Consider the following 72,089-nt stretch of genomic DNA (forward strand, 5'->3'; position numbering starts at 1 on the left):
CATGACTGAGAGACTGATCAGGAACATGATTAGAAATTAGGCCTATCTGGTAAAAATGACTCCCTTTTTTGCAGAAAAATAATTACTGTAGTGAGTTTTTGTTATGCAAATATAAAGCACAAAGTTCACGCAGTTTTACTGAGGATGAAAAGTCACCAGCATTCAAATGAAGGGTTTTAATTTGTTATGTAAATCTAGGGTTTTTGTTTGTTTTGTTTTGTTTTGTTTTAGCAGAATTCTTTCTTTCCCGGTTATATTGACTCTTGAAAGCATTTCTTTTGTTAAACAACAAAAATGTTGTGGAATAAATTTTAAAGATCTTATTGGTTCATCACTTCATGAATCTGGCAGTATCCTATCTAGCAGATAGAAAGGAGTTCCAATTAGTTGTACAATTCAAAGCGGGGATGGTTATAGACCAACATGAGCTGGAACAAGAAAGTTACACTAGGCAAAAGCAGATTGGTTATTGCAAGGCTACTTCCTTACACAGAGAAAAGAGAAGCCTTGCTTGGAGCCAGGTCAGGTATCTTGTGCTGAGAAGAACACTGATTAGTTGATGTAAACCTTTTTTTTCTGGGAGAGCCCAGCCTAGAAACCTAGCTGAAAGTCCTGATTTCCTGACATGGAAGCAAGCTTCAACGAAGGCCCAATCTGGTTAGTTTAACACTTTCCTAAATCTGATTCAGACTGCCTAGCATGTGTACATTATTGCGTGTTCTTAAGGGGTTATGTGTGTTGTGTTATGAACACCTAGATGCAGAGGTGGAGCTTGTCTGTAGGGACCACGGAAGAAACCTGCTAGCTGATTTCTTTATCTCACACTGCAGAAGAAGGGTCATATGGAAAAGGCAACTGCCCATCTAAGCAAAGGTTAAAGGCATATTGAGAAGCCGGCTAGAGCACAGACTCCATCTAGAGTCACATTGCCTTGTTTGAATCCCAGTTTCAATTCTTACCAAATGTGTGACTTCAGTCAAAAAATTAACCTCTCTGTGCCTCAGTTTCCTTTTTCATTAACTAGAGATAATAAAAGTACATAAAAGTCATTAACTTGTTATAAGAATTAAATTAGTTAATATTTATAAAATGCTTAAAACAGCCAGAACATTGTAAGTACCTTATAAGTGTTAAATAAAATTTTTCATATGAGAAATTTTTTATTTGGAAAATTAACAATGAAATAATCAGTTAGAGAGTCCACATTCCACAGAAGGCTAGAGCTGTTTTGTTATGTAAATGTGTACCAGAAGGTGACCTGTTTGATTTATTGGTAAGAGGAAAATATCAGTTCAGTTCAGTCGCTCAGTCGTGTCCGACTCTGCGACTCCATAAATCACAGCATGCCAGGCCTCCCTGTCCATCACCAACTCCCAGAGTTCACTCAAACTCACCTCCATCGAGTCGGTGATGCCATCCAGCCATCTCATTCTCAGTCGTCCCCTTCTCCTCCCACCCCCAATCCTTCCCAGCATCAGAGTCTTTTCCAGTGAGTCAACTCGTCGCATGAGGTGGCCAAAGTATTAGCAAATGATAAAAATAACAAACAAGCAACTTATTGGATAATGGGCTTTTCACGATGTCATTTAATTAATACATTCATTCATTCATTAAAAAAATTTTTATTAAGAATCAGCTATGTGTGGCTCAGCTGGTAAAGAATCTGCCCGCAATGCAGGAGACCTGGGTTCGATCCCTGGGTTGGGAAGATCCCCTGGAGAAGGGAAAGGCTACCCACTCCAGTATTCTGGCCTGGAGAATTCCATGGACTATATAGTTCGTGGGGTCGCAAAAAGTCAGACATGACTGAGTGACTTTCACCATGCGCCAAGCATAGTGAAAGGCACTAGATGTACTACATTTGTCTAGGATGGGTGTGAAGCCTGCCCTGTGGGCTCCAAGAGGAGACGTGAACAATGAGATGGTGCCCAGGAGCCAGGACAGGTAAGGACAGAGCTCTAGCAAGGCTAGGACCTGGGAGCAGGACACACGAGTTTTTATTAATAACAACTGAAAGGCAATTTGGGTGGTTGGATAGTGGAGGCAAGAAGATGACCAGCAGTGGATGATTCTCTGGGCATGTTTCACTTGATGTCTCTAAGGCACTAATCTATTGAATCTTGACATTGACTCCCCTTGATTTTCATGTTGCTTCTACCCCCTTGATTTTCTCCCTTCTTATACTGGATTGAATAGTGTCCCCCTTCACCACTGCAAATTAATATTTACCTAGAATGCAAAAGTAGGAAGTCAAGAAACACCTGGAGTAACAGGAAAATTTGGCCTTGGAGTACAAAATGAAGCAGGGCAAAGGCTAAAAGAGTTCTGCCAAGAGAACGCACTGGTCATAGCGAACACAAGAGAAAACTCTACACATGACATGGACATCACCAGATGGTCAACACCGAAATCAGATTGATTATATTCTTTGCAGCCAAAGATGGAGAAGCTCTATACAGTTAGCAAAAACAAGACCAGGAGCTGACTGTGGCTCGGATCATGAACTCCTTTTTGCCAAATTCAGACTTAAATTGAAGAAAGTAGGGAAAACCACTAGACCATTCAGGTATGACCTAAATCAATTCCCTTATGACTATACAGTGGAAGTGAGAAATAGATTTAAGGGACTAGATCTGATAGACAGAGTGCCTGATGAACTATGGACAGAGGTTCGTGACATTGTACAGGAGACAGGGACCAAGACCATCCCCAAGAAAAAGAAATGCAAAAAAAGTGAAATGGCTGTCTGAGGAGGCCTTACAAATATCTGTGAAAAGAAGTGAAATGAAAAGCAAAGGAGAAAAGGAAAGATATACCCATTTGAATGCAGAGTTCCAAAGAATAGCAAGGAGAGATAAGAAAGCCTTCTTCAGTGATCAATGCAAAGAAATAGAGGAAAACAATAGAATGGGAAAGACTAGAGATCGTCTCAAGAAAATTAGAGATACCAAGGGAACATTTCATGCAAAGATGGGCTCAATAAAGGACGGAAATGGGAGGGACCTAACAGAAGAAGAAGATATTAAGAAGGGTTGGCAAGAATACACAGAAAAACTATACAAAAAAGATCTTCATGACCCAGATAATCACGATGGTGTGATCACTGACCTAGAGCCAGACATCTTGGAATGTGAAGTCAAGTGGGCCTTAGGAAGCATCACTACTAACAAAGCTAGTGGAGGTGATGGAATTCCAGTTGAGCTATTTCAAATCCTGAAAAATGATGCTGTGAAAGTGTTGCACTCAATATGCCAGCAAATTTGGAAAACTCAGCAGTGGCCATAGGACTGGAAAAGGTCAGTCTTCATTCCAATCCCAAAGAAAGGCAATGCCAAAGAATGTTCAAACTACCGCACAGTTGCACTCATCTCACACGCTAGTAAAGTCATGCTTAAAATTCTCCAAGCCAGGCTTCAGCAATAAGTGAACCATGAACTTCCAGATGTTCAAGCTGGTTTTAGAAAAGGCAGAGGCACCAGAGATCAAATTGCCAACATCCGCTGGATCATCTAAAAAGCAAGAGAGTTCCAGAAAAACATCTATTTCTGCTTCATTGACTATAACAAAGTCTTTGACTGTGTGGATCACAATGAACTGTGGAAAATTCTGAAAGAGATGGGAATACCAGACCACCTGACCTGCCTCTTGAGAAACCTGTATGCAGGTCAGGAAGCAACAGTTAGAACTGGTCATGGAACAACAGATTGGTTCCAAATAGGAAAAAGAGTATGTCAAGGCTGTATATTGTCACCCTGCTTATTTAACTCATATGCAGCATACATCATGAGAAACGCTGGCCTGGGTGAAGCACAAGCTGGAATCAAGATCGCCAGGAGAAATACCAATAACTTCAGATATGCAGATGACACCACCCTTATGGCAGAAAGTGAGAACTAAGGAACCTCTTAATGAAAGTGAAAGAGGAGAGTGAAAAATTTGGCTTAAAGCTCAGCATTCAGAAAACTAAGATCATGGCATCTGGTCCCATCACTTCATGGCAGATAGATGAGGAAACAGTGGCAGACTTTATTTTTGGGGGCTCCAAAATCACTGCAGATGCTGATTGCAGCCAGGAAATTAAAAGACGCGTACTCCTTGGAAGGAAAGTTATGACCAACCTTGATAGTATATTAAAAAGCAGAGACATTACTTTGCCAACCAAGGTCCGTCTAGTCAAGGCTATGGTTTTTCCAGTGGTCATGTATGGATGTGAGAGTGGGACTGTGAAGAAAGCTGAGTGCCAAGAATTGATGCTTTTGAACTGTGGTGCTGGAGAAGACTCTTGAGAGTCCCTTGGACTGCAAGGAAATCCAACCAGTCCATTCTAAAGGAGATGAATCCTGGGTGTTCATTGGAAGGACTGATGCTAAAGCTGAAACTCCAATACTTTGGCCACCTCACGTGACGAGTTGACTCACTGGAAAAGACTCTGATGCTAGGAGGGATTGGGGGAGGGAGGAGAGGGGACGACAGAGAATGAGATGGCTGGATGGCATCAATGACTCGATGGACATGAGTTTGAGTGAACTCCGGGAATTGGTGATGGACAGGGAGGCCTGGCATGCTGTGATTCGTGGGGTCGCAAAGAGTCTGACATGACTGAGCGACTGAACTGAACTGATACAAATTTAAAAGGAGGTTTCTCTTAAAATACTGTGTTGCCATAATGACACCTGGTTTCACCTAAAGTTAACTATTCGCAAACCTTGAGTTAACCAATGCATTTTTCTTATGGTAATGTTTGTCTCAAGCTATGTTAATGTACTATGCATTTACCCCAGACTCTGTCTTCAAGTTGGCTCAGAACCTACTTGACAAACCAGTATGCTATACTCAGATATTGTTCCCTAGAGATGGGAATCCCAGACCACCTGACCTGCCTCTTGAGAAACCTGTATGCAGGTCAGGAAGCAACAGTTAGAACTGGACATGGAACAACAGACTGGTTCCAAATAGGAAAAGGTGTACGTCAAGGTTGTATATTGTCACCTTGCTTATTTAACTTATATGCAGAGTACATCATGAGGAAAGCTGGGCTGGAAGAAGCACAAGCTGGAATCAAGATTGCTGGGAGAAATATCAATAACCTCAGATATGCAGATGACACCACCCTTATGGCAGAAAGTGAAGAGGAACTCAAAAGCCTCTTGATGAAAGTGAAAGAGGAGAGTGAAAAGGTTGGCTTGAAGCTCCACATTCAGAAAACAAAGATCATGGCATCTGGTCCCATCACTTTATGGGAAATAGATGGAGAAACAGTGGAAACAGTGTCAGACTTTATTTTTGGGGGCTCCAAAGTCACTGCAGATGCTGATTGCAGCCATGAAATTAAAAGACGCTTGCTCCTTGGAAGGAAAGTTGTGACCAACCTTGATAGTATATTAAAAAGCAGAGACATGACTTTGCCAACCAAGGTCCGTCTAGTCAAGGCAATGGTTTTTCCCGTGGTCATGTATGGATGTGAGAGTTGGACTGTGAAGAAAGCTGATCGCCGAAGAATTGATGCTTTTGAACTGTGGTGTTGGAGAAGACTCTTGAGAGTCCCTTATACTGCAAGGAGATCCAACCAGTCCATTCTAAAGGAGATCAATCCTGGATGTTCATTGGAGGGACTGATGCTAAAGCTGAAACTGCAATACTTTGGCCACCTCATGCGACGAGTTGACTCACTGGAAAAGACTCTGATGCTGGGAAAGGTTGGGGGCGGGAGGAGAAGGGGACGACGGAGAATGAGATGGCTGGATGGCATCACCGACTCTGTGGACATGAATTTGAGTGTACTCCGGGAGTTGGTGATGGACAGGGAGGCCTGGCGTGCTGTAGTTCATGGGGTCGCGGAGAGTCGGACACGACTGAGCGACTGAACTGAACTGAATCTATGTAAACAAAACTATTTGTATGGTAATCCACCCTTCTACAAGATTCAAGTCATTCGTTTTGTGGCCCGGGATGAATTGTCTGGCGCCAAGATTATCCCAAAATACATCTTACGGATGAGAGGCCTGGTGCCATTCTGAGTTTTAAGACATTCCTTTCTTTCATTAACAGACTGCTAGTGACTATATAACATCCAGCTGAAAGTTAGCAGGGGGTACACTTTCTGCCCACTTCTGATGCCTATGTCAGAAGCTTTCTCTATCTCCTTTATACTTTAATAAAACTTTATTACACAAAAGCTCTGAGCGATCAAGCCTTGTCTCTAGCCCTGGATTGAATTCTTCTCCTCCAGAGGCCAAGAATCCCGGTGTTTTTTTGTTCAGCAACAACCTTTCACTATGGTGCCTGGCCAGGAAGAGCAGTTTCAGTCAGTGTGCTTCCCTGAACAATTCCACTAGTCATCAAGTACATGTACACTGAACTTTTACAAAAAATCATTTTCAAGGGTAATGGGGAATAACATTTGCATATGATTTTTTTTAATATATCATGAATAGATGATATCTTTTAATCTCATACTCCTAATTTGTCCCACTCTCTGTTCCTCTCCCTTTTGATAACCACAAATTTGCTTTCCATATATTAACGTTGTAAATCAACTAAACTTCCATTAAAAAATATATGACTAGATAGACATACAGACCAATGGAACAGGCTAAACATCTCAAAATAAACCCAAGTATATATGGAAATTTAGTAAATGATTAAGAGAGTCACTAGGGAAAATATTAACATTAACCTTAACAAAAATGGTGTAGGGACAACTGAACTACCATTTCGAAAATGATAAAACTAGATATCTATCTTATACCATGAAAGTGTGAAAGTGTTAGCTGCTCAGTTCAGTTCAGTTGCTCAGTCGTGTCCGACTCTTTGTGACCCTATGACCTGCAGCACACCAAGCTTCCCTGTCCATCACCAACTCCCAGAGCTTACTCAAACTCATGTCCATTGAGTCGGTGATACCAGCCAACCATCTCATCCTGTGTTGTCCCCTTCTCCTCCCGCCTTCAATCTTTCCCAGCATCAGGGTTTTTTTCACATCAGGTGGCCCAAGTATTAGAACTTCAGCTTCAATATCAGTCCTTCCAATGAATATTCAGGACTGATTTCCTTTAGGATGGACTGGTTGGATCTCCTTGCAGTCCAAGGGACTCTCAAGAATCTTCTCCAACACCACAGTTCAAAAGCATCAGTTCTTTGGCACTCAGCTTTCTCTATAGTCCAACTCTCACATCCATTCATGACTTCTGGAAAAACCATAGCTTTGACTACATGGTCCTTTGTTGGCAAAGTAATGTCTCTGTTTTTTTAATATGCTTTCTAGGTTGGTCATAACTTTCCTTCCAAGGAGTACGTGTCTTTTAATTTCAAGGCTGCAGTCACCATGACAACTTGATAGCTAATCTTGGACAAATTCCTTAACCTCTTTGTGCCTCAGTTTTTTCCAGTATAAAAACTGGGTCTAATGAGAGTAACTGCTCTGGGGAAAGGTTAGCTGATTTAGTACAGTTAAAGCATTTGGAATGATGACTGGCATACTACTATCATCAACAGCATTATTATTTTACAATATGAAATTCAGTATAATGCATTAAAGAAATTTTGCGATGTCCCTCTGCCAAATCAAACAGTAGCAAGACGTGCATTGAAATGTAAATTTCTCTTTCACATCTGAGCCTGATCAACCAGTTTTCCTCCCCAGGTACAATTGTTACCAGCTGTGGCATTTATGAATTCACTACCTTTTAGTCCCCAATCCCCTCTTCATTTCTCTGCTTGTGATAATGAAACATCTTCCCCTTGCCAGTTGACACAGTGTTAAACTTTGCCAGTAGAGGACGCTGAGAGACTCTGGAGGACAAATAGGCTTCTTTTCCTGGCTCTCGTGGGCTCTCTGGTCTTGCTCCTATGGTGCTGGGTTGGTCCCAACAACGGATCTCATCCAGCAAGTTCCATAGGTACCCCAGCCAACTTCCTTTGGGCCAGCTCAGAGACACTTCTGTAAAACAGCCTCCTGGCAGCTTTCCGGTGAGTCCAGTCGTGGCTTTCCCATCAAGTTCCACAGCTCTTTCCACAAGGCAGTTTCTCATTGAATTTCATCAGCTCTCCCACCCCACCCCCTGGCAAATGATTTCTTTCCCGCCAGCCTCAGCCTCCAGGTTTCCTAGTTGAGGAAGTTTGTCAGCTGTGAACCAGTTCAAGCAATCCAGCAAAATACTGCACCATCAGTGGGGCTGCCCCTTATTCAAGGAGGTCTGTGTCCAGTGTTGAAGAATTCACTCTTCCAAGTTCATCCTTTTCTTGGGTACCCTTTCTCAGCCCTGGTGTGTGTTAGTGGCATAGTCATGTCTTATACTCTTTGTGACCCTATGGACTGTAGCCTGCCAGGCTCCTCTGTCCATGAAATCCTCCAGGTAAGAATACTGGAGTGGGTAGCCATTTCCTTCTCCAGGGGTTCAAACCTGGGTCTCCTGCATTGCAGCCAGATTCTTTTCCATCTGAGCCACATTTTCAAAATTAAAGAACAGTTGATTTACAATGTTATATTAGTTACAGGTATACAACACAGCAACTCCATGTTTTTATGGATTATATTCCATTTAAAGTTATTATGGGGACTTCCCTGGTGGTCCAGTGGTTAAGACTTCATGCTTCCAATGCAGGGGGCACAGGTTCAATCCCTGGTCAGGGAAATAAGATCCCACAGGCCACATGGCATGGCCCCCCAAAAAAGTTTTTAAAAGTTATTTTAAAATAATGGTTATATTCCCTGTGCTATTCATTAATCCTTGTATCTTATTTATTTTATTCATAATAGTTTGCACTTCTTAATCACTTCTGTCTATCTTGCCCCTCTCCAACTTGTAATCACTAGTTTGTTCTCTATACCCATGGGTCTGTTTATTACTTGTTATATCCATTTGTTTCTTTTATTTTTTTAGATTTCACATGTAAATGAAATATAAAATATTTGTTTTTTTCTGACTTACTTAACTATGTATAATAACCTCCAGAACCATCCATATTGTTGCAAAGATAAAAATTTCATTCTTTTTTATGACTGCATAATATTTCATTAATATTTCATATATATATATATCACATCTTGTCTCTTCATCTGCTGATGGACACTTAGGCTGCTTACATAGTCTGACAATTGCATATAATGTTGCTATGAACATTGGGGTACATACATTTTTTCAAATTAGTGTTTTCATTTTCTTTGGATGTCTACCAAGGAATGGAATTGTTGAATCAAATGGTAAATCAGGTTTTAATTCTTTTAGGAACTTCTATACCGTTTCATGGTGGCTACCCCAATCTACATTCCCACCAACAGTGAACTAGGGTTCCCTTTTCTCCACATCCTCATCAACATTTGTTACCTGTGATCTTTGTGACAATAGCCATTACAACAGAGATGATATCTGATTGTAGATCTGATTTGCATTTCTCTGATGATTAGTGATGTTGAACATTTTTTCATGTGCCTGCTGGCCATCAGTATGTCTTCTTTATCGCTTTTTATATAGTTCAACCTCATATATATGAGGTTGTCACAGCAAGTATACTGGAGTGGTTTGCCATTCCCTCCAGTGGATCCCATTTTGTCAGAATTCTCTGCTATGACCCGTCTGTCTTGGGTGGCCGTCCATGTCATGGCTCATAGCTTCATTGAGTTATACAAGCCCCTTCACCCCAACAAGGCAGTGATCCTTGAAGGGAACTAAATATTAAAACAAAACAAAACAAAACTAAAATCATGGCATCTGGCCCCATTATTACATGGCAAATAGAAGGGGAAATGTGGAAGTAGTGACAGATTTCCTCTTCTTGGGCTCCAAAATCACTGCAAACAGTGACTGCAGCCATGAAATCAGAAGATTGCTTCTTGGCCAGAAGCGATCACAAACCTAGACAGTATGCTAAAAAACAGAGACATTACTCTGCTGACAGAAGTCTGTATGGTCAAAGCTATGGTCTTCCCAGTGGTCACATATGGTTGTGAGAGCTGAACTATAAAAGAAGGCAAAATGCCAAAGATTTGATGCCTTTGCACTGTGGTGCTGGAGAAGACTCCTGAAAGTCCCTTGTTGGACACCTAGGAGATCAAACCAGTCAATCTTAAGGGAGATCAACCCTGAATATTCACTAGAAGGACTGATGCTGAAGCTGAAGCACCAGTATTTTGGTCATCTGATGTGAACAGACAATTCACTGGAAAAGCCCCTGATGCCGGGAAAGATTGAGGGCATAAGGAGAAGAGAGTGTCAGAGGGTAAGATGGTTGGATGGCATCAGCAATGCAATGAACGTGAACTTGGACAAGCTCTGGGAGATGCTGGATGCCATCCAACTATCTAGTTCTCTGTCGTCCCCTTCTCCTGCCTTCAGTCTTTCCCAGCATCAGTGTCTTTTCCAATGGGTCAGTTCTTCACGTCAGGTATTTTACATATTAACCCCTTATCAGACATATCATTTGCAAATATCTCCTCCAATTCAGTAGGTTGTCTATTTTGTTGGTAGTTTCCTTCACTCTTGAGAAAGCTTTTAAATTTAATTAAGTCCCATTTGCTTTTCTTTGCTGTTGTTTCCCTTGCCTGAGGTGACAGATCAAAAAACAAACAAGCAAACAAAACGTTGCTGCCGTGGTCCTAGCAAGCGAAGCCAGCACACCAGGTAGTTTTCCATCCGCTGCCTCCAGGCTATGAGCAAACTTTTCAAGAGTGGAGTCTTGGTTTCTTACAGCCCTAAGGTAAACTCCACAGCTAAGTCTTCTCAGTGTTGGAAGCCCTAGAGTTTTCTTCAGACTTCTCTTCCATTTAGTCAGTTATTCATCATTTTCCACATTAAAGCTTCACTACTCAGAAACTATTATGTCATCTCTCTCTCCTGAATGGTTCCTGACAGATAAAACAGCTCCTTGTTGTGGTCTTCCAGAGATATCCTACACCTATATAGTATATGCAGATAGACAGGCATCTAGATAGAGAGATATATCATACCTTTTTGTTATATAAATAGTAATGTGACATACTGTGTTTTTCTAACTCAGACGTCATTGCATATCAGCACATACAGATTTATGTCACTTTAACAGTTGTATAGTATTCCATTATTACATAGACTGCCATTATATGGCATGAATTATGCCATAATTTACTTAACCAGTTTCCTACTGGTAGGAAGTGAGATCATTTCCAGTCCTTTCTCTTTACAAATAGAATTCTTACTTGATTGGTCCATATGCCCATGTGCAAGCATACCTTACCTGAAAAATCACTCCTTGGAAAAGATTCTGCCTTCTTAAATTCTCTCCAAACTATCTCCATGCCCACTTCTGTCACTGTATTATAGGCATTTTTCTTTTAAAAATTAATATTTAGTGGTTTTTATTAATTAGAACTAATAAAGCATTTTGATACATTTTAACTGCTTAAAGAACATGAAATCAGTGAAAAATATATTCCAAGGAAAAGTATCATCAGATGCTTTGAGACAGGCATGGGCATGCGTATTTATACACACAGAACTTTCTCTGTGTGTCCCCAGAACACAAACTTCTCAAGAATCCATTACATGCTTTTAAAAGTTAGTAACACTCTCCTCAGACTTGTGCCAAACTGGCCACTAAAGTAATAACATAAGAATGGATGAAATTATTTTAATACATTCTGAAATACTCCTCAGTGTAACTCAGTCCAGCATTTCATTCTTGCAGCAGTTAACTGTCTATATCAGGTACTGCTTCTTTTACTAGTATTTATGTTTTCTTGACCATTGAAATATATCTTGCTTTTCTTTCCTTTATTCTCTATCCAGTCATTCCTCAAGTCTTATTACTCTTTTTCTCTTTTTTTTTAAAAGTATGTTGAGATATGATTTCTGTATAATGAAGCTCACACTTTATAGGTACACAGCTTTGATAAATGTATACAACTGTGTAATCTCTACCACAATGAAAATGCTATATAAAGTATTTCTATCACCCAGGAAGTTCTATGTGCCTTTTTATAATCAACTCCTCCCTCCACACCAGCCCCGTTAAAACAAGATCTTATTTCTATGCCAATAGCTTTGTGTTTTTCAGGATGTCCTATCAATGGAATCATCCAGCATGTAGTCTGGCTTCTTCCATCTAACATAATGCTTTTAAGAGTCATCCAAGTGGCTGTAGTATCAGTAGTTTGCTCCATCTTTATTGTATAGTATTCACTCATGAATGTAAAATTTATTTATTATCTGTTCACCAGTTGATGCTTCTAGGTTTTAGTGGTTATGAAAAAAGCTGCTCTAAGCATTCCTAAACATATTTTCACGTTGCTTTAGTAAATATCTCAAAATGAGATTGTTGTGGTTATATGGTATGTGTACATTTAATTTTATAAGACACTGCCAAACTGTTTTCCAAAGTGGTTGTACCATTTTGCATTCCCATCAGCAACAAATGAGAATTTCTGCTGCTCTGCATCCTCACCAGCATTTGGCCTTATTTCTGATGAAATTGCTGCAGTAGTTTCTGGAATGATCTCTTGGTTCCATGCCTTCCAAACTCTGATCTATCCTTCAAGTTGAAACCAGAACCAGTCTCTAAAATGTCCTCCACTCTTTGGTGACTTTGACTTTCTCAGGATAAGTCAAAGTCAGACTGACAACTTTCTCAGGCTCTCCAGACTGACATACAGCTCAGACTTTTCTAGCTCTGAGTTCCTTCTCACCAACTCCCTCCACCAACAACATCCATTGTGTCCTACCTGGGCAGCTGGGCACACCCAAGCTCTCCTGACTCCAAGTTACAGCGTGGACCATGCTCTGTCCCAATTCAGTGCTTCTGTGCACCTGAAGGCAATTGTTTGGGCAGAGCATTTATTCTCTACTTTGTATTCCCAAGGTGAAAGTATCCTTTGAATTTTGGGTAGTGTTGGTATTTACTCAACTGTCTACCAGGGAACTATTTTTTTTCAACTATTTTTCATGAAAACTTTCACAAATTCAGAAGGGTTAAAAATTAGTACAATGAACATCCAAATTCAGTTCAACAATTGTCATTTTATTACATTTGCTTCATTTGTCTGTCTGCATTGCATCCATTCTTCTTCTCCCCCTTCTTCTTCTGCAAAGCCATTTCAGATTTCAGATTTTTGCTAAACCACTTGCTAAATATGTTTCAGACGTATCTGTCTCCTAAAAATTAGAACAACCTACTTTATAACTATACCACCACTATCTCTCAAGAAAGCTTAAAACCGCTTCTAATATTGTCTAACATTATTGATATTTTCCCAAATGTCCCCAAAACGTATTTCATCACATTTGTTTTCCAAACCAAGATCTCATCAAGCTTTATACATAGCATTTATCCACCAGTGAACATTTATCTTGGACTGGGTATCAGTTTGCCCTGCTACCTGCTTCTATTAAGCTAGATGACTCAGTTCTGTACCTGCCCTTCCAAGGAATCTCCTATGAACTCCCAGATCCATTCAGGCAGGTTCCTGTGAATTTCTATACTTTCCAGAAGCTTATGATTAAATCTATTGGAGAGCCAAGATTTTGTATTACAAAGGTTTTGTCAAACTTTTCTATTTCTTCTACCAGACTCTGGACAGAGCATCTTGAGGGCAAGGACTAGTGTTCTTTGCCTTGGTAGTCTCCTAGCTGTGTAGCAGTTTCTCAATACCTATTCAGAGAATAAATGAGGGCCTGGGACTTCCCTGGCAGTCCAGTGGTTAAGACTTCACCTTCCAAAACAGAGGATGGGGGTTTGATCCTTGATTGGGGAGCTAAGATCCCACATGCCTCACGGCCAAAAAATCAAAACATAAAACAGAAGCAACAAATTTTAACAAACTCAATACAGACTTTTAAAATGGTCCACTTAAAAAATGGTCTTTAAAAAAGACTTTTTAAAATCTTAAAAAAAAAAAAAAGAATAAATGACAGAATATGGTTTCTTTTCACCGTGAAGAGCTGGGATAAATAAATGGACTCAGGGCTGGAAGCCAGGGAGAAGAGGGTAAAGGGAGGTACAACAAGGTTCTGAGAGGTCATTCCAAATACAGAATATTGCTTGGGGAGCTGTGGATAAAAATTTCATTAATACATGCCTTCCTGTCTCTCAGGAGGCAACAGGCTAGATATTAATCATTAGTTGGTAATAAATCTAGAATAGACATATAGCAGCCTGTAGACATTTTGGGCCAGATAATTCTAGAGAAAGAATTATAAACACCAAAATCAAGGGACTGCATCCCAGTGGCCCATTTCTGTTTACACAGCTATTCAACTGCTGCTTTCCTGCTGTGCTTTTAAGGAAATATCCATTCCCAGTGGGTCCCATACTGGACTGGGACCAGAACTTTGTGCCCACGGTGAGTGAGGGAAATCCCAACGCATCTACTCTGAACTCCCAGAATGAACTTTCTTTCTGAATATTAGCCTTTTCTGCAGTTCAGCTTTTATCTTGGTGGCAGATTTTTCTCTTTGATAAACTTCTTTCAGATACTTCCTTCTTCTCCACTTTCCACCACCTGTGGGATTAATTCCAGGATCATATATCAATTCTGATTCCAGAGTGACTCAGAGACTGCACACCAAGATTATTTTAGGTGGAGTGTTTCCTCCTGAGTCATCCCATCCCTTCAGAGCAGACATCCTGCGGATTTCCTCAGCTCCGCTGTTGAGAACAGGAAGCCAAAGCCAAAAGCAGCCAGTAAGCACAGCAAACCAGTGTCGCTTCCTGGTTCCTGGAGGACCAGCAAGAAAATCCTGATTTAGGAAGAATTCCTTGGCAAGAAAATTGGGATTTTGCTGGAGACACATGGCTTTAGGAAGGTTTCTTAAAAATAAGTCCAGACATTTTTTTAAGGAGACAGGTTAAGAATGAACTCTCTTAGGAATGAAATTAAATAACTTTTTAAATTGTCCAGGGAGACTTCAGTAGATGCTCTCGTTAATGAGATAACCAAAGACAAGGAGCTTCCTCATCTTCCCTTTTCACAATTTTATCAAGTTTTTCATACCCTCTTCATTCAGTTCTGGCACCCTTACTAAACAGTCTTCCAAATGGTTATGGATCCTACTGCTGCTGCTGCTGCTAAGTCACTTCAGTCGTGTCCGACTCTGTGTGACCCCATAGACGGCAGCCCGCCAGGCTCCCCCGTCCCTGCGATTCTCCAGGCAAGAACACTGGAGTGGGTTGCCACTTCCTTCTCCATATGGATCCTACACCCCCGCCCCCCCCCCCAAAAAATATCTATAGCTGTCTGTGACATGGAAGAAATCTTTGGGGGCTTAACTAAGACTGGGAAATAGTAACCTGGCACATTGCTTTTACCTGACTTGATGTCCACAGCAGACATCAGCAATCTATCTAGCCAAACTATCTGGCCTGTATGTTTCTCCCACTGAAACCAACGTGTCTTCAAAATAGCAATGTAGGCAGCCATTATCGAGGAATCCAAATATCCAAACTGGAAACCTATTTGTAGGACTTCCCTGGTGGTTAAGAATCTGCCTGCCATGCAGGGGTCATGGATTCGATCCCTGGTCTGGGAAGATTCCACATGCTGCGGGGCAACTAAGCCCTTGCTCCACAACTAAACATATCACATGCCTAGAGCCTGGGCTCTGCAACAAGAAAAGCGACTGCAATGAGAAGCTGGCACACCACAACTGGAGAAAGGCTGCACACAGCAACAAAGAGCCAGTGCAGCCAAAACTAAATAAATAAACTTAAATAAAGTCATTTTTTAAAAAAGAAGAAAATAATTTGCAGCGAAAAAGAGGGAGTTTAATATATAGATGTATATCAGGTCAGGGTGAACATGGTGGGAGAGTCCAAAGATTATGTCTTAAGTCTTGGGCTTAACTTCTAGTTCCTGGGAAAAGTTTTAAAAATTTTTCTTAGAGCCATTGTTTTACACGCAAAATGGAGTTAAGGCCTTCACCTTAGTATAGTTGTGAGAATTCATTTTGTGATTGTTTTTAATGTATGTGAAAGCCTTTAGCACAGTGCCAAGAACAAAGATACTCAATGGATGTCAATTCATTGATTGGGAGCTCACCTCCTGACACTAAAAATTCCTGGAAGCCACAACACTGATACAAGGTAGGAACTGCGCAAGGATTCCACTCTCCATAAATTTTATCAAAAGGTCTTCTTAGTCACTCCTCTCCAGTGAAAAATGTTGGCAATAAGAACTTTTATGAAGTCTCAACTAAACCCTCTTCAGTTCAGTTCAGTTCAATCGTTCAGTCGTGTCCGACTCTTTGCGACCCCATGAATCACAGCACGCCAGGCCTCCCTGTCCATCACCAACTCCCGGAGTTCACTCAAACTCATGTCCATCAAGTTGGTGATGCCATCCAGCCATCTCATTCTCTGTTGTCCCGGTCTCCTCCCACCCCCAATCCCTCCCAGCATCAGAGTCTTTTCCAATGAGTCAACTCGTCGCATGAGGTGGCCGAAGTATTGGAGTTTTAGCTTTAGCATCAGTCCTTCCAATGAACACCCAGGACTGATCTCCTTTAGAATGGACTGGTTGGATCTCCTTGCAGTCCAAGGGACTCTCAAGAGTCTTCTCCAGCACCACAGTTCAAAAGCATCAATTCTTCGGTGATCAGCTTTCGTCACAGTCCAACTCTCACATCCATACATGACCACTGGAAAAACCATAGCCTTGACTAGACGGACCTTTGTTGCCTTGCAAATAAATCAGGTAAAACACCATTCTTTCTAGGTTTCTTGGTAACCAGTTTCCCTCTTTAGAGATTATCCTGTTCTCCCCTTCATGTTCACCTTATTTCAGTGCCTGTTAGAATCTCAAGACAGAAGTCTCGGGATGAGAAAAACTAAAAGCCAAATCAAGCATTTTCAATTTTTTTTAAACATTTTTGCTTAAAAGTTGATGGGAGGGAGACGGTTGACTATTGGCTGGAGAGACTGTAAATTTCAATGCTAGATGATCCTGCAGTCTTCTGCCCCACCTCAGTTCACTTCCCATCAAAGTTACTTTCTTTTGTTCCTTGAAGATTTTAGTACCTGGCTCACAGTCATTCTCTCCCAGACTGCCATTGCCATAATTGCTGACTTTAATATTCACTTCAAGGCATTGGTGCAATATCCAACCATCTCCGCTGCTTTCTTCCAATTCTCTTGCTTTGGGTAAAGTAGCCACCCTACTTCAGCTACTCACTCCCATGGTTACACCTTGTATTAGTCTGCTAGAGATGCCATGACAAAATATCACAGAATAGGTGGCTTAAATAACAGAAGTGCATTTTCTCACAGTAATGGAGACTAGAAGTCCAAGATCAAGATGTGGGCAGGCTTGGTTTCTCCTGAGACCTCTCTCCTTGGCTTGCAGATGACTGTTCTCTTGTTGAGTCCTCCTATGGTCTTTTCTCTGCGCACAGGCACTTCTGGTATTTCTCTGTGTGTTCAAATTTCTTCTTACAAGGACATTAGTCAGATTGGATTAAGGTCCACGCTACCAGCCTCGTTCTAACTAATGCCTTCTCTCCAAATATAGTCACGTTCTAAGGTTATGGGGCACCAACATATGAATTTCAAGGAAACACAGTTCAACCCAAAATACACCTCTAGACTTTGTCTTCACCAATTACTGTAACATCTTTTTTTTTTAAAGCTTTTCTTTTTTTTATGGTAAAAGTCACATAATATAAAACATGCTCTTTTAACCATGTCCAACCAGTCCATTCTAAAGGAGATCAATCCTGGGTGTTCATTGGAGGGACTGATGCTAAAGCTGAAACTGCAATACTTTGGCCACCTCATGCAACAAGTTGACTCACTGGAAAAGACTCTGATGCTGGGAAAGGTTGGGGACGGGAGGAGAAGGGGACGATAGAATGAGATGGCTGGATGGCATCACCGACTCTGTGGACATGAGTTTGAGTGAACTCCGGGAGTTGGTGATGGACAGGGAGGCCTGGCGTGCTGTGATTCATGGGGTCGCGGAGAGTCGGACACGACTGAGCGACTGAACTGAACTGAACTATATAATTCGGTAGTAATAAATACATTCTTCTTGCTGAATACTGAAACATTTTAATTTCAAATTCCAGCATCTCTTCATCTCAGTCACTACCTTCTGTCTTTTCAGCTCTTTATCTCTTTGCTACCCCAAACCAATAATTCTTCAACTCCACTAGGACACACAAATCCAGCCCTCTTTTTTTAAACTGTCGCTCAGATTCTTTCACGTCATCACTTCCCTCCTTCCTTGGATTAGATTCCACAGTTGATCACTATAATCACTCTCATATATTTTGTTGATTCCTTTCCCCCATTTCTCTCTCTATGATGTTTGCCTGGCAAAGTCTAAATCCTGGCTGATTCCAGCTTTCTTACTACTCTCTGCCCATGCCTTTGCAGTCGCACTGCCCTGGGAAAAGCACTTGACCATGCTTCTAGTCTCACTATAAACTCTTGACCTTAAGTGGGCTGTCAGTGCCTGCTGGCATCTACCACCTCTCTCTAGACTTTTCACTATCTTGCTTTGCTAGGCAACAGTTTCATACCTTCTTCTCTCTCTAAAAACCTGTAAGACCCTCTCCCCATCTTTATTCTCAGCCAATAAACCTGCTTCCAGTTTCACTGAAAAAAGAGGAGCCCTCAGAAGTTCCCACACTTCCAATCCCATCTGCTTCATCTTACTTCTGTTACTAAGAATGAACTACCTGGGCTGCTAGCTTCGGCCAGTTCCTGCATTTGTGCATACACTCCTGCTGCTTCCCATTGACTCAAGAACACTGCTCCAGGGACTTCCCTGGTGGTCCAGTGATGACGAATCTGTCTTGCAGTGCAGGGGACACAGTTCAATCCCTAGTGAGGGAACTAAGATCCTCCATGCCGTGGGACAGCTGAGCCCATGCACCCCAACTACTGAGTCCAGTCGCCACATCTGGAGAGTCTATGCACCTCAGCGAAAGATCTCGCATGAGGCAACGAAGAGCCTGTCTCCCATGACTAAGACCTGATGCAGCCAAATAAATAAATTAAAAAAAATAAACACCACTCTATCAATTCTCCCATTTTTCTCTTGCACTCCCCTCCCCTCTACCACTCCCAAGAAAAAATTCCTATCAGTATACAAATGTGCTATATTTTTTCCCTTTAAACTTTTTCCCTTGAATCCCACTTTTCCTCTAGCTAAACTCTCCAAAAAGTGTTATCTCTTCTCTCTGTTTCCAATTTCTCCTTTCTTATTCCCTCATGAACCCATTCCATTTGGATTCAATGTCTGTCCTCCCACTAAAGTTCCTCTTATCAAGCTCATTGATGACCTCCATATTGCTAAACACAAAATCCATTTCTCAGTCCTCCCACACTACTTGCTCTATATAGGCAGTCTTAACTCTAATTGACTACTTCTTTCTCAACTTAGGAATTCAACTTCCAGGATAAGTTCCTGGTTCTTCTAACTCACTGGCTACTTCTCAGTCTCCTTTGCTGACTCCCCCTTCACATCCCCAAACTCAATTCTCTGGACTCCCCAGGACCTAGTCCTTGAACCTCTTTTCTAATCTACATTCACCCCCAGAGTTCTGTGCCTTTAGATACTATTCATACACTGACAACTCTCATACTCCACCCCAGACCTATTCCTTGAACTTCATGTTTGTGTATCCAATAGCCTAATTGGCATCTCCACTTGGATTCTAAGAAGTGTCTCAAAACTTGAGAAGTCTGAAGCTAACCATCTTCTCTTCCCCTCTCAAACCTGCTCAACCTGCTGTTTTGCTCATTTCAGTAAATGACAGCTTCATTCTTCCTGTTTCTCTGGCCCCAAACCACATAGTCATCTTTGACTCCTCTCTTTCTCTTCCAGCCAGTGTGTCACCAAATATTGTTGGGTCTATCTTCAAAATATAGACAGAGCCCAGCCTTTTATCACCATCTCTGCTACTACTATCATTGTTTGAACCACTGTCATTGGTGGGAACACTGGATTGGTGAAATGGCTTCAGAATTCATCTCTTTCTTTCACCCACACCCCTTATAAACTAATCACAACGCAACAGCTAGAGTGAGCTTTTTAACATGTCAAGTCATTTTTCTATTCAAAACTAATCTCAGAGACCTGGTTAGAGGGTCAGAAATTTCAACCCAACCCTGCAACCTCTGGGAAGGGAGAAGGGGCTGGAGACTGACATATCAACTAACTGCCAATGATTTAATAATGTCTATAGAATAAACACTATTAATGTTGAAAACTGACAGAGGAGCCTGGTGGGTTACAATCCATAGGGTTGCAAAAAGTTGGACACAACTGAAGCGACTTAGCTTGGATGCAATTTTGATATTGGGGGCTTCCCTGGTGGCTCAGTGGTAAAGAATCTGCCTGCCAAGCAGGAGACTTGAGTTCCATCCCTGGCTTGGGAGGATCCCCTGAAGAAGGAAATGGAAACCCACTCCAGTATTCTCGCCTCGGAAATCCCATGGACAGAGGCGCCTGGTCGGCTATAGTTCATGGGGTCGTAAAAGAATCAGACATGACTTAGGGAAACAACAACAATATTATAGGTTAAGACAACTAGTTTCTGGGTTTGTTTTGTTTGAATCCAAATGTAGCTCCACATAGCTCAACTTTTTTTAAAAAGTATAAGTACAGTACAATTTAAAATATTTATATAAAATAAGTTTTTTTTCTCTTGAATTAAAAACAAATATGTTATAGAGTACTAATACTTTCCAAAAGATAATACATTAAACATAAATACTTCTGGGATAAGGTTTTATGATACAAAACTCTTTGGGTATCAAGAGAAATAAACAGATTTTACTTCTGATTTCTGTACCATTTTTCCCGTTGTGTTCCTATAACTCCTGTTTTTATTATTAACGATAACTTCCATTTATTGTTTGCTGCTTCTCTATCATCTGACACTGTTTTGCACACACAATCTTGTTTAACCCACACATTTATCTTTGTGGGGAATGTACCATTTTTTAATTCCCATCTCACAGGTTAGGAAGTTGAGACTTAAGAAAGTTGTCAAGCAGTGTTCTGAGGTTACCAGTAGAAACAGTGGCAATGAGGTCAGGCAACCTTTGAGTTCTTTTGTTTCGTTTTGTTTGGCTGCACCATGCAGCTTGTGAAATCTTAGTTCCTCAACCAGGGATTGAACCCAAGACTTTGGCAGAGTCCTAACAATTGGACCACTGGGGAATTCCCAAACCTTGAATTCTTTAAACCACTGTCTACATTATATTTAACATATTAGAGCCAAGGTTCCTTCCCATAACTTTCTCCTTATCTTTTTTTTTTTTTTGAGTCATATGTCTTTTTCCCTTTTTGAAATTTGATTTTTTTGCTCTTTCTTTTTTTTTTTCTTGTATTTCTATGCCACCTTTATAGTTCTGGTTTCTCATTTCTTAATTAGTAAATTCAGCATGCAGGTTCTATCCCAGGCTAATTTATACACTTCTGGAAGAAACGGCCTCTTAAATCCACAGAGTGTTGAGGTGGGGAGCCCCCAACCACGTCAGATTCATTTCACATATGATAATATACATGTTTCAATCCATTCTCCCAAATTATCCCACCCTCGCTCTCTCCCACAGAGTCCAAAAGACTGCTCCACACATCCAAATCTCTGCTGTTGTCTCGTATACAGGATTATCGTTATCCTCTTGCTATATTCCATTTATATGTGTTAATATACATATTGGTGTTTTTGTATTGGTGTTTTTGTTTCTGGCTTACTTCGCTTTGTATAATAGGCTCCAGTTTCATCCACCTCATTAGAAAGAATTCAAATGTATTCTTTTTAATCGCTGAGTAGTACTCCATTGTGTAAATGTACCACAGCTTTCTTATCCATTCGTCTGCGGATGGACATCTAGGTTGCTTCCATGTCCTGGCTATTATAAACAGTGCTGCGATGAACATTGGGGTACATGTGTCTCTTTCAATTCTGGTTTCCTCGGTGTGTATGCCCAGGAGTGGGGTTGCTGGGTCGTATGGCAGTTCTATTTCCAGTTTTTTAAGGAATCTCCACACTGTTCTCCATAGTGGCTGTACTAGTTTGCATTCCCACCAACAGTGTAAGAGGGTTCCCTTTCTCCTTATCTCATCAGAATTAGAGGAGTCTGTGGCTCTTTAAATTTAGGGCAATAATTTGGAAGGGAGCATTCCTCAATTCACTTCAGACTTATTACTCATAAAATGATAAATCACCCAACTTTTTTTAACCTCCTTTTCCTGGATAGTAAGAGATATGAATTTATTCCTGTTATTATTTCTCAGAGAAGTATTATATCTCAGAGATAAAGATGTGAACTCTTAAGAGGAAAGCTGTTCCAGTTTTCTACCAATAAACTCATCAACTGTGATAACTTGGTTTTTCAACGACAAATTTGCCCCTTTCTTTGTCCTTTTTGTGTCCCCTGTAGTTTAAATAGTACTTGGTGAATAGTGAGCATAGAGAAACAAAAAGAATACTGAATAAAAGACAGATACATAGAGTCAGAATATTTGAGCAAATTGCACATCCCATGCCAGTATAAGATCCCTTGGTCGTTTCCTCATTAAGCCCTGTCCCTTGCTTGGTATAAAACTTGCCAGACTTAATTCCAACCCCCATCCCAACTTCCTTCTGCAAACACGCTCAGGGTTCCGTCTTGAGTGCTCTAACTCAGAGGAAAATGACTTATTTTAAAAAGCGGTAAAAGCACCGCATTCCTTTGGCACAGGATGAAGACCAGCTCAGCTCTTCAGCCAGTTGATCTTTGTCTATTGTTCTCCAAACAGTAAACCACTATTTCCACATCGACAAGATCCTGGGCTGCATTTCTGTCCGAGTCCTGGCTCCTCATGAATATGAACTGAAGGACTCTGACCCAGAAAGTGGTAGGTAACCTCGAGGAAAAAAAAAAAAAGACAGGTAGGGGGGAAAACAAAAAGCAGGCTTGATGTAATTCTACACTCTTGAAATCTCCTGCAGGTTCTGAGCAGGGTAAAATGGGGTCTCGGAAATGTGGAAGCTGCCTGAGTAGTTTGCTGATTCCTCTTGCACTTTGGAGTATAATTGTGAACATATTATTGTATTTCCCCAATGGGCAAGCTTCCTATGCATCCAGCAATAAACTCACCAACTACGTCTGGTATTTTGAAGGAATCTGTTTCTCAGGTATCATGGTAAGTGTAACTTTGGAGAACTTGGGATTGCCGAAGGGGAGTTTTTACTAAGAATTAACTTGTTCCTAGTGAAAATGATGAATCATGGAAAAATCATTCTACAAGTTCTGGGTTTGGGATTTGGAAGATGGATGGGGATAAAAAGTCAGGAAGTCTGTGAGGACTTGGAGGGTAGCTTTGTTTTCAATAAACTGCTTATTTATATAGCTTCAACAATGCAGGAAGTTAATCCTATTAAAAGTTGATGGGACGTAGAAATATTATGTCCTCGTGAAAGTTGTATGTGAACTTTTGCTATTTAATCTCCAGTAGCATTCCCGTTTTCCAGAATGGATTTTCTATTTACACTCATGATTTCTCTAGCTTGAAGGGGTATTTAGACAGTAGAAAAGGCATAAACTTGAAGATTCAGAAAAACTTGAGTTCCAGTCTAAGCTCTGTTATTTGTGTCATGAGACTTTAAAGCAAGCTACTCAGTGTCTTTGGGCCTCTGTGTCCTCATTTGAAGAATGTGAATGATGACATTTACTTTTCAGGGAAATTGTGGGGATTAAATAAAATCTCATGTATGAAGTGCCCAGGATAGAGACTGACATGTTGTAGGTAGCCAGTGACTATTGTGATCAGTAATACTGACTGAAGGATGGGCCATACCATCGTTAAATTGTCTGACATCATACCCCTAATGATAGTGGTGTTTTTGAAAACTAAATCAAGGTATCTACACTAAGAATCCATAAATGAACGTTTTCCTGATGACTTTGTGCTGTTTAAAAACAAACTGATAATAAGTCATGTTGGCAATTCAGAGGAAAAGACATTTGTCCTGGTCATATCATTTCTAAAAACTCCCATTGTGTGCCGTAACTTTCCCAAACTAATAATAACAGAAAAGAAAATGCATTGTAGTCTATCTCTGCACCTTTGTGGGTGTTTAGTTCCCACTTTCACATTAAATTAATAAACTTTGAATTATTAACATCCAGTGCTACTGCAGGTGCTGTATGCTAGGTATATAATCTATGTTGATGGTGATACTATAAATAAATGTAAGCCTTTGGGAGAAATTTTTCATATGATGTATTAAGACCTGTGAAAATGCTTATGTGTATTGACTCGGTGATCCTAAATCTGAGAATTCATTCTGAGGAAATCATTCAAAATAAGGAAAGAAATGTATACACAGATGTTTGTGGCAGCACTATTTGCATGTGTGTGCTCAGTCACCTCAATTGAGTCTGACTCTTCGCGACCCCATGGATTGTAGCCCATCAGCATTGTTTATAATAGCATAAAGCTAGGAGCATCATAGTATAGACATGGCCAAATAAATTATGGTCTATTAGCTTCATAACTGATGAAAGTTATAATTATGAACATGTAACAACACGGACAAGTGCATATTATTTTGTGTTAAGGAAAACAGATATAATGAAATCGTGAATACCTTATGGTTGCAGCTATGTAAAATATACACATGTGGGAGTAAATAGTTAAAACATGAGAAAGTAGTGGAATTTTTGGTAATTTTCCTCCATTATTCTTGAGCCCTCTGTACTGCAGTTATGCTTTACAACAGAAAGAGAAAGCAGTTTCTATTTCAACACAGAACATGCCTGTGTTTCTCCTTTGACACAGGACTCTAGGGTTTAGGTTTAATTATTTCTAACAGTATTGTAATGAAGCTGATTTTGGCACCTAGTTTACTGTGTCTTATCTTGCCATTCTTTCTCTTAATATATAATTGTAATAAACAGGAGATTTGCAAGGCATTATTAGAGTTAAACCAGAATCTCTTTGAAACTGTGATAACTAACGGTGTTGAAAGGAGGGGAATGTAGGACTAACTTTTGCTTATAAACCATGTACAGTTTAAAACTGTGAAGAGAACCTGTTCTCTATTTTTCACTGTTTAGGACTTCTTGAAAAATACTCTTTCAAGAGCAAATCCTTTAATTAAATGCATAGGTAAATAAATGATGGGCTGAAGGAATTTGGAAACTGGGAATGCTCACTCCAAGCAGTAAAATAACAATGGGTTAACTCCACTGCAAAACTCAGTACTGAACAGTAGGAGAAAAGGATAGGTGGAGAATTTGCCAGAAACAATTCACAACTCATACTTGGCCAAACCAACAACTGTAATATAAAGAAATCCAGGTTCTTTCCAGAACTTAAATCTTTTGCCTAAGATATCAAGAGAGGGAAGTAGTAGAATACACTGAATTCTCCCAGTTTGTTGATACAGGCAAAACACGTTGGAAAATTTGAAGCTGAGATGATCTGAATATACTTTCCTTTGGATTAAGAGATTTAGTTTCAGATTAATCATACCTTTCACCTGCCTTCTCAGAGGGCAGAAAGTGGAAAGAGGATGGAAAATGCCCAGGTCTAGAGGATGGTTTTCCTTTGTCTACAACTGAGTCACTAAGAAGTGTAGGTTTGCTACAGAGAATGGTAATCTCATGCCCATACTATTTATTCCTAATCATTATTTCTTTACATTTTTGTTTATTTATTTTTAAAATTTTAGTTATTTTTTACTGTGTTGGGTCTTCATTGCTATGTGCATGCTTTCTCTACTTGTGGCAAGTGGGGGATACTCTCTTGTTGCAGTGCATAGGCTTCTCAGAGTAATGGCTTCTCACATTGAGACCCATGGCCTTAGTTGTCCTGGGCGATGTGGAATCTTCCTAAAGCCAGGATAAAACCTGTGTTCCCTGCATTGGCAGACAGATTCCCAACCATTAAACTAAGAGGGCAGGCCAATCATCAGCATTTCATAGTTGATAACCATGATAATAATAGCTAATATTTATCAGTCACTTGTTATAAATCAAGCACTCTATTCAAAATTTTACATGCAATACCTTATAACAACCTAAAGAGGTGAGTTCTCAGCACCATTTTATAGGAAAGGACTCTCAAGTTTACACAGCTATTAAGTGGAAGACCTGGGATTTGAACCCAGATCTACCAGATCCTAGAGTCTATGCTCTGAAACACCGAGTTCTGGTTATGACCGTGAATGGTAACTAGTACTCCATTTCTTATATTTTTTGTCTTCCTTACAATAGATGCTTGTAGTAGCAGCAGTTCTTCTTGTATTGGAGAATGACAACAACTATAAATGTTGCCAGAGTGAAAACTGCAGCAAAAAATACATGGTAAGAACAAATAGTATTTTGAGGATGGTTGAATGGGCTCTGGTTTTCTTTCCTCTCACTCAGAAATGAAAATATTGACACTATTGTACCCTTTCCATGATGCTTTCATTTCAAAGACTAGAGTTTACTTTCACAAAAATTATCTTCCACTTTGTATACAGTTTTCCTCCACTTTTGTTCTGCTTATATTCTTCTAGAAATTCAACATTTAAAGATACATGAAATTAAAATATAATACTACCTCTTCCTAACTGGGTTTCTGAGTCTATTTTTTCCCTTATCAAGTTTACAGAGGTTAATTTACAAACATTCAAGTGAAATGAAGTCGCTCAGTTGTGTCCGACTCTTGGCGACCCCATGGACTGTAGCCTACTATGCTCCTCCGTCCCTGGGATTTTCCAGGCAAGAGTACTGGAGTGGGTTGCCATTGCCTTCTCCGAGGATCTTCCTGACCCAGGGATCGAACCCAGGTCTCCCGCACTGTAGGCAGATGCTTTACCATCTGAGCCACCAGGGAAGTCCGACAAACAGTAAATGGCTTCAATTAAAAGTGCAAAATTCCAGGAGTTTTGACAGTGAACTCCACTGATGAAACTACAATCATAGTCAAGAGATGGAACATTTCCATCATCCCCAAAAGATTAATCTTTGATCTTTTTATCATTATAGATTAGTTTGTATTCTATATAAATGGAATCACAGAGTATTCATCTTCTGTGTCTGGTTCCTTCCAAGCAGTGTGAGATTTATCCCTGTATATATTATGTGCATTTTTAAATTGGAACTTTAAAAATAATTAAAATAGAATCAAGAGAGAATAATACAACGACATTTTCTAAGCTTATGCTCAACAAGTAGGTGCTGGGCTCCTGTATTTCCATCATTATCCAACTTCCCCTCCTCATGATCATTATCACTTATTCATATTTGCATAACACTTCACAATTCGTTCACATTTACTCAGTGAATTATATTATTGCTATTCCTGTTTTATAGATGAGTCACTTGTGACTCAAAGGGAATATGATTCATTAACTAGGAGGAGCTTTACCAGAGGTCTTGAAGGCATTCTTTGCACCAGTGGTTCTACACAATGGCTGTCCACTGCAATGATCTGGGAGCTTGGTGTTAGAATCCCACCCCCAGAGACCCTGATTTAGTCAGCCCCAGGTGCAATCAAATTTAAATGTGCATCCAGGATTGTGTGACCTTCTTTCATTGACTGTTGCTTTTGAAAGATTGAATTAGTTGTTTAATTTACCACTGTGCCTCTTGTGGGGAAAGAGTTAAAAGATTGAAATACGTTCCCTCTGTGTGTCTATTTTTTTAACCAATTAACTCAGACAGCCTTCAGTAATTGCTGGTATGATACTACTGAAAAGTTTTCAAAATTGTTTAGGTGAAGCAATGGATTCAAGTAAATTTTAACTTATGATACTCAGGAAATTTCTAGAAAATAAATGTTTGTACCATTGAGTATCTAATACAAATCCATGTGTTCAGTTTGCCTTAACTCACTATTAGCATTTCTAGCACAAATTGATGCTAGAAATAGTGTAGAGTTTTGATACTGTCTTATAATTGACATTGCACGAGATGCCTGGCATCTCAGTGAGAAGAGCAGGAGGAAGGGAGAAAGAATTCCTTGGATTCCCTGCTTGGTTCTTTCAAAGTATGATCTAGAATAGGGATCTCAACTGATGTACTCCTGGATGCCAAATATTTGATAGCAATGAAATATGTGAGGCTGCAGACATTAGAGCAAAGGAGGAGAGGGAACTGCTACTCAGATCCAACCAATGGCTACCACTATATTGGGCAATAATTCTCAGCTTTCAATAGGAAGTGGAAATATGGAGTTTTTAAGTAACACTTTACAATTATAAAAGGTTGGCAATTAATTCTCATTTAAACACAACTTGCAGGCCAAATTTGGGCCTGCACCAATTTGTAACTTATGGAGCTCTAGAGTGGAACTTTAGGTCAGCCAAGATTTATCTTGTAGAGGAGAAAGAAGTTTTCCTCAACCCTCTTAGGATCCCTGGTTGGGTATGAGAATTAAACTGGTGACATATTAACATAAGAAAAGCATACAAATTATATTGAATTTTTACATGTATATGGTGATTTTCATAAGAGAATGAAGACCCGAACATGTGACTTGAACAGCAAGCTTCTAAACTTTTTAGACAAAGAAGCAATAAAATTGTGACAAATGACTAAGACAGAGAGATTTGGGTTAGGCTAGAGAAAGGTGAAGAAGTAACTAGGAAGATAAACGTTTATTAATACAGATTTCTTGACCGCAAATTTCAGACTCTGGTAATAAGAATGTCTTGCTTCCTCCTGGTTGAGGGATGGTACCTTTCACCTGGGTGTTTTATGACTTGACTCAGGGAAGAGAGGTGAGAGGCTAGGGGAGGCCAGAGTGAACATCCTACTTCTGTGGTTTCCTCAAACTCCTTCAGCTTAAGATGTTAATGTGCCAAGATGCTATATTTTGGTGCAGTGTGTCCTTAACCCCATTATTCTTCTGTCTGAAACTTCCCTGAAGAAGTTTCACAGTCCAGAAACAGAGGGCATAAATTGTCCAGTAACCCAATGGATCATGAAAACAAACAAGCAAAAAGTTAATAGCTAGAATGAACTATAACCTCAGGTTTTGAGTCCTGAGGGTCGCCAGTTGAGAAGGTTTCTAACTGAGAAGTCTTCTAGTTGTTTAAACTCCAAGTCAGATGGAGTGAGAGAAGGGAAAGGCAAGCTGACAGAGTTTTCTGCTTCATAGCTTGAATGTCTCTGGAAAAGTCATCAAGTGTTCTGCTGAACTTTCTGAGAAGCTCACACAGCAACAGGAACAGATTGTCTAACATGAGCTATTGTGGTGTTTTCTCTAAAACTTACATCAAGTTGCCTAGCTTTAGCGTGTCCAGTTTCAGAAAAACAGAAGTTTTAGTTTTAATGATTCCAAGTCAGAAGAAGGGTGGAAGAAAAATTGAAAACACTAATCTGGGGAATTGCAACCAGATATTGAAAGAAACTAAAAGAATTTAGGATCCAGTCCAGTGCATAGGTGGATAATGAAAACTCAAAAACAATGAATAAGACTAGAATCTGGTATCCACAAAGTGTGTTATGATTTTCCAATGATTTTCCATATTTTGTCCTATACAATCACCCTCATTTCTATCAGAGATAGCCAAAGACTAATTCATTTATGAAATAAGTCTATTTACGTTAAACTTGGCCTGATTATTTACATAAGTTCAGCAAGAATATTGTTGACCATATAGACTCTTTTAATGTCCTCTTTTTTTTTAATTTATTTTTTTTTATTTTACAACATTATATTGGTTGGTTTTGCCCTACATTGACATGAATTTGCCCCAGGTGTACATGAGTTCCCCCTCCTGAACGCCCCTCTCACCTCCCTCCTCCCTTTATCCTCCCTCTGGGTCATCCCCGCACACCAGCCCCGAGTATCCTGTAACATGCATTGACCCTGAACTGCTGATTCGTTTCACATATGACAACATACATGTTTCAATGTCATTCTCTCAAATCATCCCACCCTCACCCTCTCCCACAAAGTCCCAAAGACTGTTCGATACAACTGTGTCTCTTTTGCTGTCTCGTATACAGGGTTATATTTCCATCTTTCTAAATTCCATATATATGTGTTAGTATACTGTATTGGTGCGTTTCTTTCTGTCTTACTTCACTCTGTATAATAGGCTCCAGTTTCATCCACCTCATTAGAACTGATTCAAATGCATTCTTTTTAATGGCTGAGTAATACTCCATTGTGTATATGTACCAAAGCTTTCTTATCCATTCGTCTGCAGATGGACATCTAGGTTGCTTCCATGTCCTGGCTATTATAAACAGTGCTGCGATGAACATTGGAGTACACATGTCTCTTTCAATTCTGGTTTCCTCGGTGTGTATGCCCAGAAGTGCGATTGCTGGATCATATTGCAATTCTATTTCCAGTTTTTTGAGGAATCTCCACACTGTTCTCCATAGTGGCTGTACTAGTTTGCTTTCCCACCAACAGTGTAAGAGGGTTCCCTTCTCTCCACACCCTCTCCAGCATTTATTGCATGTAGACTTTTGGATAGCAGCCATTCTGACTGGTGTGAAATGGTATCTCATTGTGGTTTTGATTTGCATTTCTCTGATTATGAGGGATGTTGAGCATTTTTTCATGTGTTTGTTAGCCATCTTTATGTCTTCTTTGGAGAAATGTCTGTTTAGTTCTTTGGCCCATTTTTTGATTGGGTCATTTATTTTTCTGGAATTGAGCTGCAGGAGCTGCTTATATATTTTGGAGATTAATCCTTTATCAGTTGCTTCATTTGCTATTATTTTCTCCCATTCTGAAGGCTGTCTTTTAACCTTACTTATAGTTTCCTTTGCTGTGCAGAAGCTTTTGATTTTAATTAGGTCCCATTCATTTATTTTTGCTTTTATTTCCAATATTCTGGGAGGTGGGTCTTGGAGGATCCTGCTGTGATTTATGTCAGAGAGTGTTTTGCCTACGTTCTCCTCTAGGAGTTTTATAGTTTCTGGTCTTACATTTAGCTCTCTAATCCATTTTGAGTTTATTTTGGTGTATGGTGTTAGGAAGTGTTCTAGTTTCATTCTTTTACAAGTGGCTGACCAGTTTTCCCAGCACCACTTGTTAAAGAGACTGTCTTTTCTCCATTGTACATTCTTGTCTCCTTTGTCGAAGATAAGGTGTCCATAGGTGCGTGGATTTATCTCTGGGCTTTCTATTTTGTTCCATTGATCTATATTTCTGTCTTTATGCCAGTACCATACTGTCTTGATGACTGTGGCTTTGTAGTAGAGCCTGAAGTCTGGCAGGTTAATTCCCCCAGTTCCATTCTTCTTCCTCAAGATTGCTTTGGCTATTCAAGGTTTTTTGTATTTCCATACAAATTGTGAGATTATTTGTTCTAGTTCTGTGAAAAATATTGTTGGTAGCTTGATAGGGATTGTATTGAATGTATAAATTACTTTGGGTAGTATACTCATTTTTACAATATTTATTCTTCCAATCCACGAACACGGTATATTTCTCCATCTATTAGTGTCCTCTTTGATTACTTTCACTAGTGTTTTATAGTTTTCTATGTACAAGTCTTTTGTTTCCTTAGGTAGATATATTCCTAAGTATTTAATTCTTTTCGTTGCAACAGTGAATGGAATAGTTTCCTTAATTTCTCTTTCTATTTTCTCATTATTAGTGTATAGGAATGCAAGGGATTTCTGTGTGTTGATTTTATATCCTGCAGCTTTACTGTAATCATTGATTAGCTCTAGTAGTTTTCTGGTAGAGTCTTTAGGGTTTTCTGTGTAGAGGATCATGTCATCAGCAAACAGTGAAAGCTTTACTTCTTCTTTTCCAATTTGTATTCTTTTTATGTCTTTTTCTGCTCTGATTGCTGTGGCCAAAACTTCCAGAACTATGTTGAAGAGTAGTGGTGAGAGTGGGCACCCTTGTCTTGTTCCTGATTTTAGGGGAAATGCTTTCAGTTTTTCACCATTGAGGATAATGTTTGCTGTGGGTTTGTCATATATAGCATTTATTATGTTGAGGTACGTCCCTTCTATTCCCACTTTCTGGAGGGTTTTTATCATAAATGGATGTTGAATTTTGTCGAAGGCTTTCTCTGCATCTATTGAGATAATCATACGATTTTTATTTTTCAGTTTGTTAATGTGGTGTATTACATTGATTGATTTGCGGATATTGAAGAATCCTTGCATTCCTGAGATAAAGCCCACTTGGTCATGATGTATGATCTTAATGTGTTGTTGGATTCTGACTGCTAGAATTTTGTTAAGGATTTTTGCATCTATGTTCATCAGTGATATTGGCCTGTAGTTTTCTTTTTTTGTGGGGTCTTTACCAGGTTTTGGGATTAGGGTGATGGTGGCCTCATAGAATGAGTTTGGAAGTTTCCCTTCCTCAGCAATTTTCTGGAAGAGTTTCAGTAGAATAGGTGTTAGCTCTTCTCTAAATTTTTGGTAGAATTCAGCTGTGAAGCCGTCTGGACCTGGGCTTTTGTTTGCTGGGAGATTTTTGATTAGTTTCAATTTCCGTGCTTGTGATGGGTCTGTTCAGATTTTCTATTTCTTCTTGGTTCAGTTTTGGAAAGTTGTACTTTTCTAGGAATTTGTCCATTTCTTCCAATTTTATTGCCATATAATTGCTGATAGTATTCTCTAATAATCCTTTGTATTTCTGTGTTGTCAGTTGTGATCTCTCCATTTTCATTTCTAATTTTATTGATTTGGTTCTTCTCCCTTTGTTTCTTGATGAGTCTGGCTAGTGGTTTGTCAACTTTATTTACCTTCTCAAAGAACCAGCTTTTGGCTTTGTTGATTTTTGCTATGGTCTCTTTTGTTTCTTTTGCATTTATCTCTGCCCTAATTTTTACAATTTCTTTCCTTCTACTGACCCTGGGGTTCTTCATTTCTTCCTTTTCTAGTTGCTTTAGATGTAGAGTTAGGTTATTTAGTTGACTTTTTTCTTGTTTCTTGAGGTGTGCCTGTATTGCTATGAACTTCCCCCTTAGCACTGCTTTTACAGTGTCCCAGAGGTTTGGGGTTGTTGTGTTTTCATTTTCATTCATTTCTATGCATATTTTGATGTCTCTTTTGATTTCTTCTATAATTTTTTCATTATTCAGCAGCGTGTTGTTCAGTCTCCATATGTTGGCATTTTTAATAGTTATTCTCCTATAATTGAGATCTAATCTTACTGCATTGTGGTCAGAAAAGATGCTTGGAATGATTTCAAATTTTTGAATTTACCTGGGCTAGATTTATGACCCAGGATGTGATCTATCCTGGAAAAAGTTCCGTGTGCGCTTGAGAAGAAGGTGAAATTCATTGTTTTGGGGTGAAATGTCCTATAGATATCTATTAGGTCTAACTGGTCTATTGTATCATTTAAAGATTGTGTTTCCTTGTTAATTTTCTGTTTAGTTGATCTATCCATAGATGTAAGTGGGGTGTTAAAATCTCCCACTATTATTGTGTTATTGTTAATTTCCCCTTTCATACTTGTTAGTAATTGTCTTACATATTGCGGTGCTCCTATGTTGGGTGCATAAATATTTATAATTGTTATATCTTCTTCTTGGATTGATCCTTTGATCATTATGTAGTTTCCTTCTTTGTCTCTTTTCACAGCCTTTGTTTTAAAGTCTATTTTATCTGATATGAGTATTGCTACTCCTGCTTTCTTTTGGTATCTATTTGCATGGAATATCTTTTTCCAGCCCTTCACTTAAGTCTGTATGCGTCCCTCGTTTTGAGGTGGGTCTCTTGTAGACAACATATATGGGGGTTTTGTTTTTGTATCCATTCAGCCAGCCTTTGTCTTTTGGTTGGGGCATTCAACCCATTTACGTTTAAGTTAATTATTGATAAGTACGATCCCGTAGCCATTTTCTTTATTGCTTTGGGTTCAAGTTTATACACTCTTTCTGTGTTTCCTGTCTAGAGAAGATCCTTTAGCATTTGTTGGAGAGCTGGTTTGGTGATGCTGAATTCCCTCAGCTTTTGCTTGTCTGTAAAGCTTTTGATTTCTCCTTCATATTTGAATGAGATCCTTGCTGGGTATAGTAATCTGGGCTGTAGGGTATTTTCTTTCATCACTTTAAGTATGTCTTGCCACTCCCTCCTGGCCTGAAGAGTTTCTGTTGAAAGATCAGCTGTTATCCTTATGGGAATCCCCTTATGTGTTATTTGCTGCTTTTCCCTTGCTGCTTTTAATATTTGTTCTTTGTGTTTGATCTTTGTTAATTTGATTAATATGTGTCTTGGAGTATTTCGCCTTGGGTTTATCCTGTTGGGGACTCTCTGGGTTTCTTGGACTTGGGTGATTATTTCTTTCCCTATTTTAGGGAAGTTTTCAACTATTATCTCCTCAAGTATTCTCTCATGGTCTTTCTTTTTGTCTTCTTCTTCTGGGACTCCTATGATTCGAATGTTGGAGCGTTTAACATTGTCCCAGAGGTCTCTAATATTGTCCTCATTTCTTTTAATTCGTTTTTCTTTTTTCCTCTCTGTTTCATTTATTTCTACAATTCTATCTTCTAGTTCGCTTATCCTGTCTTCTGCCTCTGTTATTCTACTGTTTGTTCCCTCCAGAGTGTTTCTGATCTCATCTATTGCATTATTCATTGTATATTGACTCTTTTTTATTTCTTCTAAGTCCTTATTAAATCTTTCTTCCATCTTCTCAATCCTTTTCTCCAGGTTATTTATCTGTAACTCCATTTTGCTTTCAAGATTTTGAATCATTTTCACCATCAAAATTCGAAATTCTTTATCAGGTAAATTCCCTATATCTTCTTCTTTTGTTTGTGTTGGTGGGCAATTATCTTGTTCCTTTACTTTCTGGGTATTTCTCTGCCTCTTCATCTTGCTTATATTGCTTTGCTTGGGGTGGCCTTTCCCTCTTCTTGCAGTTTGTGGAGTTCTCTTTATTATGTAGTTTCTTCACTGTGTGTGCGGTTGGACGGGTGACTTGTCCGGGTTCCCTGGTTAGGGAAGCATGTGTCGGTGTTCTGGTGGGTGGAGCTGGATTTCTTCTCTCTCCTTTAGAAGACAATGGGCTGCTTTTCTGGGTGCCTGATGTCCTCTGCCAGTATTCAGAAGTTGTTTTGTGGACTTTACTCCGCGTTCAAATGTTCTTTTGATGAATTTGTGGGGGAGAGAGTGGTCTCGCCGTCTTATCCCTCCGCCATCTTGTTCCTTCCTCCCCAGAACACTGGATTCTTATATTCCACTTGGTCGTGGAGTATCTCTTCCCAGCTGCTCCAGCAAGGTGCAGCCGCTGTACCTTACCTTGGACGAGGGGTATCTCCTCAAGGCCGCCCCTCCTGCTTTGAATGTGGATCAGCTCCTCTCGGCCCTCTGGTGCCCAAGCAGCCACTGCCTCCTGGACGTGGTACAGCTCCTCTCGGCCACCGCCCTAACCCTGGGCACGGGGCAGCTCCTCTCAGCCACGATTCTGCACGTGGTCGGTTGCGCCAGAGCCGGGCGTCTCTCGCGTCTGCCTAATGTCCTCTTTTCTGGAACTTTTCATAAGGAATCTCAGATAAGAATTTTCTAATCCTCTCCCCAGGCTAGGAAGACAAACCAAGGATTGCCATCAGACTTTATGTAAAATTCCCATAGATTTCAGTTAATTTCTTTCTTCTTTAGGTCCCCCAAATATCCTGAGATTTCTGCACCTGCCAGGAAGTGACTTTCCTTACCCACTTGGTAAAGCTGCTGGGGATCCTGTAAGAAAGGTACCAGGCCACTTTCTCCAAGGGACTTCATTGGCTCCATAAAGTCAACCTTAGTTCCTTAAAGTTGTCTGGTCATATATAATTCCATGCATATTCTCCAATACGACATTCTAGTCAAAGCCTTGGTAATATAACCAATGTTTCCAATTGTGTCATGTTAAAGAAGAGAAGATTCTTATTGAACTTATGCAAATAATTATATTGCCAGAAAAATAAAAATAATCACTAAGAGTTTTCAAATTTTGGAGGGATCAGGTACGAAGATAAAGTAATTATTTCATCTTTGTTCATAAAGGTATACTTTACAAAATTGCTCTAAGATATAGATAGTTGAAGAGAAAAGAGAAAACAGTTTCCTTACATATGGAAAGCAAAATATTAAGGAACCAGCAGTGTTTTAAAGAGAAAGTAATAAAGAATTATAACTCATCAGCTCCATGTACTCAATTTTTCTTCTGCATGATATTGTGTTAACCATTTTATGAATCCATCAGTTTCTCTATAAAAGTTTTGGAAAGTTTTACTCAGTTCAGTGATTTGCTGTTAAAGTTATCATAAACCTGTACTTGTTAGCATTCTTCTATGAATCTCCTGCAAAAGCATCAGAATAAAACAATGACTCTGTTAATGACAAAAGACTTTAAAATGGCCACGGTTAAAGACTTGATGAGAGTTTCTGTGTGCTTAGTTACTCGGTCATGTCTGACTCTTTGGGACCCTTTGGCCTGTAGCCCACCAGGCTCCTTTGTCTGTGGAACTTTTCGGGCAAGAATACTGGAGTGGGTTCTCATTTTCTCCTTCAGGGAATCTTTCTGACCAAGGATTGAGCCCACGTCTCCTGTGTCTCCTGCATTGCAGATGAATTCTTTACCCATTGAGCCATCAGGGAAGCCCTAATGAGAGTTTAATATAATATAAAAGACAATAAACTTTGATTATTTCTGAGACATACAACATTTTAAGATAAAAACTAGAATTATGACTGATAATATTATATTGGGGCTTCCCAGGTGGCACTAGTGGTATAAGAAGTTGCCTGGCAATGCAGGAGATTCAGGTCTGATCCCTGGGTTGGGAAGATCCCTTGGAGGAGGAAATGGTTATCCACTGTAGTATTCTTGCCTGGGAAATCCCATGGACAGAGGAGCCTGGCAGGCTAGAGTCCACGGGATCACAAAGAGTCAGACATGACTGAGCACACATATACATAACATTATATTAGGACATACTTTTCTAGGAATGCCATATAATTTGTGGAAGATTTATATTAGTAACATGCACCCTATGAATATAACTTAAAAAGGTTAAAAATCACATCTTATTTGACAAAGCTTCCCATGTAATTTAATATATCAAGTAAACATAATTATTTTCTCCCTTTCCTTCTCTCTCTCTTTTTAAGGAAAGAGAAAATATTATAGAGATGTTTCACTGGTCCTCTGGAAAATCCCAAATTTAGAAAGAGGTCAAAAAGACTTTAGAATTTGATTTGGGGGTAAATTTGTCAAAAATATCAAATATTAATATGATCACAAGTCACTGTGAAACAATATTTGTGATCCATTTCACTAAAGATAAACAATTTCAAAAGTAAATACAGAAAGTTACATAATTGTAAGACAAAATAGACAAACAAGCAAAAACCTTTGACTCTAAGTAATGAAGACTCTATTGTCTTAAATAATCAAAGATGTGGTGAAAACAACATGAAGACCAGGAAATTATTTTGATAAAACACAAAATCTTTGCTTCTGGGTAGATTACACAAAAGGTTAAACACCTTTCATGATTTCTTATCACGAGGAGACCAACAGTCCAATATAATTTGTGATAAGACCCCATTCTAGCTTTTCATCCATGTACTTTTGACATTGGGGGCTTCCCAGGTGGCTCATTGGTGAAGAATCTGTCTGCCAAGCAGGAGACACAGGTTCCTGATCTGTGGCTTGGGAAGACCCTTTGGAGAAGGAAATGGCAACCCACTTCAGTATTCTTGCCTGGGATATCCCATGGACAGGGGAGCCTTGTGGGCTACAGTTTGTGGGGTTGCAAAGAGTCAGACACGACTTAGTGAAACAACAACAACTTTTCATGTTAAAGCCAGATTGACCGCATAAGATTTCTTCTCTCTCTCCTTTTTCAACTCTCTATATTCAGCCAATTTGTCCTTTTTTCTCCTCTTCCGCTTTCTGAAACAACCAATTATTTTATTTGGAATTACTCTTTGCCCTTAACGAAAACTCATCTCTATAGCTCATACCTTTAATCAAAAGCATATCCTACTTTCCTTCCACACAGTCATTCCTTTATTACTCCTAGTAACTTTGACTGAGTAGGCTCTGGGAGTTGGTGAAGGACAGGGAAGCCTGGCATGCAGCAGTCCATGGGGTCGCAAAGAGTCAGACACAACTCAGTGACTGAACCGAACTTTAATTATATGTGTTAATTAGAATTCTTAACCTTTAGAAATTTTAATTTCTAGTGTAAACTAAGAAGTAAGCAATTATGAACTGTTACATATCAACATTCTATTGATTTGAAAGTTTATGAATATATCATATTATTTCATAATTTCTGGAAATATACATTTCCTCATAATACAGTTTTTCAACGTGGCACAAGACATGTTCACTAACAAGCTCAAGTGATTTGCCTATTATCAGAGGACTGGGGTAACCCTGCTTAAATTTTTTCTTCTTTTTCTTAAGTGCAGAACTGTTCTATTTCCAATCTTTTATAATGTCTTTTATAACTGTTTCTTATTTTTTTATAATTTCTGCCAACATTTTGTGTTAGAAGAGATTTGGGGAAGGACTGATGCTAAAGCTGAAACTGCAATACTTTGGCCACCTCATGCGACGAGTTGACTCACTGGAAAAGACTCTGATGCTGGGAAAGGTTGGGGGCGGGAGGAGAAGGGGACAACCGAGAATGAGATGGCTGGATGGCATCACCGACTCTGTGGACATGAGTTTGAGGGAACTCTGGGAGTTGGTGATGGACAGGGAAGCCTGGCGTGCTGTGATTCATGGGGTCGCGGAGATTTGGACATGACTGAGCGACTGAACTGAACTGAAAGTTTGGTGAACTTTTGGTTTTACAGCTGCATTTCTGGTTTTGTAAAGACTCAGTTTGTAAGACAAGGACAATTGTATTTTCATTCCTTGAAGAACTGAGTTGTAGCCTGAATGTTAGCAAGAGGCTGACCTGCCCATTAGACTACATTATCCTCAAGTTGTTTCCTTATATCAGATTTCCAGCTATGATGCAAATGGAAATATCTCTCTGTTCTAGATTTAGATCTGTGTGTGTTTGGAACATTTTCATAAATCATTCTACAAAGCCTTCCGCATGTTTTCTTTTCCTGTGAGTACAGAGCGTAATTGCCACTTAGGAGAGAAAGCTTTTTTTAAAAAGTTTCTATCAATCTCTGAATATCAACCTCCAATTCAGCCAACTTCTAACCACACAGCTCTTTAAAAAAATGTTTCAAGTATTTAAACCAAAGGTATTTTATCAAGTGACTCAAAATCAGCACTTAACCATAGGCACAAATGTGAAAGTTGCTCAGTCGTGTCCGACTCTTTGCGACCCCATGAACTACAGCCTACCAGGCTCCTCAGTCCATGCAATTCTCCAGGTCAGAATACTGCAGTGGGTAACCATTCCCTTGTCCAGGGGATCTTTCCAACCCAGGGATCGAACCCCAGTCTCAAGCATTGCAGGCAGATTCTTTATCGTCTGAGCCACCAGGGAAGCCCACAGGTACAAAAGATGTCCCTAAATAGGGTATAAAAGATACAGCCTTCTTAAAATCCAAAACCTCTAGCGAAGATATCTGTTGGGTTACACCCCACAGGCCTACAAGCTTCAAGACAGAGGAGAGCTCCTGGAGTCAGCAACTGAGACATTAGAGATTTAATGGGTGGGGCCCCTTACACACTTGAAGCAAGGTCCTGGAGTGACAACCCCCACCCCCATCCATGTGCAGTGGATGGCAGACAGGATATGGTGGCAGTCTTCACTCCCTGGGGTGGTGGTGGAGGGAGATTGACAGCTAAAGTGGGATATACGTCCGTTGGCTCATTAGTTACCAGGGAAACCAACAGAAGGGCACACCTCTCACTGGTCCTTTAATAAGAACAATCATTAACTGAGGCCTGAGGCAAGTACATAGGAAGGTCAGTCTTGTGAGTAAGGTGTAGGTGAAGCAGGCACTGGTTGAACAAGGGTATGTACAAACAGCAAAAGAGTGACCATCTTGAGGGGCCTGACTATACAATAGCCAAAAGAAAAAAGACTTCGACAGTCTCTCCAAAGAGCAGTTGGGAGGATGCTAGCCACAAATGGGGCACAACCACATTTCTGTATAGTCATCCTTACAGGGCTTACAATCTGACATTTGGCTGTCTGCTAAAGCAAGAACTGACATTTGCATGCCCTGATGGGCAGAAAGCCAAGCCAAGTTTTGAGGACACAAAACAAGAGACAATCAGGAAAGCAATACCTATTTTTGGGAGGGAAAGGATCAATAACTAATTCAGGGACTTCCCTGTTAGTACAGTGGCTAAGACTTCGAGGTCCCAGTGCAGGGAGCCTGGGTTTCATCCCTGGTCGGGAAACTAGATGCCACATGCTGCGATGAAGAGCAAGGATCCCGTGTGCCACAACTAATATCAAGCATGGCTAAATAAATAAATAAAAATAAATAAATATTTTTAAAAAATAACCAAAGAGTACCCCAAAACCAAATTGTAATCAGAGTCACAATCTCAAAAACGAATTCTTACAAATGCTTTTCTCCTGCCAGTCTGAATCTGGAAAGGAATGGATCTTTACCACCTTCGTCCAACTGGCCCACCCAGGTAGAGGGTTAAGAAACTAACTCAGCAAGAATTCTTCTGCCAGCTTATGTCAGAGGTCTAGGGTCTCTGACAGCAACCTCAGGATTGAGCAGGGTGTCCTCAGGAAATGGCGCTCCAAGGTGGGTGACAGAAACTGTAAGAAAGAAAAGTTTTCCTCCACCTTTTTAGGGTCCCTAACCAGGTCTGAAAATGAAACTGACAAAGACAAGTTGAGAAAAGTATACAGATTTTATAGAATATTTCCGTTTTGGTGAGACCTCCACAGAAGTCTCGGAGAAGGCGATGGCACCCCACTCCAGTACTCTTGCCTGGAAAATCCCATGGACGGAGGAGCCTGGTAGGCTGAAGCCCATGGGGGTGCGAAGAGACGGACACGACTGAGTGACTTCACTTTCACTTTTCACTTTCATGCATTGGAGAAGGAAATGGCAACCCACTCCAGTGTTCTTGCCTGGAGAGTCCCAGGGACGGGGGAGCCTGGAGGGTTGCTGTCTATGGGGTCACACAGAGTCAGACACGGCTGAAGCGACTTAGCAGCAGCAGCCACAGGAGTCTACACAAAAGAATGAAGACCCAAAGATAAGACCAGAGTAGGAATCTTCTGTACCTTTTAGACAAAGAAACAACAATCAACTTGCAAAGAATTGTCAAGTCAGAGGGGTATGGGCTAGGAGTACTAAATGGTGAAAAAGTAACTCGGAAGGTAAGGTTTAGTTTAACAAGGTTTACGCAGATTTCTTGGCCCCAAATTTCCAGTTTGGTGGTAGGGATGTCTTCCTTCCTCCTGGTGCAGGGAGGGTAATTTTCACATGGGAGTTTTATGACCCGTTTCAAGGAAGAAGGGTGAAAAGGTGGCGGAGGTCAGATAGAGTGAACTTCCTGCTTTTGCCATTTCCTCAAACTCCTTCAGCTTAAGATATTAATATGCCAAGATGCCGTATATTGGAAAACCATGACTTGAACCCCATGAACCTTTTGGTTGCTATCATTTCCTCTGTGGAGTGTCATTTTCTGCCAACATTCTGTGGGTCATTATCTTTGGAAAACAAATCTTGGCCAAATAAGAGCACTTGAAATAATAGATAATATTTTGATTATATTGTTCACTTTTCAAATGACTTTTATATGCATTTTATTCTTTAATTCTTGAACTAGCCCTAGGTGCTATAACCATCTGCATCCTCTACATTTTATAGAAAATGAAACTGTTACTCAGAGAGAGTCTTATTCCCACTTTATTTTGATGCTACTTTGTTTGATTGTGCAGTTGTATCTTCTCATTAGAGTGTAATCTATATGTGTATACATATATATGTATTATGCTATGGCTGCAACTTCCCCAAATGAGAAAATTCTCCACTTATCCTTTCAGCAAACTGCTTAAGGTTACATTTGGTAAATAAGGAATTCAGTCTTTTGAAAACATCCTTATTCCTTTTTCAAAGATGGCTCTGATGAATAGGTAATATATTTTACAAAGTATAACAGAAATCTACTGCAAAAATACCTTTATTTCATCCTATGAGGAGGCAGAACTCTATTATAATCAATATGAGAAACATAATTTAAATGAGCTTTCATCCTATGTGAAGCTACCAAGGAGATCACTAATATCAAATAGGAAAACAAAACACAATTGTTTTTTCTTTCTTTCATTTTTAAAATACTTTTTTCTGATTTTCCATAATTATCATGTACCAATGTTCAGTTCAGTTCAGTTTATTTCAGTCACTCAGTCGTGTCCGACTCTGCAACCCCATGGACCGCAGCACACCAGGCCTCCCTGTCCATCACCAACTCCCAGAGTTTACTCAAACTCATGTCCATTGAGTCGGTGATGCCATCCAGCCATCTCATACTCTGTCGTCCCCTTTTCCTCCTGCCCTCAATCTTTCCCAGCATCAGGGTCTTTTCCAATGAGTCAGCTCTTTGCATCAGGTGGCCAAAGTATTGAAGTTTCAGCTTCAACATCAGTCTTTCCAATGAACACTCAGGACTGATCTCCTTTAGGATGGACTGGTTGGATCTCCTTGCAGTCCAAGGGACTCTCAAGAGTCTTCTCCAACACCACAGTTCAAAAGCATCAATTCTTTGGTGCTTAGCTTTCTTTATAGTCTAACTGTCACATCCACACATGACTACTGAAAAACCATAGCCTTGACTAGATGGACCTTTGTTGGCAAAGGAATGTCTCTGCTTTTTAATATGCTGTCTAACTTTCCTTCCAAAGAGTAAGTGTCTTTTAATTTCATGGTTACAGTCACCATCTGTAGTGATTTTGGAGTCCAAAAAAATTAAGTCAGCCACTGTTTCCCCATCTATTTGCCATGAAGTGATGGGACCGGATGTCATGATCTTAGTTTTCTGAATGTTGAGCTTTAAGCCAACTTTTTCACTCTCCTCTTTCACTTTCATCAAGAGGCTCTTCAGTTCTTCTTCACATTCTGCCATAAGGGTGGTGTCATCTGCATATCTGAGGTTATTGATATCAATGTTACACTCATCAAATAATTCTAAACAAAGAAATATTTGAGATAAATTTTGTTCCACAAATCACAGGTTTTTTCTTCTCATTTTTAATGATCTCAGCTTTTGAATTTATCAACTGGCTTCTGCATGTTTTCGTTTGGCCATCCTACTCTCACTTGAAATCAGCATTTTTAAAACTAAATTAAATTTTCTCCCTAACCAAACTACATTTGTTGGCATCCCAGTTTCTGTCTCTTTTTCATTCAAGTCCCAAAGTTTGAAATTTTTTTCAGCCCATCTCTAGTCACTCATTGCCTCTTTAATGTCTTTCCATCCAGTGCATGCCTTTGTCAACATGACTTGAAGTTTTCTCTACTTGGAATTCTTCTTTGGGGCTCACTCACTTCTGGTTGTTAGGCCACCTTTGTTATAAGAAGTTTCCAAAATAACTTCTTGGCTCATGTCACTTCCTTGCCCAAAAGCTAATCCTATGTCTTGTTGGGAAAAGGGCTATTTGAGGTCTACATTCTAAGTTGCTTCAGTTGTGTCTGACACTTTGTGACCCCATGATCTATAGCCCACCAGGTTCCTCTGTCCATGGGATTCTCCAGGCACAAATACTGGAGTGGTTAGCCATTCCCTTCTCCAGGGAATCTTCCAAACCCAGGGATCAAACTCACATCTCCTGCACTGGCAGGTGGATTCTTTACCACCTAGGGATACCTTGTGCCAGAAAGCAAGGATGGGCTCAAGAATGACAGGCATATGTCCAAGGGCACAGGGATTGACTTGAAGGGATGTTCTCACTGGTCATATTTGGGCCATTTGAGCACCTAAAATAATAACAATTTTGAGTTACAACACAATGAATTTGAAAATCCATGAGTCCACAATAAAGCAGAAAGAGAGAGGCAGAGAAGAAAAACAAGAAATAGAAGTTCTTCTGTGCAGAAAAATAACTTACAAATGTAGGAAAAATGATAGAATTAGAAAACAGCATTGGGCTTCCCTGGTGGCTCAGATGATAAAGAATCTGTCTGCAATGTGGGAGACCTGGGTTTGATTCCTGGGTTGGTAAGGTCCCCTGGAGGAGGGCATGGCAACCCACTTCAGGATTCTTGCCTGGAAAATCCCCATGGACAGAGAAGCCTGGCAGGCTATAGTCCATGGGGGTCACAAAGAGTCAGACACAACTGAGCGACAAAGCACAGCCCATAATACAACCACTGATTATGATCATTGGCGATCAGTGAGTATGAGGATCAGTAGATGCCAAATCCATCCATTGAAATTTCTTTTGGGAACAAGATATGACACTATCTAAGTACTAGCTTGCAAATTACTTTCTAACTGCAAAGTAGAAAATATCCATTTATAGATCCAAAGGACATCACTTTAATCAAGAGATCAAATTTAGCATCATCAGTAGCAGTGAGAGGCCCATAATGGACACACACAGATCAAGTGTTCTTGCCAAAATGTTTCATCCAAGTCCAATTGTGGGAAACAATCAGAAAATCCCTAAATGTGAGACTTTCTACAAGAAAACTGTCTGGGACTCTTAAAAAATAATTGAATATCCTAAAAGAAAAAAAGTCAGTATGAATAGTATAGATTAAAGGAAATTAAGAGAGGTAGCCTTGTGCATAAGCCTTCATTGGCTCCTGTACAAAAAAGTGAAAACCAATTGCAGAGTAATAGAATATATTTATTCTTGGAAGATAAGTACTGGTGTTTAGGGATGAGATATCCCAATACCTGCAAGCTATTTTCAAATGGTTAAGCAACAAAAATGTAATAAATGTATATTTAGAGAAATAAATTGGTGTGTGTATAGATGTACATATACATATAGAGAAGGAGGGAGGAAGAGAAAGCAAAAGTGGTAGATGTCACAAGAGTTGAGTCTAAGTAAAGGGTAGTATACTTTCAACATCTGTGTAAACTTGAACATTTTTTAATGAAAGGTTGTGGGAGGAGAGAAGCCACTTGCCCAGAAGGATGAAGTCTGATCTCCTTAATCCAGAATCCAAGGCTATCTTTTGCCTGGATCTCCTAAGCTGCATTCACTTTATAAGCTGGATCATGTCCTATCGACCCTGTTTTCTCAGTATCAGCACCATGCCCATCTGGTCTTCATAAACTCCCCTCTACTCCTCGGCAGGAATTCCTTCTTATTCTTTTTACTTGAGTATAATTGCTTTACAATGTTGTGTTGGTTTCTGCTATACAATGAAGTGAATCAGCTGTATGTATATATATATACATATATCCCCTCCCTCTTGAACCTCCCTCAGCACCCCCATCATACCCTCTAGGTGGACACCATCACAAAGTACCAAGCTGAGCTCCCTGTGCTTTATAGCAAGTTCCCACTAGCTATCTATTTTACATATGGAATATTCAGTTCAGTTCAGTTCAGTCGCTCAGTTGTGTCTGACTCTTTGTGACCCCATGAATCACAGCATGCCAGGCCTCCCTGTCCATCACCAGCTCCCAGAATTCACCCAGACTCATATGCATCGAGTCGGTGATGCCATCCAGCCATCTCATCCTCTGTCGTCCACTTCTCCTCCTGCCCCCAATCCCTCCCAGCATCAGAGTCTTTTCCAATGAGTCAACTCTTTGCATGAGATGGCCAAAGTATATGGAATATTACTCAGCCATAAAAAGGAACAAAATTAGGTCATTTGTAGAGATATGGAGTTCCCTTTTAGATCAGACCAATCTACTTAATCTCACAACTTAGCTTGTATATATCTGTCAGTGAACATTGCTCATTCTTTCTACTCAAATGAAAACACCCTGCTCCCCATCAATCCATTCTCACTTGAGTATAAATATGACCATATAGGCTAACACCTGCAATTTCCCTGCATAGTACCATGTGTGAAGATATTCAATTATGATCTTAAGAGAAACACAAGGATCATAACTTCTGATTCTTAGAGAATCCACCCTACCTAGGAAATAGCATCTTCAATAAAGAAGTATAGATTGATTGATCACATCTCTTCATTGTATTCATGTATGAATTGATCATTATTTTGATACCAAACTTCCGGAAAAAAAAGGAAAAAATTTAGTAAATTAACTAATTTTCTCTGTGACATGCCAAGGAAGAAAATCATTTTAAAACTTATTTTTCAGATCAAGTGGGTTTGGATTAAATGTTTCTATTTTTCTGTGGACATTGGTATTGCACAGACTGCAATAGGCTTGGATGAGTAGGGGAAGGTTACCTATCTGATCATTTGCTTACAATATCCTCTTATCTCATTCTATGGCTCTAACCTCCTTCTATGTTTAATTTAGACACTGCTGTCGATGATCTTTTCTGCTCTTGGAATTGCTTTCTCTGGATACTGCCTGGTCATATCTGCTCTGGGCCTTCTTCAAGGTCCGTATTGCCGTACTCTTGATGGCTGGGAGTATGCCTTTGAAGGCACTGCAGGACGGTAAGGAATAATTCCCTGATTTGGGAGGATATCTGAAAGTCAGAAACACCTGACTTCATGCTCATACTCACTTTCCGTGATCACTTTGTGGTTCTGTGTGTCTACCTTAGTCCAGAATTTTCTTAATAGTTTACTGATATTCTGACCAATTTGTTCCTACATAGTCATTGTTTATATATATTTTTTTCCTCCAGTCTTTTAATGCCACATGCATGACAGCATGTTGAGGCTGTCATGAGCATTTCCAGATGAAAGCCATGTTTCTGCTCTACTGCAGAACAACTTCGTGGTTATTGTGGTCTGGCAATTGATGGAGCTTTGGGGATCTAAGTTGTTTTGAGAAGTCAGTCTTGTTTTGTGGCCAAAGCACATTGGACATGTAGACTCTTACAGATGTAAAATGGCTTGGCTGGGATAGCATCACAGTGCCCTCAAATGGTGCCGTCTGGGGCTATACCATCAGGAGCTACACAGAGATAGAACCAGGCAGGATGGGCAACGAAGTGCGGTCTGAGATCCAAGGACAGAGTAGGTGCAAGAGTTTGTGGAAGCAGCCAGGAGCTTACTGAGTGTGTCCCAAAGAAGACTCCAAGGGGTGGTCTTGCTCTGAAGGATGGTAGCTCAGTCAGGTGCTGAGGGACCCAAGCCTGGATTACAGAATGCCTCACACTGGCATTGTACTGGACTCATAGGCCCTTCAGCTTGAGAAGAAGAAGGGCCTGGACAGAGATCCAGGAGAGATCCACTGACTCTCTCCCTGTCTCTTTCTGTGCTCAGAATTCTAACGGAATAAATGAGGGAGGGTCTGTACCTTTCCTTGGGGAAGTTACACCTTCTTCTCAATTCCCCATGACTGGCTCTATTGTTCAGTCTCATCCATGGGACTGCCCTGGTGGTCCAGTGATTAAGAATCCACCTTCCAAAGCAGGAAGAGCCTTCCAATGGCAAGAACTAAAGAGCCTCTTGATGAAAGTGAAAGAGGAGAGTGAAAAAGCTGACATAAAACTCAACATTCATAAAATGAAGATCATGGCATCTGGTCCCAGCAAACAGATGGGGAAACAATGCAAACAGTGACAGACTTTATTTTCTTGGGCTCCAAAATCACTGCAGTTGGTGACTGCAGCCATGAAATTAAAAGATGCTTGCCCCTTGGAAGAAAAGCTATGACCAACCTAGACAGCATATTAAAAAGCAGAGACATTACTTTGCTGACAAAGGTCTGTCTAGTCAAAGCTATGGTTTGTCCAGTAGTTATGTATGGATGTTACAGATGGACCAAAAAGAAAGCTGAGTGCTGAAGAATTTATGCTTTTGAACTGTGGTATTGGAGAAGACTCTTGAGAGTCCCTTGGACTGCAAGGAGATCAAACCAGTAGATCCTAAAGGAAATCAGTCCTGAATATTCACTGGAAGGACTGATGCAGAAGCTGAAACTCCAATATTTTTGCCACCTGATGCAAAGAACTGACTCATTGCAAAAGACCCTGATGCTGGGAAAGATTGAAGGCAGGAAGAGAAGGGGACAACAGAGGATGAGATGATTGGATGGCATCACTGATTCGGCAGACATGAGTTTGAACAAGCTCCAGGAGTTGGTGATGGACAGGGAGGCCTGGAGTGCTGTAGTCTATGCGGTCACAAACAGTTGGACACAACTGAGCGACTGAACTGAACTTTCAATGCAGGGGACATAGGTTGGATACCTGGTCTAGGAACTAAGATCCCACATGGATACATGCTGAGTCATGTCCGATTCTCTGCAATCTCATGGACTGTAGCCCACCAGTCTCCTCTGTCCATGAGATTCTCCAGTCAAGAATACTGGAGTGTGTTGCCATGCCCTTCTTCAGGGGATCTTCCTGATCCAGGTATCAAACCCAAGTTTTTTGCATCTCCTGCATTGGCAGGTGGATTCTTTACCACTGAGCCATCTGGGAAGCCCAAGATCACACATGTCCTGGGGCAACTAACTGACCAACTACTGAGCCAATGCAGCCAGAAATAAAAGTAGATAAATATTTTTAAAAGGAAAACAAAGCTCAGAGCCATTTCAGGCCTTACATACTCGCCTTATCCTGCTGGACAGCACAACTGCTTCTAAACCCATAGTTGCTTTAATTCTAAAGCTTCCACAAGATGCCACATGCTGTGAGCAGAGCTCTCCTTCAGGTCCGAGAACCTAGAAAATTATTTCAGGTTTTTTCTGAACACTTGAAGGAGACACTCCTTTGGGACTGAAGGGGTCACGAAAGGGGGCCTTAATGTAGAAAGTCCCACTGGGTAAAAAGAGTCATTTTTTATGCCGTCAATCCTTAAATTTTCCCCACCACCAAACCAAATAAGGCTCCAATTTCAATGCGAAAGTTGCCCAAATCAGTTCTTTTTTTAACATTTATTTTTATTTTATGTATTTTTTGGTTGTGCCAGGTCTTAGCTGTGCCTCGCAGGATCCTTGATCTTTGTTGTAGCATGTGGCATCACAACTGGGCCCCCTGAATTAGGAGCTCAGAGTCTTAGCCACAGGACCACGAGGGAAGTACCCCCCAGATTGGCTAGTCTTATGTACATTTATTCAACAAATATTTATTAAGCACCTACTATGTCCAGGCCTTGGATTAGGTGCTAGAGAATCAAAAATAAATCACACAGGTTCACTACCCTCTAGAAACTCACACAAACCTAAGAGAACATTCTGCTGAGTTGACAGCCTTAAAACATGCATTTCCCTTGGAGCACAGGGCTTCTGTGCTTGTGAATCTGGGTTCAAGTCTCCCCATCTCCTACTTACAAACTGTATGGCCTTAGATAAATGTTTGAATATCTCCGAGACTCTGTAAACTGGAGGTAATAATCATTTCGCATAATTGAAAATTAAACAGAAGTAAAGCACAAATTAAATGTAATAATCTCTCAACACGCCAAGTTTTATTATTAAAAGCATGGCTTTGCATAACCTTCTTTACCATGTGTTGTCTTGCATCTCCTTAGTGGCGGGCAAGTTCAGCCATTGGTTCAGCCTCTGGCATCCTGACCAGTGAGGATCCGGAATCAGGCTCATTCAACAAGCATTTGTTGATCTTTGCAATGTGCCAAGCACTGCCTTAGGCCTTAGATGTGCCTGCTCAGAGATGGATAAATCACTACAGTGTTCTCACAGTACACTATTTAGTGAGGAACTAGATACACAGATATAGCTATGGATATATTTATAACATAATGAAGTAACTGCTGTGTTAAACTGTGTATAGAGATTGTAGAGAGAATGAACATCAGGGCAAACTTTTCTGTTGCTTCCCAGACCCTGCTAGTGCACTCATGCCTCATTCTATTTACACAAGGAAAATAAATAGAACCATATCCTAGGATAAAAATAGAAATCTTTCAAGCCATCTTCCTTTAAGGTGTTGGATGATCTGTGCAAAGGAAAGACTGGGAACAGTCTAGAGAAAAGATCTTGAAGTGATTATCTTTCCTGGTGGCTGAGATTGAACTAGGATTCAGTTCAGTTCAGTCGCTCAGTCGTGTCCGACTCTTTGCGACCCCATGAATCACAGCACGCCAGGCCTCCCTGTCCATCACCAACTCCCGGAGTTCACTCAAACTCATGTCCATCGAGTCAGTGATGCCATCCAGCCATCTCATTCTCTGTTGTCCCCGTCTCCTCCCGCCCCCAATCCCTCCCAGCATCAGAGTCTTTTCTGGTGAGTCAACTCGTCGCATGAGGTGGCCAAAGTATTGGAGTTTCAGCTTTAGCATCAGTCCTTCCAATGACCCAGGATTGATCTCCTCTAGAATGGACTGAACTAGGATTAGGAGGGTGTAAAACTGGCTCTTGGGAAATGATCACAGGAAATTACATCTGCATCGTGCTTTATAGATTCCAAAGCATTTCTACATTCTTCTCATCAAATATTCACAATAATCCTAGGGTTAGGTATTTTACACCCATTGTCCAGATCAAAGAGGTAAAGTTCCTAGCCCTAGATCCTACAGATCCAGGAGTTCTGAGTCCATATTCAATACTGTTTACCACTTGAGACATCCATTAGCAATATTAAGAAATTTTCAAGAGTGCCTCTGAATGTCCCAGAACACAGAGAAAAGGAAATGAAGAAAGGGACCACTTTGTACCACTTGGCTGGTACCAAGGTTGCTTGAATGGCTGCTTTGGGAAAAATCATCTTGCTATTAACACGATATTTACAAACAACTCTGCCCTGTAATTGGTCTTGATTGTTTTCCTTCAGGGGATATTTTTTTGACGAGATCAGTTTTTATTTCAATTTAGTTCAACAGAGCGTCACATTTGGAGAAATGCTAATGGCCTTAATTGACCTGGAAGTGGGCAAAAGTCAGTCAGGATAATTCAGCATGGTTCTAAGATTATCTTAAAGTGAAGGTGGTTTAATTCTCAGAATCCTGTGCTTAGCTAGACGAATCAAACTGTTGGGTCTTTTGCATTTTCCCATCATAATCTCAATTTTCTTAAAAGCTGCAGAACATACAGTGGACCCCAGACCCGCAGCATCACCTGAGAACTTAGAAACACAAAGTCTCCAGTCTGAATCTGAAGTTCTGGGCTGGGGCCCAGGAATCTGCATTTTCACAAGCCTTCCAGATAATCGATGTATGCTCAAATTTGCGCTTTTCCAGTGGCTCAGCAAGAACCTGCCTGTAAAGCAGGAGACGCAAGAGACTCGGGTTCAGTCCCTGGGTTGGAAAGATCCCCTGAAGAAGGAAATAGCATCCACTCCAGTATTTTTGCCTGGGAAATCCCATGGACAGAGGAGCCTGGCAGGATACAGTCCATGGGGTTGCGAAGAGTCTGACACAACTGAGCACTCATGCATGCATGCTCAAATTTAAGAACCACTGTTATAAAGGGCTTTGGGACAGAGTATAGGAATACCTAGCATCATTTCTCTTTGATGTTTTACCACCTGTTATTTTATATCCAGTGCTAGCTCAGCCCTGTCCCTGAGAGCCCAGGCTAACTTCGGGCTCCTAGGAAATGGTCAATCTCTGCCTCTCTTGGTGTTGACATGTGCAGCTTCTCATTGCTACTGAATTCTTAAGTATGCATCTTGCCTCCTAAGTGAATTAGAATTGTCTGAGGCAAGCATGTTCACAATAAACATAGCCCAGTTCTGTGCATACCACATGTTCAATGTTTATATTTGAATAATTTGATAAATTAATTAATATTGAATAATATTATGTTTTTAATCATATTATTAATTTCCCAAACATATGGAAACTTAACATCCTTCTTCCTTGGACCAAGTCTTTAAGCTTGGCCACACGTCATGTTGACCAACTCCTTCTTCTCTGTCAGTTTCCTTACAGATTCCAGAGAATGGATTCAGTGCCTGGAACCCGCGCATGTAGTGGAATGGAACATCATCTTATTTTCTATTCTCATAGCTCTCAGTGGACTTCAAGTGATTGTCTGCCTCATCAGAGTGGTCATTCAGTTGTCCAAGACTCTCTGTGGAACCTATTCTGTCATCATCCAGGTAACAGACCCCCACTGGCACCTGTACCTCTTTCTTTACCTCCACTGTCCAGGATTCAATATGTCTTGCTGGAAGACTTTTTGGAATTGCATCATTTTCCTTCCATTCCTACTGCCCTCATCTTTACTCAGCCTCTAATATGTGTGTCTGCTGGCTTGTCTAAATGGACTGACCCAAAGGAATAATTGTAAAATCATCTTCTGTGTTCCATGGTGAAAACAACATACAAGTGTTTTGAATGAGCAACATTTCTATGTAGAAATAACTCAAAGCTCAAAGAAATCTGACCATTCATTGAGAATGTCCCTGTTCATAAAATCGCCGAAGGCTCACAACCTAATCCCAGTGAAATAATTTCTCTTTTGAATGCTGCTACATTCAGCTATTCATAATAATCTTTCTTTATTATGGAGTTATTAGTGAGTGGTTTTGAAGAAGGGAAATGTCTTTATCCTATTGAAATGACAGTCCTTCTGTTTCATCTGCTAAAATATTAATGTTCATTTAATTAAGGTTGAAACTGTTAAAACTATTCAGCAAGTTCAGACTAAAGAGAAATCAAGAATGAGACATCTTGCATCTTGTTTAACAACATATAATGGTTAATACCTTTTGTAGAAATTTCAAATAGATGTTTTCCTGTTCTATCACATTTAGAATGTAAACTATAAGCTTAAGTTGCTACCTGTATTATGGATCATTAATCAAGTCAAGTTTACTCACTTTGTTTTTCTTTACTTTTTATAGCCTGGAATCATTTGAATAAGGACAAGAATGTTTTTCTTTATCAAGATATGGCCATCTACCAGTGTCTTCTGAATGGACTTGAGGGTCATATTCAAATGACGTTTTTTTTTCCTCTGGAGGGGGTTTGCTGTCCTCACTGGAATGTTGTCCTTCCTTTTAAAAATTTTTTCAAAGCTGTATGTGCAGGATCTTCAGAAATGTTCATACCTTTTTGATCAAATAAAATCAAATAAATTCAACTTCAATGAACTTCACTCTGAAAATAAGAATACAAGATAAAACTTTATGCAAAAACATATATTTGAACATTATTTAATATTCTGGAAAATTAGAAATACCCAGAAAATCGAACTTTATGGAAAGGATTAAATAAAGTATGGTACATTCTTTGTAATATGATATAAAATGATGTTTTAAAGATAATGAGCACTGGGGCCTTCCCTGGTGGTCCAGTGGTTAAGACTCCAAGCTCCCAGTGCAGGGGGCAGGGGTTTGATGCCTGTTGGAGAACTAAGATCCTACACATTGCATGGGGCAGCCAAAAAAATTTAAAAAAATAAAGATTATGAGTTGTACTAGTGAAAAAGCAGGTTACAAATTTATATTTGCAGTATAAGCATAAGTATCTAAAAACAAAACCAAACGATCAAAATATAGGATAAAAACTAAATATAGCTGTATTTACACAAAAATGTCAGCTGTGGTTGATTTGGGTCACAGGTGACCCTTCCTACTCTTCCGTATTTTTCATGTTTTCTTTATTACTTTTTACTATTCAAATACTTTTTGAAAAACATATTTTTACTGTAAAAATTTTGCTATTTTTCCAAACTTTAAAGGAATATGCTTTTTCTAAATGTTTTCCAACCCTGACTATCTGTAAACATCACAGAATAACACTTCAGTCAGTGTTCAGTGGGGAAAGCAGTGAGATAGATTAGCCAAAAAAAAAAAAAAAGTTGTATATAAACTTATACAATCTAACTGAGCCCTTGGCCTTATTTTCTCACTCCTGGCGGTGACTCTGGTGGGCTACTAGAGGTAGACTTGAAATGAATGAGCAGTTGAGGACACGCTCAGTGATTTACAGAAAGTGACAACTGACTAGTTGATACCTGTGTCATGGGAAGCTACCAGTACTGTATTTTTTTTAAGTTTTTTAAAAAGTAAAACACTTATGAACTTTCTACCTATATTTGGTATAACCTCCTGGAGGACAGCAGTCATGTCTTACATTTTCCCATCATCCATAAGGCCTAGCACAAAGTGAGCATAGGAGATACTTGACATTGCACAGTCATGCCAGGTTCTTCTGCTCTCTGGCTGCTCCACTGAGTATCTGTCTCCATCACAGGCCCACTGGGCCTTAACATTTCTGTCACTTCCCCATTGCCTTTCTCCACTGACACTGTCAATGTTGCTCTACCAACACCTGCTGCTGCTGCTGCTAAGTCGCTTCAGTTGTGTCCGACCCTGTGCGACCCCACAGACGGCAGCCCAGCAGGCTCCCCTGTCCCTGGGATTCTCCAGGCAAGAACACTACTCTGTGCCAAAGCTGTGCAATGGTAACCAGCAGTCTGGAGAATGGCTCTTTCCTTGGTGCCTGTTCAACCTATTGTTCATTGTTCAGTCACATATTCATGTCTGACTCTTTGAGACACCATGGAAATATCTATAGCTCAACCTATAGCTTCTTTTAAAGAAACTGCCCTGTCTACAGCCTTTGCTGAAGCTAGTGAGCATCCTAAAGCAAGCTCTGTTGGCTACTACATGATCCCCATGCCTGGGACCTACCTAACTAACAGAGCTGGGACCAGCACCCAAGTCATAGGCAACCTATTGTTACTCTAAGTGGCAGATGATTTAGACTAAAGGCAAACACTGTTCAAATGAGATTAGTGGTTATTCTTCCTTGAAAATTTGAATTGCAAAACCAGAAATGAAGCAATGCAAACAATGCCATCAGGAAAATAATTAAAGATGAGGAAGGAAGCCAACATCAGAGTTTCTCTGATTACTTTATCATGCCCACAAGCTAGTCATATCCAGTCTCGTTTTACAGGTCTCTGAAAGACTCCTCTTATAAGTGAACTTCTAGCAGGTCAGCACCACCATTTTTGTCATTAAGACTCTCTCAGTCGTGTTTAGATTCAGTATGGTATCACACGTTGAGTGGACCGTGAATCGATGTCAGCTGAATGACTTCCCCATATTCCCAATTGGGAATATTCTCTAACAACAAGAAAGAAAGTAGAAAGTGTTAGTTGCTCAGTTGTGTCCAACCCTTTGCGACTCATGGACTGTAGCCCACTAGGTTCCTCTGTCCATGGGATTTTCCAGGCAAGAATACTGGAGTGGATTGCCATTTCCTCCTCTAGGAGATCTTCCCAACCTAGGGATCAAACCCATGTCTCCTGTGTCTCCTGCATTGCAGGCAGATTCTTTACCCACTGAGCTATCAGGTAAGCCACAAGAAGGGCAGAGTCAGTACAGTGTATCTATCAGTTCAGTTCAGTTCAGTCGCTCAGTCGTGTCAGACTCTCCGCGACCCCATGAATCACAGCACACCAGGCCTCCCTGTCCATCACCAACTCCCAGAGTTCACTCAAACTCACGTCCATTGAGTCGGTGATGCCATCCAGCCATCTCATTCTCTGTCGTCCCCTTCTCCTCCTGCCCCCAACCTTTCCCTGCATCAGACTCTTTTCCAGTGAGTCAACTCGTCGCATCAGGTGGCCAAAGTATTGGAGTTTCAGCTTCAGCATCAGTCCTTCCAATGAACACCCAGGATTGATCTCCTTTAGAATGGACTGGTTGGACCTCCTTGCAGTACAAGGGACTCTCAAGAGTCTTCTCCAACACCACAGTTCAAAAGCATCAATTCTTCGGCGCTCAGCTTTCTTCACAGTCCAACTCTCACATCCATACATGACCACAGGAAAAACCACAGCCTTGACTAGACGGACCTTTGTTGGCAAAGTAATGTCTCTGCTTTTTAATATACTATCAAGGTTGGTCATAACTTTCCTTCCAAGGAGAAAGTGTCTTTTAATTTCCTGGCTGCAATCAGCATCTGCAGTGATTTTGGAGCCCCCAAAAATAAAGTCTGACACTGTTTCCACTGTTTTTCCATCCATTTCCCATGAAGTGATGGGACCAGATGCCATGATCTTCGTTTTCTGAATGTTGAGTTTCAAGCCAACCTTTTCACTCTCCTCTTTCACTTTCATCAAGAGGCTTTTGAGTTCCTCTTCACTTTCTGCCATAAGGGTAGTGTCATCTGCATATCTGAGGTTATTGATATTTCTCCCGGCAATCTTGACTCCAGCTTGTGCTTCTTCCAGCCCAGCGTTCCTCATGATGTACTCTGCATATAAGTTAAATAAGCAAGGTGACAATATACAGCCTTGACGTACTACTTTTCCTATTTGGAACCAGTCTGTTGTTCCATGTACAGTTCTGACTGTTGCTTCCTGACCTGCATACAGGTTTCTCAAGAGGCAGGTCAGGTGGTCTGGGATTCCCATCTCTTTCAGAATTTTCCATAGTTTATTGTGATCGACACAGTCAAAGGCTTTGGCATAGTCAATGAAGCAGAAATAGATGTTTTTCTGGAACTCTCTTGCTTTCTCCATGATCCAGCGGATATTGGCAATTTGATCTCTGGTTCCTCTGCCTTTTCTAAAACCTGCTTGAACATCTGGGAGTTCACGGTTCACATATTGCTGAAGCCTGGCTTGGAGAATTTTGAGCATGACTTTACTAGCGTGTGAGATGAGTACAATTGTGTGGTAGTTTGAGCATTCTTTGGCATTGCCTTTCTTTGGGATTGGAATGAAGACTGACCTTTTCCAGTCCTGTGGCCACTGCTGAGTTTTCCAAATCTGATGGCATATTGAGTGCAGCACTTTCACAGCATCATCTTTCAAGACTTGAAATAGCTCAACTGGAATTCGATCACCTCCACTAGCTTTGTTCGTAGTGAGGCTTTCTAAGGCCCACTTGACTTCACATTCCAAGATGTCTGGCTCTAGGTCAGTGATCACGTTATCGTGACTATCTTGGTCGGGAAGATCTTTTTTGTACAGTTCTTCTGTGTATTCTTGCCACCTCTTCTTAATATCTTCTGCTTCTGTTAGGTCCATACCATTTCTGTCCTTTATCGAGCCCATCTTTGCATGAAATGTTCCCTTGGAATCTCTAATTTTCTTGAAGAGGTCTCTTGTTTTTCCTCTTCTGTTGTTTTCCTCTATTTCTTTGCATTGATCACTGAGGAAGGCTTTCTTATCTCTCCTTGCTATTCTTTGGAACTCTGCATTCATATGCTTATATCTTTCCTTTTCTCCTTTGCTTTTCGCTTCTCTTCTTTTCACAGCTATTTGTAAGGCCTCCTCAGACAGCCATTTCGCTTTTTTGCATTTCTTTTCCATGGGGATGGTCTTGGTCCCTGTCTCCTGTACAATGTTACGAACCTCTGTCCAGAGTTCATCAGGCACTCTATCTATCAGATCTAGTCCCTTAAATCTATTTCTCACTTCCACTGTATAATCATAAGAGATTTGATTTAGGTCATATCTGAATGGTCTAGTGGTTTTCCCTACTTTCTTCAATTTAAGTCTGAATTTGGCAATAAGGAGTTCATGATCTGAGCCACAGTCAGCTCCTGGTCTTGTTTTTGCTAACTGTATACAGCTTCTCCATCTTTGGTTGCAAAGAATATAATCAATCTGATTTCGGTGTTGACCATCTGGTGATGTCCATGTGTAGAGTGTTCTCTTGTGTTGTTGGAAGAGGGTGTTTGCTATGACCAGTGCGTTCTCTTGGCAAAACTCTGTTAGCCTTTGCCCTGCTTCATTCCGTGCTCCAAGGCCAAATTTGCCTGTTATTCCAAGTGTTTCTTGACTTCCTACTTTTGCATTCCAGTCCCCTGTAATGAAAAGGACATCTTTTTTGGGTGTTAGTTCTATCTATCAGTAAATCCAATATTAACCAGCCATCCAAATTCTTTTTTATATTTAAAGAGTATATGCTAGGAATTCCCTAGTGGTCCAGTGACTAGGACTCCACAGTTTCACTGCCTAGCCTGAGTTCAATCCCTGGTCAGAGAACTAAGATCCCACAAGCCAGGCAGTATGGCCAAAAAAGAGTATATGCTGATGATGCAATTTTAAGTAAAATATCTGTATACAAATCTTTCTATACAGTTTGAACCCAAATTTTCAAATCACCATGTAACTACATGTGGACATGTACAAACATTCCAACACATAGAAAGAATACTTAAATGTTAATAATTAATAATTATCACCTAATGACAAGACTATGGGTTGTATTTCTTTTCTTCATATTGCTCATTACTTGAAGAATTAGAAAAAATAAATGTCATTTAAAAAACAACTATCCTCTAATCTTTTCTGACAAATCCATTTGAGGACCTTAAAATAGGAAAGAACTGGACATGAAACCGTGTATGATAACTTTTTCCTTACACTTTTAAGAAGGGACCTATTTCATTTTTTAAGTCTCAGAGAGGTTGAGTATCGCCAATTAATCCTAATGGGGAATGATTTCAATTTTGTTCATTTATGCTCTTATATTTATTATCTCTTTCTTATTTTCCTTGCTTCTTTCTCATTGTACTTTCTCTGACTTAAATTTAAAGCCAAGTTTATTAATTTTTAATTTTTCTTCTTTTTTTAAGTATGTAAGTAGTCCCAGGACTTCCCTGATGATCCAGTGGTTAGGAATTCACCTGCCAAAGCAGAGGAAATGGATTCAGTCCCTGGTCCAGGAAGATTTTGTGAGGCAACTAATCCCATGCGCCACAACTATTGAGCCTGTGTGCTACAACTACTGAAGCCCACATGCTTTAGAGCCCATGGTCTGCAACAGGAGAGGCCACTGCAGTGAAAAACCTGCACACTGAAACTAGAGAGTAAGCTCTACTCACCACAACTAGAGAAAGCCTGTGTACAGTAACAAAGACCCAGCACAGTCAAAAATAAGTTAAAAAAAAAAAGACTATAGTGGTCTCCTCTTATCTGCAGGAGATACACTCCAAGGCTCCCACTGGATGCCTGACACCATGGGTAATACTGAACCCTGTACATCCTACCTTTTTTTCCTACACCTATAAATCTGTGATAGCTTAATTTACAAATTACATACAGTAAAAAAAAAAAATTAGCAGCAATACCTAATAATAAAGTAGAACAATTATAACATACTGTAATAAAAGTTTGTGAATGTGATCTCTCTCAAAATATCTTACTGTACTATACTTACCTTCCTGCTGCTGCTGCTTATGAGAAAATAAAATGACTATGTGATGCAATAAGGTGAATGATGAAGGGATTGTGACATAGAGTTAGGCTACTATTGATCTTCTGAAGGAGGATCATCTGTTTCCAGTTATCTGGATCATTGAGCCATGATCAGATGTGGGGAGTGGATGATGTCAATGGTGGGGGATCTCCAGCAGGACAGAGTAGGACCACATAAGATTTCATCACACTGCTCAGAAGGCATGCAATTTAAAGAATATTTAATTAAATTTTTGAATTTTCCATTTAATATTTTCAGACCTCAGTTGAAAATGCAGAAGGTGAAACCATGGGCAAGGATGGGACTAGTTTATTCATTTTTATTTAAGTACTACTTTGGCTGCATCTCACAAGGTTTGAAATGTTGTCTTTAACTTGTTATTAAGTTATAAATATTTTCTTTATAATTTCCTTCTCAAGCTATGAATGTGCTTTAAAATTCCCAAATATATGAGTTTTTGTTATTTTTTGATTTCCACTTCATATGTATTTTGATCATAGAATGTGGCATATATGATTCTGATACTATGAACATTTTAAGGCTTGTTTTCTAGCTGAAATTTATAAATGTTCTATGTACTTAAGTATTTTTTCTTCTTCAAATACTGGGTATAGGATTCTATAAGTGTCCATCAGGTAAGCTGCTAATTTTGTTGTTCATATCTTCAATATCTTTCCTTTTCTTTCCTTGATCTAGAGTTTCATGTTTCTAGAAGCATGAAAGTTTCTAGAGTTTCTATGTGTGTGTGTCTGTGTGTAGTAATTTTATCTATTATATATATATGTTTATATTATATAACATATAAGATGTATTTATATATAAAATTATATCATATACATATATATATATATATATAATGGTGTCTGACACATGGATGAGATTGATAAGTAGCCTAAACATCATGGTTTAAAGATGTACTCTGGAGTCAGATTGCTCAGATTCAAATCTGGGCTCTGCCTTATTTGCTGGGTGACCCTGGTCAAGTTTACTTAACCTCTCTGTGTGTCAGGTTCTGAATCTGTAAAACAGAAATAATAATAGAGTTGTTGCAAAGACTGAGTTCGTACATATAGAGCTCTTAGAACCATGGTGACTTAAACCTGAATCCAAGTGCAGTTAGAGACGATTTGAAATTGTTGGACTTGGAAATGCTACAAATATAGCAGAAGGGACAGAGAGTAGAAGGAAGTCATGTCACAGAGTCATGGGAACAGCACAGGGTGCAGGGTTTCGGGAGAGAATGCAGGCAAAAGTAGAAGAAGGCATTGCTAGGCTGGACAGAGTGCAGGAGAGACCAGCTTTTGTCTCCCTCTCTGAGACTGTGAACACATAATAGCCATCACACTCAGGATCCTAAAACTCCAGTCTCTGGCCAATACACTTCCATCTCACTGAAAAACTGTAAGTTTAGTTCAGTTGCTCAGTCATGTCTGACTCTTTGTGATCCCAGGGACTGCAGCATGCCAAGGCTTCCCTGCCCATCACCAACTCTCAGAGCTTGCTTGAACTCATATCCATCGAGCTGGCAATGCCATCCAACCATCTCATCCTCTGTCGTCCCCTTCTTCTCCTGCCTTCAATCTTTCCCAGCATCAACTTCTTTTCCAATGAGTCAGTTCTCATCCGGTGGCCAAAGTATTGGAGTTTCAGCTTCAGCATCAGTCCATCCAATGAATATTCAGGACTGATTTCCTTTAGGATGGACTGGTTTGATCTCCTTGCAGTCCAAGGGACTCTCAAGAGTTTTATCCAACACCACAGTTCAGAAACATCGATTCTTTGGTGCTCAGCTTTCGTTATGGTCCAACTTTCACATCCATACATGTGATAGCTTATGGTGAACGTTGTTGGATTTGTTGTCTTCAAAGAAGATTTAGCTTCAGGACCAGGGACCCGGCTTGATCACTCAAGAGCTTTTGTGGAGCAGAGTTTTATTAAAGTGACAAAGGGACAGAGAAAACTTCTGACATAGACATCAGAAGGGGGATGGAGAGTGCCCCTCTGCTAGTGTTTAGCCAGATGTTTTATATCTGTTAGAAAGCTATTACTCAGATAAGAGAGACACCTCAAGGCTGACGGAGTTTCACCAGACCCCTTTCCCACAATATGCATTTTTGAGATAGGATGGCATGAGGTTTGTCATCCCCCAACCATAAAACAATTGGTATGAATACTGGTTTGTTGAGCTATTATCAGCCCAAGTTTTGAGAAAAGTTAAGTTCTGGTGGAACCAGGTGTCATCATGGTTCCACAGAACCATGAATTTTAAGAGAAACACAGAAAACACAGAATTTACAGAGACATTTGCAGCCTTATTCCTCCATTTGGAGACCCTTAGCCTTCCTTCCTGTTACCCTCTCACGTGACTACTAGAAAAACAATAGATTTAACTAGACAGAATTTTGTTGGCAAAGTAATGTCTCTGTTTTTGAATATGCTGTCTAGATTGGTCATAGCTTTTCTTCCAAGGAGCAAGCATCTTTTAATTTCATGGCTGCAGTCACCATCTGCAGTGATTTTTGAGCCCAAGAAAATAAAGTCTGTCATTGTTTCCACTGTTTCCCCACCTATTTGCCATGAAGCGATGGAACCAGATGCCATGATCTTAGTTTTCTGAATGTTGAGTTTTATGCCAACTTTTTCACTCTCCTCTTTCACTTTCAACAAGAGGCTCTTTAGTTCTTTGCTTTCTGCCATAAGGGTGGTGTCATCTGTGTATCTGAGGTTATTGATATTTCTCCTGGCAACCTTGATTCCAGCTTGTGCTTCATCCAGCCCAACATTTTGCATGATATACTCTGCATATAAGTTAAATAATCAGGGTAACAATATACAACTTTGACCTACTCCTTTTCCGATTTGGAACCAGTCTGTTGTTCCATGTCCAGTTCTAACTGTTGCTTCTTGACCTGCATACAGATTCCTCTGGAGACAGGTAAAGTGGTTTGGTATTCCCATCTCTTAAAGAATTTTCCACAGTTTGTTGTGATCTACACAGTCAAAGGCTTTGGGCTACTAAATAAAGTAGAAGTTTTTCTGGAACTCTCTTGCTTTTTCGATATCCAACAAATGTTGGCAATTTGATCTCTGCCTTTTCTAAATCCAACTTGAACATCTGGAAGTTCATGGTTCACACACTGTTGAAATCTGGCTTGGAGAATTTTGAGCATTACTTTGCTAGCATGTGAGATGAATACAATTGTGCAGTAGTTTGAACATTCTTGGCATTGCCTTTCTTTGGGATTGGAATGAAAACTGACCTTTTCCAGTCCTGTGGTCACTGCTGAATTTCCAAATTTGGTGGCATATTGAGTGCAGCACTTTCACAGCATCATCTTTTAGGATTTGAAATAGCTCAACTGGAATTCCATCACCTCCACTAGCTCTGTTTCTAGTGATGCTTCCTAAGGCCCACTTGACTTTGCATCCCAGGATGGCTGGCTCTAGGTGAGGGATCACACCATTGTGGTTATCTGGATCATGAAGATGTTTTGTTGTACACTTCTTCTGTGTATTCTTGCCATCTCTTCTTAATATCTTCTGCTTCTGTTAGGTCCATATCATTTCTGTCCTTTATTGACCCCACCTTTGCATGAAGTGTTCCCTTGGTAGCTCTAAATTTCTTGAAGAATCTCTTGTCTTTCCCATTCTATTATTTTCCTCTATTTCTTTGCATTGATCACTGAAGAAAGCTTTCTTATCTCTCCTTGCTATTCTTTGGAACTTTGCATTCAAATGAATATGTCTTTCCTTTTCTCCTTTGCCTTTAGCGTCTCTTCTTTTCTCAGCTATCTGTAAGGCCTCCTCAGGCAACCATTTCGCCTTTTTGCATTTCTTTTTCTTGGGGATAGTCTTGATCACTGCCTCCTGTACGATGTCACCAACCGCTGTCCATAGTTCTTTAGGCACTCTATCAGATCTAATCCCTTGAATCTATTTGACACTTCCACTCTATAGTCGTAAGGGATTTGATTCAGGTCATACCTAAATGCTCTAGTGGTTTTTCCTACTTTCTTCAATTTAAGACCGAATTTGTCAATAAGGAATTCATGATCTGAGCCACAGTCAGCTCCCAGTCTTGTTTTTGCTGACTGTATAGAGCTTCTCCATCTTTGGCTACAAAGAATATAATCAATCTAAGTTTTGTATTGACCATCTGGTGATGTCCACGTGTAGAAGACATCTTCTAAAAGATGGCAGAGTAGAAGGATCTGTGCACATCTTCTCTTGCAAGAACTGCAAAATTACAACTCACTGCTGAAAAACCATCCACAGGAGAAAGTTGGATCCCACCAAGAAAAGATACCCACATCCAAGGACAAAGGAGAAGCCCCAACAAGATGGTAAGAGGGGTGAAATCGTGTTTAGAATCAAACCCCATATCCACCAGAGACACTCGGAGGGCTCAAAGAAAACCTTGTGCATATCAGGACCCAGGAGAAAAGAGCAGTGACCCCACAAAAGACTGACCCAGACTTGCCTGTGAGTGTCCAGGAGTCTCCGGCAGAGGTGTGGGCCGGTGGTGGCCTGCTGCAGGGTCAGAGGCAACTGAGTGCAACAGTGCAAAAACGGGACTTTTGAAGGAGGTTGCCATTGTCTTCATTCAGTGCAGTTCAGTCCAGTCGCTCAGTCGTGTCCGACTCTTCGCGACCCCATGAACCACAGCACGCCAGGCCTCCCTGTCCATCACCAACTCCCAGAGTCCACCCAAACCCACGTCCATCAAGTTGGTGATGCCATCCAACCATCTCATCCTCTGTCGTCCCCTTCTCCTCCTGCCCTCAATCCCTCCCAGAATCAGGGTCTTTTCAAATGAGTCAGCTCTTTGCATCAGGTGGCCAAAGTATTGGAGTTTCAGCTTCAACATCAGTCCTTGCAATGAACACCTTTAGGACTGATCTCCTTTAGGAAGGGCTGGTTGGATCTCCTTGCAGTCCAAGGGACTCTCAAGAGTCTTCTCCAATACCACAGTTCAAAAGCATCAATTCTTTGGCGATCAGCTTTCTTTATAGTCCAACTCTCACATCCATACATGACCACGGGAAAAACCATAGCCTTGGTTGGCAAAGTGATGTCTCTGCTTTTTAACATGCTGTCTAGGTTGGTCATAACTTTCCTTCCAAGGAATAAGTGTCTTTTAATTTCATGGCTGCAATCACCATCTGCAGTGATTTTGGAGCCCCCCAAAATAAAGTGTGACACTGTTTCCACTGTTTCCCCATCTATTTGCCATGAAGTAATGGGACCGGATGCCATGATCTTAGTTTTCTGAATGTTGAGCTTTAAGCCAACTTTTTCACTCTCCTCTTTCACTTTCATCAAGAAGCTCTTTAGTTCTTCTTCACTTTCTGCCATAAGGGTGATTGTCTTCATTACCTCCACCATAGTTTGGTCTCAGGGCAAACAACAGGGAGGGAAAACAGACCCACCCATCAACAGAAAATTGGATTAAAGATTTACTGAGAATGGCCCCACTCATCAGAACAAGACCCAGCTTCCTCCACAGTCAGTCTCTCCCTTCAGGAAGCTTCCATAAGCCTTTTATCCTTATCAGAGGCAGACAGAAGACAACCACAATCACAGAAAACTAATCAAACTGATCACATGGACCACAACCTTGTCTAACTCAATGACACTATGAGCCTGTTGTGTAGGGCCATCTAAGACAGACAGGTCATGGTGGAGAGTTCTGACAAAATGTGCTCCGTTGGAGAAGGGAATGACAAACCACTTCAGTATTCTTGCCTTGAGAACCCCATAAACAGTATGAAAAGACAAAAAGATATAATACTGAAAGATGAATTCCCCAGGTCACTAGGAGCCCAATATGCTACTGGACAAGAGTGGAGAGATAACTCCAGAAAGAATGAAGAGAGAGCCAAAGAAAAATAATGCCTAGTTGCAGATGTGACTGGTGATGAAAGTAAGGTCCAATGCTGTAAAGAACAATATTGCATAGGAACCTGGAATGTTAGGTCCATGAATCAAGGCAAGTTGGAAGTGGTCAAACAGGAGATGGCAAGAGTGAACGTTGACATTTTAGGAATCAGTAAACTAAAATGGACTGGAATGGGTGAATTTAACACTTTTGCTTTTCACTTATTCAGTCTATCACAGTAAGTATCTACATTTTCCTCTTGTACTGACCAGACTCCTAGGAAAGAGACTCCAGCTTGGAAAGTAAAATAATGGCTGCTGCTGTTGTGAGATCTTAGTGGGATGATAGACTGAATAAGTGAAAAGCGAAAGTGTTAGTGTTTCAATCATGTCCAATTCTTTGCCACCCCTTGGACTGCAGCCCACCAAGCTCTTCTGTCCATGGGATTCTCCAGGCAAGAATACTGGAGTGGATAGCCATTCTCTTCTCCAGGGGATCTTCCCAATCCAGGGATAGAACTCAGGTCTCCTGCAATGCAGGAATATTCTTTACCGTCTGAGCCACCAGAGGAGCCTGATAGCTGAATAATACCCACCACCCCTGCAAACGTCCACCTCCTAATCCTTATGCTTGTAAATATGGCAATTTGGGCCTTCCCATGGAAACCTACTCCAGTATTCTTGCCTGGAGAATCCCCATGGACAGAGAAGCCTGGTGGGCTACAGTCCATGGGGGTCGCAAAGAGTCGGACATGACTGAGCGGCTACGCATGCATTTGAATATGTTACCTTGAAATGGACTTTGTGGATGTGATCAAATTAAGAATATTAAAATGGGGAGATTATCCTGGATTATGCAGATGTGTCCAATGTAGCCAGAAGGGAGGCAAGAGTGGCAGATTCAGAAAGAACAGAAATGAGAATCAGAGAGGAGAGAAGCTGCTGCACTGCTGGCTTTGAGGATGGAAGGGGGTCAATCAAGGAATGCAGCCAGCCTAGAGAAGTTGGAAAAGTCAAGGAAATGACTTCTTGCCTAGAGATCCCAGAAGGAATCCAGGCCTGCCGAAGTCTTGATTTTAGTCCAGAGACACTGATTTTGGACTTTCTACTCTCCAAAACTGTAAGACAGAAAATGTATGTTTTATGTCACTAAGCTCATGGTTATTTGTCACAGTAGCCATAGGACAGTATTTTGTTGGTCCAAAAGTTCATTTGGGTTTTTCCATAAGCTGGTATGGGAAAACCGGAAATAATTTTTGGCGAACTCAGTGTTATAATGATGCTTGAATTTGTCAATAAAGGGCTCAACCAGTTCATCCAGAAATGAAGTTCAGAGCCCATAACCTCCCCCCCCACCCCGCCACCATACACACACACACACACACACACACACACACACACTCAATTCCAGTCAGCTCTTTCCTCCATTCATTGCCATCAGCAGACAGACAAGGATCCCCTGACATCTGATGAAAGCCTCCTACAGGAAAGACAGAGATCAAAACAAATTTAAATAAACACCAATTTGGAGGCAACCAACTTGCAGAAAAGAAAGCTTAAAAAAAAAGTAAAACAAATTATCATTCATTCCTCAGAAAGATAAGAGAAAATTCTAGGCATGAAAAAAAAAGAAAGCTATTTTAGCAGGAATATTCATAGTACAAAAGAAGAGCTCTGAGGAATTAAAAATAAGATAGCATAAACAAAATCTCAGTAGAAGACTGGGAAAATTAAGTCAAGGTATGACTCAGACATTAGAGCAGAAAGAAAAATATATTTTTTTAATGGTATGAAAACTAAGAAAAATAAAGAACCAGTCAGTCTGAGAAGTTGAATACTAAATAACAGGAATTTCTACAACAGAAAAAATGAGGGCAGAAATCATTATAATTCAAGAAAATTCCATGAAACTGAAGAGCATGAGTATCCAGATGGAAATAGACCAAATGAAGTTTAAACTACCCTCTTCCCAACCGAAAGAGGATAGTTTATATGCTTCCAGAAAGAAAAGAACAGGTTACATAGAAACATAGACAATATAGGGAATCATGTTGGTTTTAAGCTTCTGAAGCTCTATTAGATAAAGGCTGTGGAGCAGTGCCTTTTAAATTCTGAAGGAATTTATTTCTATGATGTGTGTGTGTTAGTAGTTCAGTTGTGTCTGACTCTGCAACCACACAGACTGTAGCCTGCCAGGCTCCTCCATCTATAGAATTCTCCAGGCAAGAATACTGGGGTGGATAGCCATTTCCTTTCCAGGGAATCTTCCCTGACACAAGGATCAAACCAGGGTCTCCTGTATTGCAGGCAGATTCTTTACCATCTGAGCCACAGGGAAGCCCTCCCCGCCCCGCCCACCGTGCCCAGGAGACAATGCACTTCACCAAAATAATAGAATTATTCTTCCTCCAAGAAGAGGAAGAAATAGGGTTCAGGAAATAAAAGACAAATCATAGGAGAGAGGTCAGGGGAAGCCCCTGAAAGAAGGGAAAGAATGTTCTGGAATAAAACCTGTTCACCACATGTAGAGGAACCAGCCCACTGCAGTGGTATGCCTTGAGAGACAGAAATGCCCAGGACAGTCATCACCAAGAACCCTGATGCCAATATCCTATCCTTTTGACCTCAGGCCAGTAAGCCTGGCTGCAATTTCTATCTGCATTTGGTTTGGCTTAACCATGTGCTGCTGATGTTCCTGCTCTTTCTATTCTCCATGGTTTGGATCTCCTAAAGGCACTCCACTCCTGAGAGCTGGAGTGGACCCAGACTGTGACCCAGAGACTTTCAGTTCATCTTCTCTCAGGAAAAATAGTGGCACTGTTACCCTTTCCGAATACAAACAGGTTTATGCTTGCTATTATTTTTTCTTCAAAAATAAGCAACATATTGTTTAGGGATAGATATCCTAATAAAAGGGATTCCCAAGTGGTGTTATCAGTAAAGAACCCATCCACAAATGCAGGAGATGTAAGAGATGTGGGTTCAAACCCTGGGTTGGGACGATATCCTAGAGGAGGGCTTGGCAACCCACTCTAGTATTCTTGCCTGGAGAATAACATGGGCTACAGTCCATTGGGCCACACAGATTTGGACACGACGTTAAACTGTGGAAAATTATGAAAGAGTTGGGAATACCAGACCACCTGAACTGCCTCTTGAGAAACCTGTATGCAGGTCAGGAAGCAACAGTCAGAACTGGACATGGAACAACAGACTGGTTCCAAATAGGAAAAGGAGTACGTCAAGGCTGTATATTATCACCCTGCTTATTTAACTTCTATGCAGAGTACATCATGAGGAACGCTGGGCTGGAAGAATCACAAGCTGGAATCAAGATTGCTGGGAGAAATATCAATAGCCTCAGATATGCAGATGACACCACCCTTATGGCAGAAGGTGAAGAAGAACTAAAGAGCCTCTTGATGAAAGTGAAGGAGGAGAGTGAAAAAGTTGGCTTAAAGCTCAACATTCAGAAAACTAAGATCATGGCATCTGGTCCCATCACTTCATGGGAAATAGATGGGGAAACAGTGGAATCAGTGTCAGACTTTTTTGGGGGTGGCTCCAAAATCACTGCAGATGGTGATTGCAGCCATGAAATTAAAAGACACTTACTCCTTGGAAGGAAAGTTATGACCAACCTAGATAGTATATTAAAAAGCAGAGACATTACTTTGCCAACCAAGGTCCGTCTACTCAAGGCTATGGTTTTTCCCGTGGTCATGTATGGATGTGAGAGTTGGACTGTGACGAAAGCTGATCGCCAAAGAATTGATGCTTTTGAACTGTGGTGTTGGAGAAGACCCTTGAGAGTCCTTTGGACTACAAGGAGATCCAACCAGTCCATCCTAGAGATCAGTCCTGGGTTTTCACTGGAAGGACTGATGCTAAAGCTGAAACTCCAATACTTTGGCCACCTCATGCGAAGAGTTGACTCACTGGAAAAGACTCTGATGCTAGGAGGGATTGGGGGCGGGAGGAGAAAGGGACAACAGAGGATGAGATGGCTGGATGGCATCACCCACTCGATGGACATAGGTTTGAGTGAACTCCAGGAGTTGGTGATGGACAGGAAGGCCTTATGTGCTGTGATTCATGGGGTCGCAAAGAGTCGGACACAACTGAACGACTGAACTGAACTGAAGCGACTTATTATGCATGCAGGAAATTGAAAGTGAAGTCACTCAGTTGTGTCCAACTCTTTGCGACCCCATGGACTGTAGCCTGCCAGGCTCTTCCATCCATGGGATTTTCCAGGCAAGAATACTGGAGCATCCTGGTAAAATCTTAAAATGATACAGAACAGAAAAATTTAATTTCCAGGGTATGAGCTGTGTTCACCAAGGTAGATTCTAGTGTCACCTTGGCAATTTCTGGATCTTTAACTATCATTTGTAGCTTTCATACAAAATGTTTCATTGACGGAACTTTCCAGAACGCTTGTTGAGAGGCGGAGGAGCAGCAACTGCCTAAGCTGCGCACAACAACACGCTCCTTCCCGCTCCCCAACACTGGCATCGGCCCGCACACCAGTTGTATAAAATGGTGAAAGAAACCACTTACTCTGGTGTTTTGGGGGTCAAACTCAATGCCACCCAAGAACTGAAAAAGGCTTACAGGAAGCTGGCCTTGAAGTACCATCCTGATAAGAATCCAAATGAAGGCGAGAAGTTTAAACAGATTTCTCAAGCTTATGAAGTGCTCTCTGATGCAAAGAAAAGGGAATCATATGACAAAGGAGAAGAACAGGCAATTAAAGAAGGTGGAGCAGGTGGTGGTTTTGGCTCTCCCATGGACATCTTTGATATGTTTTTTGGAGGAGGAGGCAGGTTGCAGAGAGAGAGGAGAGGTAAAAACGTTGTTCATCAACTTATAGTAACCTTAGAAAATTTATATAATGGTGCTACAAGAAAACTAGCCTTGCAAAAGAATGTGATTTGTGACAAATGTGAAGGCCAAGGTGGTAAGAAAGGAGCAGTAGAATGCTTCCCAATTGTCAAGGTTCAGTTCAGTTCAGTCGCTCAGTCGTGTCCGACTCTCCGCGACCCCATGAATCACAGCACGCCAGGCCTCCCTGTCCATTGACTATGCCAAAGCTTTTGACTTTGTGGATCACAATAAACTGTGGAAAATTGTCAAGGTACTGGAATGCAAATAAGTATTCATCAGATAGGACCTAGAACGGTTCAGCAAATTCAGTTTGTCTGCATGTAGTGCCGGGGCCATGGGGAGCGGATCAGTCCTAAAGATAGACATAAAAGTTGCAACGGAAGGAAGATAGTTTGAGAAAAGAAAATGCTAGAAGTTCATATTGACAAAGGCATGAATGATGGCCAGAAGATAACATTCCATGGTGAAAGAGACCAAGAACCAGGACTGGAGCCAGGAGATATTACCATTGTTTTAGATAAGAAGGACCATGCTGTTTTTACTAGAGGAGGAGAAGACCTTTTCATGTGTATGGACATACAGCTGGTTGAGGCATTGCGTGGCTTCCAGAAGCCAATATCTACTCTTGACAACCGAACCATAGTCATCACTTCTCATCCAGGTCAGATTGTCAAGCATGGAGATATCGAGTGTGTGCTAAATGAAGGCATGCCAGTTTATCGTAGGCCATATGAAAAGGGTCGCCTAATCATTGAATTTAAGGTAAACTTTCCTGAGGAAGGCTTTTTCTCTCCTGATAAACTCTCTTTGCTGGAAAAACTTCTGCCTGAGAGGAAGGAAGTAGAAGATATTGATGAAATTGACCAGGTAGAATTAGAGGACTTTGATCCAAATCAGGAAAGACGGCGCCATTACAATGGAGAAGCATATGAGGATGATGAACATCATCCCTGGGGTGGTGTTCAGCGTCAGACCTCTTAGTAGGGCCTGTGAATAACACTCACTGCTGGTGTTTTATTTGCAGTAGTGATTGAGTGAAGGACTATAATCATAACATGCTCACTACTTGCTTTTGTTTTAATATTCAACTATAGTAGTGTTTAAAAGTTAAATGAAGAATAAACTCGAATATAAAAGCTCTGACTTTGCCCTGTATGTATGATGACTTCAGTGTGCAAGATAAGTTTAATACTTGTAAAAGCAACTTTAAAAAATTTTCCCTAGCATTTGTCAGGCCATACTTTGTAATTGATTTCAGCCAGACATCATGGAATGTGAAGTCAAGTGGGCCTTAGAGAGCATCACTACCAACAAAGCTAGTGGAGGTGATGGGATTCCAATTGAGCTATTTCAAATCCTGAAAGATGATGCTGTGAAAGTGCTGCACTCAATATGCCAGCAAACTTGGAAAACTCACCAGTGGTCACAAGACTGGAAAAGGTCAGTCTTCATTCCAGTCCCAAAGAAAGGCAATGCCAAAGAATGCTCAAACTACTGCACAGTCGCAATCATCTCACACGCTAGTAAAGTCATGCTCAAAATTCTCCAAGCCACGCTTCAGCAATATGTGAGCCGTGAACTTCCAGATGTTCAAGCTGGTTTTAGAAAAGGCAGAGGAACCAGAGATCAAATTGCCAACATCTGCTGGATCATGGAGAAAGCAAGAGAGTTCCAGAAAAACACCTATTTCTGCTTCATTGACTATGCCAAAGCCTTTGACTGTGTGGATCACAATAAACTGTGGAAAATTCTGAAAGAGATGGGAATACCAGACCACCTGACCTGCCTCTTGAGAAACCTGTATGCAGTTCAGGAAGCAACAGTCAGAACTGGACATGGAACAACAGACTGGTTCCAAATGGGAAAAGGAGTACGTCAAGGTTGTATATTGTCACCCTGCTTATTTAACTTCTATGCAGAGTACATCATGAGGAACGCTGGGCTGGAAGAAGCACAAGCTGGAATCAAGATTGCTGGGAGAAATATCAATAGCCTCAGATACGCAGATGACACCACCCTTATGGCAGAAAGTGAAGAGGAACTCAAAAGCCTCTTGATGAAAGTGAAAGAGGAAAGTGAGAAGGTTGGCTTGAAGCTCGACATTCAGAAAACTAAGATCATGGCATCTGGTCCCATCACTTCATGGGAAATAGATGGGGAAACAGTGGAATCAGTGTCAGACTTTGTTTTTTTGGGCTCCAAAATCACTGCAGATGCTGATTGCAGCCATGAAATTAAAAGACACTTACTCCTTGGAAGGAAAGTTATGACCAACCTAGATAGCATATTAAAAAGCAGAGACATTACTTTGCCAACCAAGGTCTGTCTACTCAAGGCTATGGTTTTTCCAGT

General features: G+C 40.5%; 2 protein-coding genes across 4 annotated transcripts; both read left to right on the forward strand.

Moving 5' to 3' along the window:
• Positions 1-22,535: 22,535 nt before the first annotated feature.
• Positions 22,536-53,266, forward strand: TM4SF18 (transmembrane 4 L six family member 18). 3 transcript variants are annotated; one of them, XM_088844598.1, is made up of 6 exons: positions 22,542-22,819; positions 22,914-23,107; positions 26,185-26,274; positions 46,238-46,380; positions 51,808-51,899; positions 52,647-53,266. In XM_088844598.1, exons 2-6 carry the CDS (start codon positions 22,931-22,933, stop codon positions 52,859-52,861), a joined length of 717 nt encoding a protein of 238 aa, XP_088700724.1. In that variant the 5' UTR covers positions 22,542-22,819; positions 22,914-22,930; the 3' UTR covers positions 52,862-53,266. The 3 variants fall into 3 exon arrangements, with proteins under 3 accessions (XP_055267990.2, XP_088700724.1, XP_055267982.1); XM_055412007.2 differs by having other exon boundaries at positions 22,552-22,819; positions 51,719-51,899; positions 52,647-52,807; XM_055412015.2 differs by lacking the exons at positions 46,238-46,380; positions 51,808-51,899; positions 52,647-53,266 and adding an exon at positions 35,059-35,491 and having other exon boundaries at positions 22,536-22,819.
• Positions 53,267-69,389: 16,123 nt separating this feature from the next.
• Positions 69,390-70,926, forward strand: LOC129551184 (dnaJ homolog subfamily A member 1-like). Its single transcript, XM_055418929.2, has 2 exons — positions 69,390-69,696; positions 70,399-70,926. The coding sequence occupies exons 1-2, from the start codon at positions 69,390-69,392 to the stop codon at positions 70,716-70,718; spliced, it is 627 nt and encodes a 208-aa protein (XP_055274904.2). The 3' UTR covers positions 70,719-70,926.
• The last annotated feature ends 1,163 nt before the right edge of the window (positions 70,927-72,089 follow it).

Source organism: Moschus berezovskii, chromosome 1 (genome assembly GCF_049115385.1).
Source record: "Moschus berezovskii isolate FMDL1 chromosome 1, NW_MosBer_1.0, whole genome shotgun sequence".
Classification (NCBI taxonomy): domain Eukaryota; kingdom Metazoa; phylum Chordata; class Mammalia; order Artiodactyla; family Moschidae; genus Moschus; species Moschus berezovskii.

Excerpts from the sequence above, each read along its gene's own strand:
- TM4SF18 (XM_088844598.1), top strand. The coding sequence starts at position 22,931 with ATGGGGTCTCGGAAATGTGGAAGCTGCCTGAGTAGTTTGCTGATTCCT. Across the intron at positions 26,275-46,237 it reads ACTGCAGCAAAAAATACATG|ACACTGCTGTCGATGATCTT; the intron begins GTAAGAACAAAT and ends TGTTTAATTTAG. Across the intron at positions 51,900-52,646 it reads CCTATTCTGTCATCATCCAG|CCTGGAATCATTTGAATAAG; the intron begins GTAACAGACCCC and ends TACTTTTTATAG.
- LOC129551184 (XM_055418929.2), top strand. The coding sequence starts at position 69,390 with ATGGTGAAAGAAACCACTTACTCTGGTGTTTTGGGGGTCAAACTCAAT. Across the intron at positions 69,697-70,398 it reads GTTGCAGAGAGAGAGGAGAG|GTCAGATTGTCAAGCATGGA; the intron begins GTAAAAACGTTG and ends CTTCTCATCCAG.